Here is a 72,089-nt window from a genome sequence, read left to right on the forward strand (position 1 = left end):
CTGAATTTTGTCTTTGAAGAAGGATGCAAAGTCATTGCAGGACTTGGTAGATAAAAGTTCAGATGCTACTGGTACTGGAGGGTTTGTTAACCTATCAACAGTGGCAAACAAAGCACGTGAATTATTATTGTTTCTAGAGATAATATCAGAGAGCCACAAAATCAAAAGAAACAAAATTCCATAACATATTTGCGTACAATGGAATGAGTCATTGAACAAAATGGCGACTCCACCTCCTTTCTTATTCACTCTATTTTCGCTCATAAAACTGAAGTTAGGGGGAGCTGACTCGATGAGAACAGCATCGCTGTTATTATGGTCTAACCAGGTTTCAGTTAAAAACATAAAATCTAGATTGTGCTTAATAATAAAATCATTGATTAAAAATGATTTTCCTGCAAAAGACCTGACGTTTAGTAAGGCTAGTGTTAGTGGGTTTTCATTTTTTGGGACAGGCTGTAGCTGACATATTCTTGGACAGTGATGTAATTTGGTTATGGTTTTGTTTAATAATGAGCGTTATCCTGTTACGGCATTACCCTGTTACGGTAAGCGTACCTGACTTATTTCCGTTTCCTGTGCCTGTGTGTTGGTTGCGTGTTGGTAGCTTTGCTGCTCACTAAATACCAGTTCAGTTTGTTAGATTTGCTATTACAGCAGCTAACTGTCCGCTAAACACTTATTCTTATAGCAGTTCTGCCTAAGCACTCACATATCTTCTCGATTTTTTTAGCGACTTTTGTTAAATAACAGCTGTTTTAACGCTTGGTAGCTAACGCTACCGTACTTTAGCTTAGCTGCTAGCGACTTTAGCCTAGCAGTTAGTTCTGTCGGCCCCCTCTCCGACTTTCGCTCGATGTGTGAGATGTTTAGTTACTCCTCTGCATTCTTTAACGGCAATAGCGTGTGTAACAAGTGTAGTTTATTTTTGGACGTGGAGGCGAGGCTTAGTGAGTGAGAAGTCCGGATCCGCACCATGACAGATCAGTCGTTAGTTACTGTAGCTAACCCCCCCTCGGTAGTCGGCGCGGGCCGGCCTGAGCCTGAGTTAGCCTCTGGTAGCCGTCCCTCGCGAACTCTGGAGCAGCCAGGACATAGTCCCTGGATGACTGTGCGAGGACGAGGAAGAGACAGTTGTAAGCTTTCCAAGGCGTCGGACCGCCACCAGCCTGTTAGCGTTTCTAACAGATTTTCCCCACTCAGCAACACACCCACTGAGAAACCAACTCTGATTATCGGCAGCCATAGTTAAGTGCATCCCGGGGGCTAGAGCCGGCGACATTGAGTCTTACCACAAAACCACAAGAGCGATAGTGCAAAAGAATAGGAGAATTAAATGTGGACTCTTAAACATCAGATCTCTCTCTTCTAAAGGGGTACTAGTAAATGAATTAATATCAGATTCTAATATTGATCTATTCTGTCTTACTGAAACCTGGCTGGGTGATGGAGAATATGTTAGTCTAAATGAATCCAGTCATATTAATACTCACATTCCTCGAGGCACAGGCCGAGGAGGTGGAGTTGCAGCCATCTTCGATTCTAGTCTACTAATCAGCTCTAAACCTAAACTAAATTATGACTCATTTGAAAGTCTTGTTCTCAGTCTTTCACACCCAAGTTGGAAATCAATGCAACCAATTCTATTTGTTATAGTGTACCGAGCACCTGGTCCATACTCTGAATTTTTATCCGAATTTGCAGAGTTTCTGTCAAACTTAGTGCTAAAAACAGACAAAGTTATTATTGTAGGGGATTTTAATATTCATGTGGACGATGAGAATAATAGCCTTAGCACTGCGTTTATCTCTCTATTAGATTCTATTGGCTTCTCTCAAAGTGTTCATAAACCGACTCACATTTTTAATCACACCCTCGATCTTGTTCTGGTATATGGTGTTGAAATTGAACATTTAATAGTGTTCCCACAGAATGCCTTTTTATCTGACCACTGTTTGATAACTTTTGAGTTTATACTGCTGAACTACACGCCATTAGGCCAAACCTTCTATGCAAGATGTCTATCTGATAGTGCTGTAGCTAAATTTAAGGATGCGATTCCGTTGGCATTTAATTCATTACCAAATCACAAAGTAACGGAGGACTCCTATGCTATTAGTCCCTCCCAAATCGATAATTTTGTTGATAGTGCAGCAGACTCGCTACGAATGACTCTCGACTCTGTTGCCCCTCTAAAAAAGAAGATAATAAAACAAAGACGGTTAGCTCCATGGTATAACACTGAAACTCGCAAATTAAAGCAAATATCGCGGAAACTTGAGAAGATCTGGTGTTATGGTGTAAGGAAGGAGGACCCAAATGCAGCGTAGTAGGAGGCTCTAAGCAGGGTTTATTGCACACCACAGTCCAATCAAACACAGGGAATAAAACAAAATCCAAAAATCCAAAATGCAAAGGCTGAAAAACTCACGGGATGACGGCGAACTGACCCAACGATCTGACAAGAGACAAAGAAAACACATTGGTTAAATACAGGAGGTAATGAGGCAATGGGGAACAGCTGAGACATCAGGTGAGTCATATTAGGGCGGGGCTGGACAATCAGACAAACAAAGTGAAGCTAGACAAGACAAGACAGGTTGGACTACTGTAATGCCCTTCTCGTTGGGACCCCTGGCAGGAGCCTGCAAAAGCTCCAGCATATTCAAAATTGCGCTGCCCGGGTCCTGACGAGGAGGCGCAAATATGATCACATCACCCCGGTCCTGAAATCCCTCCACTGGCTGCCCATTAAACAAAGAATTCAATACAAAATCTGTCTACTTACCCACCAGTGCATTCATGGAACTGCCCCTACCTACCTCAGTGAACTCCTCACCCCACACACCACCTCACAAAACCTCCGCTCCTCCATCTCCACCTATCGCCTGCTCCAACCTAGGACTAAACTGTCTACAATGGGAGACAGGGCTTTCCAGGCAGTCGCCCCTCGGCTCTGGAACGCCCTCCCAGAGTCCCTGAGGGCTCCACAAACTGTGGAGACTGTTAAGAAGGGCCTGAAGACACTATTATTTCAAAAGGCCTATAAACAGTCATTGTTTTAATTTTAGTTTTATGGTGTTTTATTATTGCTTGTCAATTGTTATCGTACTCTGGAAACTGTTTTTAACTCCCTATTAACTGTAGCCCTTTGAGATTTCCTTTTGAAATGTAAAGGGCATTATAAATAAAATGTATTATTATTATTATTATAAGACACAACAAGACAGGAAGCTGACTACCAAAATAAAGCAGGACAAACAGACACAGGGGAACAAGACAGGGACAGGACCACAGAGAAAACCAAGAACACACACAAGGAGGCTAGAAGGGAAAAATGATAAAATTATAACTATTAGAAGCAAAATTCACCAAGACCTGCCTTTAACTGGCACTGACTTATCTCTAAACTCAGGAACCTTAGAAACAGCTGTAAAACCAGATACATGTTTAGACTGCTTTGCTTCACTTGATCTTTATCAATTTAATTCAATTATTTCTTCATCTAAGCCATCAACCTGCCTCTTAAACCCCATCCCGACTAGGCTACTTAAAGAAGTTTTACCATTAGTCAACACTTCGCTACTGGATATAACCAATTTGTCTTTATTAACAGGCTATGTACCACAGCACTTTAAAGTTGCTGTAATTAAACCTCTTCTGAAAAAGCCAAACCTTGATCCAGATTACTATACTATATATATTTACTATAGACCTATATCTAACCTTCCATTTCTCTCTAAGATTCTTGAGAAAGCAGTCGCCAAACAGCTGTGCGACTTTCTGCATAGCAACAGCTTATTTGAGAATTTTCAGTCAGGATTTAGAGTTCATCATAGCACAGAGACAACACTTGTGAAAATTACAAATGACCTCCTAATTGCATTAGACAAAGGACTTATCTCTGTACTTGTGTTATTAGATCTTAGCGCTGCATTTGATACCATTGACCATTATATCTTATTACAGAGATTGGAACATTTAATTGGCATTAAAGGGACTGCTCTAAGCTGGTTTAAGTCTTATTTATCAGATCGATCTCAGTTTGTTCATGTTAACGATGAATCCTCTGTGCACGCCAAGGTTAGTCATGGAGTCCCACAAGGATCTGTGCTCGGTCCAATCCTGTTCACTTTATATATGCTTCCTTTAGGTAGTATTATTAGGAAACACTCCATAAACTTTCATTGTTATGCAGATGATACTCAGTTATATCTATCAATCAAGCCGGATGAAACTAATCAGTTAGCTAAACTTGAAACGTGCCTTCAGGATATTAAAACCTGGATGACCTGTAATTTTCTAATGTTAAACTCAGATAAAACTGAAGTTATTGCTCTCGGACCCAAGCACCTCCGTGACGCATTATCCAAAGATATAGTTACTCTGGATGGCATCACCCTGGCCTCCAGCACCACTGTGAAGAATCTTGGAGTCATCTTTGATCAGGACATGTCCTTTAATTCCCACTTAAAGCAAATTTCAAGGATTGCCTTTTTTCACCTACGTAATATTGCAAAAATCATGAATATACTGTCTAAAAATGATGCAGAAAAACTAGTCCATGCATTTGTTACTTCTAGGTTGGATTACTGCAATTCTTTGTTATCAGGCTGCTCAGAAAAGTCCATAAGGACTCTTCAGCTGATCCAGAATGCTACGGCACGTGTTCTGACGGGAACCAGGAAAAGAGATCACGTTTCTCCTGTTTTAGCTTCTCTGCATTGGCTTCCTGTAAAATTTAGAATAGAATTTAAAATCTGTCTTCTCACCTACAAAGCTCTTCATGGTCAGGCTCCATCTTATCTTAAAGAGCTCATAGTACCTTACAACCATGCGAGAGCACTACGCTCCCAGAATGCAGGGTTACTGGTGGTTCCTAGAGTCTCTAAAAGTAGAACGGGAGCCAGAGCGTTCAGCTATCAGGCTCCTCTCCTGTGGAACCAGGTTTCAGTTTGGGTCCGGGAGGCAGACACCGTCTCCACATTTAAGAGTAGGCTTAAGACTTTCCTTTTTGATAAAGCTTATAGTTAGGGCATAGAATTGAATATTGTTAGAGAGTAGTAGTTAGTCACATAGTTTTCAGATTTATCTATCATATAATCAAGAATATAATAAAACTAAAGGGAGACTTGGCATACAGCCCAATCCGGTTGGGGAGAGTTCTAGCCCGACCGGGCTGGAGCTCTCTTTACCTCGTTTCTCTTGGTTTTGCTATAATAATAGTTTTAGACAGCTGGGGACTTATTTTGATACACTAGTTAGGGCATAGAATCGAATATTGTTAGGGAGTAGTAGTTAGTCACATAGTTTTCAGATTTATCTATCATATAATCAAGAATATAATAAAGCTAAAGGGAGACTTGGCATACAGCCCGATCCGGTTGGGGAGAGTTCTAGCCCGACCAGGCTGGAGCTCTCTTCTATCCATGTCCCAGAAATGCTTGTTACTAACCTAGATCTGGGGAGTCATTCCCCGGAGTCCTTATGTTCTTTTTTCCCCAGCATGTTCCCTTGGATCAGAGAGGCTCCAAAATCAGGGTAGCAGCTGTCGCCTTGGTCCCGCTCCATGTTCTGTGATGCCATGTTCAACTGCTACACTGCAGTGCCCTGCTACGTCCTGCTGTGCCTTGTAATGCCGCACAGTGTCCTGCTATGCCATGAACTACTACAAAGAACTGCTACAAACTACTAATTTTTTTCTATTTTAGTTATTGCCACTCTTCATTCTAACCTGCAGCCAAGGCCCGGCACATATCAGTTAGTGCTTGCTAGATTTTGCACACAAGCCTCCTTATCAGTCTGGGGGGAAGGAGTTTTCTGACATCCTGGTAGTGGTGCTTGGCGTTTTACTTTTGCCCGGGGTTGAGCCATGGGGGTAGGAAGGGGTGTATAATTGATGGGGGAAGGGAAAAGGAGTGTGGAGACCTCAGTTGTGACAGCGATGAATCCTCATAGGGTTCAGGGTTGGTAAAGGGGTTTGAGGGGTGCTGGACGGGTGAAGAGGGGAGTGGAGGTTTTGTGTCTCTGCTCTGTGGTCTCCCATGGTCAGATCTTTGCACAGGTGGGGGCTGTGTTGGATCACTGCCGCACTTAGTTGTGTCTTCCTTTTGTTTTGATTCGTCTTGTCTCGTGTCCTTGGCAGAGGGAGCAGATGTGTAGCGCAGAAAGTAAAGCAGATTAGAGGTGGACAGCTTTACTCCTGGGTTGTTAAGGGAAAGTCTATCTGCTTTAAAAAGATGTCTGCGCTCCCAGAAAATGTTAAAATTGTCAATGAACTGCAGAGAATGGACGGTACATTCAGTTGAAAGCCATTTGTTTAGTGCCAACAGTCGGCTGAATCTCTCATCTCCTCTTCTGACTGGCGGTATAGGGCCACTGATAAACACATCTGCGTTTAGAGGGCTGACTGTGTCCAGCTGTTCCATAAAGTCCAGTTTCTGCTTGCTTTACAACATCATGTGACCCGATATGCAGTATAATATTCTTCACAGTTGGGTGTGCTGCCACGATATCTGGGATTTTTTGGGTCAAGTCAGACACCGTGTCTTTGGGAAAACAGAGTATTTTGGTGTTTTTACTGTTTTTTAAATCTTTTACAGCAGAGTCACCCACAATCAGGGTTTGAGGCCCAGTTGTTAGCTTTTTACTTTTTGAATTGCACTCAGTCCTTACCCTGCTGTGTGGCGATGAGACGCAGTCCCGGTCGTCAGATGTCTGTCCAGCGTCCTGCAGCAGAGGAGCAAATCTGTTATCCAGTTGCACACCAGGTTGTTGGGGGGGCATTTTGTTGCTTATTTTCCCTTTTGCAGCTGTCCACGGCTGTGTCCTACTAGGTACAAGGGTTGAAGAGGCGCTCTGCCCGGATGATAATGCAGGCCAGCCGGTCATATCACAAATCTCAGGGCGCTGAAACCTTGCCCGTTAGTCGTCCTCCCATTTCCCAGGAAAATTATTTAGTCTTAGGTTTCGCACCAGACGAATTCCAGGGAGGACTGCCACTTGTTGATGTATTACCAGTTCCACCCTCCTGTTTCTTTGTAGTCTTGTTGGTGCTAATTAGCCGTGTGTTAGCATGCTTTTGTCCACTGTGTAATGGGAAAATTACATAGACAATAGATTTTTTGGAGTAGTTATTCACTTATAACAGTCTTTGTTATAAGTAAAAACCTTCACATAAGCCTCTGAACATGAGCCTCCTACTTCACATATGTCTCTGATAACATGTGCTTCCTACGACACCTAGTGTTTATGGCCCTCAGTCTCCAGGGACAGCAAAAAGTGTGACTCTTGTTTATCACCGGAGCAAACAAATGGCAACCAGATGCAGGCGCCTGGGAGATAGGCAAAGGTCAGGTTGCCCAAACTCTAGGTCAGAAACGGAACTAATCTATGGAAAAGATAAATCTCTGAACTTCTAAGGTAGAACGACAGCTACAGCCATCTGTTGACGCAATAACCATAAGGACAGAGACAGCAACTGGCTCCGTCAAGTCTGAAGAATAAGATGAAGTGTTTTGTTTAGAATCAAAGGTTTTTTTTTGCTCCAAACATGATAGGGCTTTCCTGTTGGGGCAGAAGAGGATATAAGGGTTTGTCTAGGGATACGCGGGCACCAGAATTTGTGGTGTCACTTTGTTACTCTGTTTCATTGTGAACTGCTATTCTTGTCATTTTGTTTGATTGTTCTCTCGAGAAAATAATTAAACTCTTTCACCGAATATCTAAACTTTTAATCCAGTCTTCAGCCTGTCTTATTTTTGTTTCAACAAGGTCTCTTCTTCATCACAAATTCCTCCCTCGCTGAACAGAAACTTCCACAACAAACTTGGCGTTGTCGGCAGGATTTCAAGGAGGGATCAGATCGGGACTCCGCTGGTGACTGATGACAGGCCATCCAGGGATCTGAGGATCACCTGCCTCTAAACCTCGCCAAAACATCTTGGAGAGAAAGAGGGTCAGTAAACGCGGAGGGCTCGCTGATTCCACTCTGAAATCCAAACGAAAAGGAAGCAATTTCAAACAGCGGGGGTAAGTTAGAATTTCACTTATAAACAATTTGAATTGGATATTGAGACACTGTGTGAGACAAACACTGGCCAAGGTTTTACTGAGGATATTCGGTGAAAGTCTATCTTTTGTTTTGGGAAACTTTGGGTTGTACAAAACAGGAGAAAAAGGTTTTTTTGTTTAACATCCAGATTGTTAACAGAATAAAACCACAAATTTGACATCATTTCATCAAACCCAGAAAATGTTAAAATTGTCAATGAACTGCAGAGAATGGACGGTACATTCAGTTGAAAGCCATTTGTTTAGTGCCAACAGTCGGCTGAATCTCTCATCTCCTCTTCTGACTGGCGGTATAGGGCCACTGATAAACACATCTGCGTTTAGAGGGCTGACTGTGTCCAGCTGTTCCATAAAGTCCAGTTTCTGCTTGCTTTACAACATCATGTGAGAGGAGAGGACGGGGTGACGGATAGATTTAAAAATCATACAGATAAACAGTCATGGTAGCTGATTATTTGGATTTTCATCGAGCAGAAATCTATCACAGATAAACAGTCATTGTAGCTTAAATTAAGTTACAGCTGTTTTCAGGTTTTCCCGCAAAGTTTTCCGAGAGACTAAACTGGGCCGTATAGTGACGATTATACGTAAAAGAAGTACTTTGATTGCTTGTTCATTTCATTTTTAGAAATGGGCAATAAGAGCACAAAATCACACGTTCCTTCAGGCCCGCTGCTTGATGAGATGACGAAAAAAATATGGTCCGCAAACCTTTTGTTTGGTTTATTGGACCACTAAGCATGGCTTCCCTGAAAATGGTTCTTTGAGTACAGGGAAACTTAGAACGCTAAAACAGGATTTAGAAGAAGAAGAAAAATTACTCAGAGGGGGTAAAACAATTAGCACCCAGGATTTAATTCAAATAGAGAAAAACAAAGAATGTTTTAGTCAGTGGATGGAAGAAGCCACTTGTAGGGAAAGAAAACAGATGAAAAAACTAGTAACTAAGGAGGGAACAGATAATGCTGTTGAAACACAGAAAGGAGAAATGAACACTGTCACTAATGCATTTTCCCTCTATCCAAGTCTTAAAGATGGCGATCAGCTGCTCAAACCACCACCCTACCCTCCTCCAACATCCAGGCCGAAGGGAGAAACACCGTCTGTGTCTCCCCCAGAAGCAAGCACCAGGAGCGGACCAGATCCCACACAGCCCCCACCTCGCTGCAATCTCGCTCTCTACAAGCAGCCACGGCCTCTCCCCCACCTACATCTGACATTAACAGCAGCATCGGGTACCGTCATCCAATGCCACAACTCAGCTGAACAAGCTGAAAAGAAGAGAAACAGAAGAAAAATAACTTTGACAGTGTCAACGTTGGCTGAAGAGGGGGGGGGGGCCAGAAGCAAAGGCAAAGCGAAAGGAAAAGGCAGAGGACGAGGTGGAGGGCAGAGGCCAGCAGCGGACCAAGACACATGTTTCAACTGTGGAGGAAGAGGTCACTGGGCAGACAAATGCCCATCCCGAAATACAGAAGGGAGACGACAACCGAGGGGTCCACCAGCTGGGGATCGCACCTACAGCCAGCAACGGGTGGATGAAAGGGAGGAGGGGAACGGGAGTGGTGGAGAGCCTGAGCCAGTCTGCACCGGATAAGGGAAGTAAAAATGCAAAACACACTTACCGATCTGCTTGCAATGAAGTAAATGCTTTCACACGCTACAGCCCATAAACATCACACTCTTCCTCACACGATAGGGAGAATTCTAGATGCAATATTGTCACCTTGAACAAAAAACATTTAGAAGGTATTCCTACTTATGTAATGTTTTTATCTAAGGTGTATAAATTGGCTACTACAATTTTAAAGGTGCAGGGAAGGGATGTAGAGTTGTTGGTTTATTTAGGTGCAACAAATTATGTGCTTCAAAAATCTTTATTTTTGAATCCAAAGCTTTCTGGTGGAAGTGTTCTGTGCAGGAGTGCAAGTGGAGCAGTTGTCCCAGAAAGATTTTCAACCCCATGATGTGTGTACATAGGGATCTAAATGATTCAGAGCAGGAGAGAGGGGCAAAATGGTTTTTGCTCTCTCCTGTGTCCTGTGAACATGTTAGGTACAGATCTAATGTTTGGCATAGGAGTTATCTCAAACTCCTACAGGTCTCAAGGTTGTGAGATTAGAAGTCACAGCCAGCCTGACTCATTGTTTTCACACACACACACATCTCAGCTGATTTTTTCAGTGGTGGATCTCTCTCTGGGTCATGCTGCAAGCTAGCTGCATGAGGCCAGAGATGGGATTTAACCCCTTGCTGACTTCATGTCAGAACTAAACCTACATTGCACTTATTTTGTCTTATCAGAAAAAGATGACATGTTTGTTGAAGATTTTTTTTTTCAAAGAAGATACAGATGAGCTTGAGTGTGCTTACATATACTGGCATGAATATAGATGTGCAGTAGAAGTAACCTTGATAAGAAAAGAATGTTTTTCAGAATCCAGCACTCATAAGCTCATATCTCTCTTTTGTCTAAACCTTCCACAGATCAGTGGAGAAACTTGGGACAATGTGTCCTAGACTGTGACCAGCTGACTGACTGGACTGAAACCGTGGAAGGGAACGTGTACTCCTCCCCCTCCACGGGAGTTTATCCAAACTCCTGTCACACGATGTGACCGCTGCGCGCAGTGTGTTCTAGCAGAAAGAAGCTGACACACACACACACATTTTTGAATAATGTTGGGACCGTCTCTCCCTCAGATACAGAGGTGGGTAGAGTAGCCAAAAATTGTACTCAAGTAAAAGTACTGTTACTTCAGAATAATATAACTCAAGTAAAAGTAAAAGTAGTCATCCAAATAATTACTTGAGTAAGAGTAAAAAAGTACTTGATGAAAAAACTACTCAAGTAGTGAGTAACTGTTGAGTAACGTCTGATTTATTTCTTAACACAAGCATCAATCAGACAGAAAAAAATACAAAATAATCATCTTTAGGCAAATTATAGTTCATCCAATCAATAAAATAAATTTTAATTAATTTATTAATTACAAAATAGCTTACTTGAGAGACTTGTCACATCAAATTAGGATGGATACTGCATGTGTAAAACATACTTTATGTAACCTAAAAGACAAACATCCACCTCTCCACAGCAGAAACTAAAACCACAGCTACGTCTCCTCAGGTTAGATGATGAGTTGTTGAAAGCTGACATGTCCGTTTGTTTTGGTAGACCCTGAACACACCGCATAACGTAGCTGCTGTTTCGCACTATTCCTAAAAGGTAACCGTGCTTTCACTATGAGGCCGGGGGGGGGGGTTCCTCCTGGTCTGCGTTGCCTTGGCGACGTTTGATTCTGACGTCTATGCTTTGCTACGACTGTAAAGCTAACCTGTCCCGGTGCTGAAACGAGTATGGTCACGTGACTGCACAACGACGTGTGATTGGTTAAGCACAGTCACGTGGTAGAGCCTTTAGCGGAAGACTCTCTCTCTCTGTCAAAATAAAACATTACAATGAGACGTACGCGGGGGTAAAAACAATGACGCATAACGAGTAACGAGCTCATTGTAGCCTAATGTAGCGGAGTAAGAGTACAGTTTCTTCTTCACTAATCTACTCAAGTAAAAGTAAAAGTATAGTGATTTAAAACTACTCCTAGAAGTACAATTTTTTCAAAAACTTACTCAAGTAAATGTAACGGAGTAAATGTAACTCGTTACTACCCACCTCTGCTCAGATATCTCACCGTTGCTGTCCCAAGTGCCGACTAACCTGTGGGCAGCACATAAATATGACGTGGGTGTCATAAAAAATTGTCAGCCTGATGTCATCACACCGCGCTCAGACTTCAGGCCCAAAAAAACCTCAGTACCCACTGAAACAAGAAGTGATTAATGGAATCAGGCCGGTCTTTAACTCTCTATTAAAAGCAGGAGTTATTGTTCCATGTCCTGATTCACCTGTACGCACGCCTATTTCCCTGTCAAGAAAATTCGTGATAAGGGAAAACCGGTCGAATGGCGTTTTGTTCAGGACCTCAAAGCAGTAAATGCAGCGGTCCACGCACGTGCTCCCAACGTGCCAAACCGTACACTAAATTCAAGGAATTCCAGGGGGGGGGGGGGGGGGGCACAGTATTTTTCTGTTGTTGATTTGTCTAACGCTTTTTCAGTGTTCCAGTGGACAAAAACAGCCAGTTCTGGTTTGCATTCCTGTTTGATGGTAAGTCCTACACATTTACATGTTTAGGACAAGGAATTGTCGAGAGCCCTACCACTTACAATGAGGCACTGAGAGAGAGCCTTGAAAGCTTAACCCTTTCCCCAGGCTCTGCTCTCCTCCAATATGTTGATGACTGCCTAATTTTATGTCCAACAAAAGCTCAGTGTGAACAGGACACTATTGCACTGTTGTGCCACCTGGCAGCAGAAGGGCACAAAGCTAGTTTAGCTAAACTGCAATTTGTGAAAAAAGAAGTGCATTTTTTGGGTCATGACATTTCAGCGTCAGGGAAAACATTGTCCTCATCTCGGATTGAGAAATAGTTTTTCTCCCAAAACCTGGAACAAAGAAACTAATTATGTCATTTCTAGAACTATGTTCCTATTGTCTTGTTTTCATCCCAAATTATGCTTAGTTAGTTCAGCCTTTAGCTGACATAATACATGGTAACAACTTGTCTGCACACGACCATGTCACGCGGACGACCAAGGGGGACTAGGCGTTTGTAAGTCTTTAAAAAGCTTTTCAAAACCATCCCACTTTAGGTTTGCCAAACCCTAAACTTCCATTCACTCAGACAAGTGGATGGACGTTTGGGCTGCATGACGTTTGTTCTCTTGCAGCCTCACGGTGACAGCCTCTGGCCTGTGGCCTAGTTTTGCTCCATTAACATTGTTAGTGCCACATGTAGTTTCTCTGATCCTATTGGAGCAACAACCTTCACATTTATCTGCAGCACGATATCGATGGTATTGCACATGTCTGCTTGATATGCCTAATGTCACTGTTAAACATTTTACAGTGCTTAACCCTGTTTCTCTTATGCCTATGCCAGGAAAGTGAAAGCCGCATGACTGTTTGGCTGAGTTGCAACACACCTGTGCTCCGCGCCCAGATCTGACTGACACACCAGTGCCAAACTCAGATCTGGTTTTGTATGTGGATGGGTCAGCCTCACGCTGCCCTGACACCGGACAGGGACAGGTAGGGTTTGCTGTAGTATCAGATTCAGAAACCTTAATTGCTAAACCTCTTCCCAAACACTTCTCTACGCAGGCTGCTGAACTCATTGCTCTCAAGCATGTAAACTGTCTGAAGGTTCGTCTGTAACAACCTACACAGACTCCAGGTACGCTTTTTGAGTTGTACATGATTTTGGGGCATTGTGGAAACACCGAAACTTCTTGAAGTCTTATGGTAAGCCCATTTTGCATCACCAATTGATCAGTGATCTTATTTCCATCTTAGCTAGGCTAATACAAATGTTCTGCACACACACAGTGCAGCTGACTGATTTTTCACTTACAGAATCAGTAGCTGCAGAATACAGTGGAAAAGGGCAGAGTGCACCTTTAATGAGGGTGCCTGGCAGGGGCCGGATTCAAAACCTTAGCTTCCACACCATTTTTTCACACATTATGCAAAGTTGACACATGGGCGGGACCATGTGTCAAAGGGGCGAGTGCTATTATTGTTAACAACAACATGGTACACAAAGGCCTTCACAACAGTTGCAGAAAAGGAAAATTTTGTAAAGCGGGCATTTGAACATATCATGATGGAATTTGTTGATTTCACACCGTCACAGGTGAAAAAGTTTTGTTTGGTGATGGTTGATCAAAATGGGTGGAGGTGTTTCCCGCTTCAAAACAAACTGCTTCAGTGTTAGCAAAAGCTCTAATACAGAAATTATTCCCAGATAAGGAATATCAAGTCGGTTGTCAAGTGATAACGGCACGTTAAGAACAAAACTATGTACATGTGAATGAGGGTAAGAACGCGCAGTAACCTCAGTCCTTTTGAAATTCTCTTCGGCAGACCACCCAGTGTGGGGGTTAGAAGCTTCTAGAGCACCCCTTCCCTCATCAGCTCTGTGTGAGCATGAGATGTCAGAGTAGTGTGTACAACTGTCTTCTGCTCTCTCTGCCATAAGAATCTAGGTTTCTGCTGCCCTGCCCCACCCAGCTGAAGGACCGCTCCACACGCTGCAGCCAGGAGATTTCGTGGTCATAACAAAACTACAGGAGGAAAAACTGGCAATCCAAACGCTGGCAAGGTCCCTTCCAGGTTCTTCTGGTCACTCACAGCAGTGAAGGTTGCTGAGAGGGCTCCGTGGATCCACGCATCACACTGCAAGAGGGTCCCAAGACCAGAGGACAAGCCAGTCCCGCCAGACGCCCGGAAATCCGTGACTTGACAGATGGCATTCTGTGTCACCAACGCCACAACACAACACATACCAGAAACGAGGCAGTGGTAAAGACTGACTCCTACGGTGTGTCACGTGCTAGTGGACGAACCTCTGACACCAGAAGAAATCCACGGCACCAGAAGCAAGACCGCCAGATCTAAAGCCCGGTACTGCATCGCCCAGCCACCCACACTCACACACTCCTGAAGGGCGCAGCACTCGCTGTGACGATGGAAGAACACAGGAAGAGACAGACGTGGTGTTTGACACAAATGTATTCTTGTTCTCTGTTTTCTGTCTGTGTTTGTGGGGGTGGCATTTTTGTTGTTAGACAAGATATGATAGAGATAAATCTGACATCATTTCTAACACCACTTCTTCTCCCATTAATGTTACTACTGATGCACAATACACACGCACACTCAGTTTCCACTCGTCAAATAAAGGGGTAAAATGAGTAGAGCGCTCTTCACCTTTCTCTAGACAGTATTGGAAACCGGGGTACGAGAAATATAAAAAAAGCAATAACCTTAAGACAACAGACTTCATGGTAGTAGCTAATGCATCAACTACCTTTCTGTTGCAACCATGCGATTACTTTCAGTCCGAAAATGACAAAATCAACTCAAATGATTAACATTGTGCAAAATAAATGGGTTCTTTCTTCTTAACAAAGACAATGCATTCCTATTCCAACGTATGACTGGGTTCAATCAGCAAATTTACACGCGATGTAAGGATCAATGATTAACGTTTTGTGTGTTCATTGTTTCCCCACTCACAGGAACAAGCTTCACCCATTAAACCACTTGTCCTAAACCTAATTAACTATTTGTGCACTGACTGCACTCTACTTTAAGAGCTTAATGTAATTTGATGAGTTACAGTAGTAAATTTGTTTCAGGAATTCTTCCGTGCTAGGGTTTTAGTTAATAACAATAATTATTGATTATTGATATTGATAAGATACATGAAAGTTTGAAAATCTGACCGCCGTCATGTTTGCGGGGTTCAGCGATTTCCTAAAGCCTTGCGAGCTATGCGTAACATGTTACTTCAGAGCCAGATGGGTCTAGATTTACTGTTAGCAGCTCAGGGGGAGGCTCTGTCATGTATTAGGTGATCAATGCTTCACATTCATCCCAGACATTGACTAATGTAAACCTGTTTAAATGACAGAAACAAGGTTGAGACATCACAAAAAGATCAGAAGAGGCTGAAAAGCACGATTCCTGCTTGGAGATGTGTCTTTAACAGCTTCTGTTAAGAAACTAATGTAAACCTGTTGAAATGACAGAAACCAATTTATCGATTATCACAAATATTGGTAATTATCTTTTACAGCTTTTGCTTTATTGTTTCAGGCTTGTTTCTGCAACCACTCATTGAGTATCGGATACATTAAAAACTATTGAGTTTTTGTTTTCCTTTGATCTCTGGATCAATCGCTGCAGTCACTACACCACCACACTCCATGTAAATAATCAGTAATTTTATTATCGTAAAATTCGTGTTTCTAAAACCCTCTGAGCTCTGAGCAGCCCATGCATGCACTGGCTGTCTTAAGCCTGCGTGTGCGACTATCGGCAACATTTGCTCAATGTTTTCTTTCTTTCATTCCAATTTCATGTCTGTCAGTCCCAGTGAAAACTGGGTAACAGGTAACCAAAACCGTGGGATGTCGGGTCACCCTACTTGTACCCTATGCAGAGGTGGGTAGAGTAGCCAAAAATTGTACTCAAGTAAAAGTATTGTTACTTCAGAATAATATGACTCAAGTAAAAGTAAAAGTAGTCATCCAAATAATTACTTGAGTAGGAGTAAAAAAGTACTTGATGAAAAAACTACTCAAGTAGTGAGTAACTGTTGAGTAACGTCTGATTTATTTCTCAACACAAGCATCAATCAGACAGACAGAAATACAAAATAATCATATTTAGGTAAAATATTCATCCAATCAATAAAATAATATATATATATATAATATAATAATAATAACTTAAAATGAATCTATTAATTACAAAATAGCTTAAGTGAGAGACTTGTCACATCCAATTTGGATGGATACTGCATGAGTAAACCATACTGTATGTAACCTAAAAGACAAAGATCCACCTCTCCACAGCAGAAACTAAAACTACCACTACGTCTCCTCCGGTTAGATGTTGAGTTGTTGAATGCTCACATGTCCGTTTGTTTTGGTCGACACTAAACGCCGCATAATGTAGCTGCTGTTTCGCACTTTTCCTAAAAGGTAAAGATGCTTTCACTATGAGGCCGGGGGGGGGGGGTTCCTCCTGGTCTGCGTTGCCTGGCGACGGTTTATTCTTTGCTTTGCTACGACTGTAAGTTAACACGTCCCGCCTGTTGAAATATACAGTCTTTGATCCTGCCGCTAAAATCGAGTATGGTCACGTGACTGCTAAACGCCGTTTGATTGGTGAAACACAGTCACGAGGTAGAGTCTTCAGCGGAAGACTCTCTCTCTCTGTCAAAATAAAACATTAAAATGAGACGTACGCTGGGGTAAAAACAATGAAGCGTAGTAACGAGTAACAAGCTCATTGTAGCCTGATGTAGCGGAGTAAGAGTACAGTTTCTTCTTCACTAATCTACTCAAGTAAAAGTAAACGTATAGTGATTTAAAACTACTCCTAGAAGTAAAATTTTTTCTAAAACTTACTCAAGTAAATGTAACGGAGTAAATGTAACTCGTTACTACCCACCTATGTGTTTACCTTTTCAACCTGAAAATAAAGATATATATACTATGTAATATATACAGAAACATAAGCAATTATAAATGTCTGAAACATTGTGGGCTGTAATTATGTAAATAATAAATACAGAAGTACACATACTAAGTCGGATGCCTCATCAACAACACTAGAGGTGGTTTGGTTTTTTGTTGGTTTTTCAACCCCGTCTCCTTTCTGGCTTCAAATTTCTCAAGTTTTTTTGCCAGTCTTTGTTTTCTTGGCTGTAGGCCTACTGACTGGCATTATTTGCTGGTCTTGTAGCCACACCAATAGCTGCTTTGCAGCTGACGCAGGTTGTTGCTGTTGACCCTCGTGGAATCTTAAAACTAGAATACAAAATAATCAGCATGTAATGATTTTTATTTTCATCTAGGTATTTTTGTCTTACTGTAGGTTATATCTTATATCATGATTAAGCTGCAGTGATATGTGTTTATGGAAACAAAGTTTTCATTCTACCTCTGTTAGCACAATGCACATTGCAACCAATTGCAGCTAACGTTAAATGTGGTAGCTAATATAATGCTGGATAAACCCTCATGTCATAGGACACATCCATGTAAATTCATGGTGAAAAATAATTAACGAATGATGGCTTAGCCAGCGCTAACTAACTTTTTTATTCTGTTCCGTTAGCATACGTTGATATCAGTAAGTCTGTTCATTACCTACCTCTGAGGATGCAGGCAGTGGCGGAGACAGCGGACACCCGGGACACTCACTCACTTGTCAATCTGCTGACCTCTGTGCCTCTGTGATAGGGCAACCCACATGTCAATCTGTGACCTCTCGCAGCTACATTGCCCACACATATAAACGTGATGCTAATTTGTGACACTGTTACATTTAAATAGTGACGCGATCCACTGTATACTGTCTACCGCGGGCTTCATTCCATTTCAAAGGTGAACTGTCTACTTCATGGGTACTGACACACACAAAGGGCTACAAGTTTGACACACTCTTCTGAAATAAAATATTTGCTCAGTTTGCCTTTAGTTATGTATGATTATTAATGATTAATGATACTCATCTATGTGAAGACAATGATCACGTTAATTATTTCTCACAATAATTAATCAACAATGACTTAACAAGGTGAGAAACAGATGACATCAATGATAATTTTTCATTTTTACAACAGGCCTGAGGGCAACTCATGTGGTCCTTGGGGGCTACCTGTGTTGGTGACCCCTGAGTCTAATGTAACCTGAACCCAAAGACCACTGTCTCTGTTTTCAGGTATATTATAATCTGTGATCGTAAAATAAGTTTATTTCATTGTAGGCTATATTTCCAGCAGGGTGCCTGGTTACAACTGAGGTAATACCATCCAATAAAACACTGCACAGCTAACTATAACAATTATGCATTGTGTAACCTATTTGCTGTGGCAGATATAAATTATTTGAATAATAGCATAAAGATAAAAACCATTAAAAATAACACACACACACAAACGCACACACACGAACGCACACACACACACACGCACACACTTGAAGCAGTCAAAGTGCTCTCTGAACCCAAGCCTGTTAGGTCACATGTCCAAAATGTGAAAAAATTAAATCTTTGCAGAGCTAAACCAACTTCACTGGAAAGGTCTTAACCTGGAGGGGAACATATCTCAATTTGACGGTTCTATATTATTCCTGCTTTTGTTAAGGTTCAAAGGTCAATATCTATTGACCTTTGAACCTTTACTTCAGTGCCTATTTGAAGCCTTATAACTATGAGATGAAAAGGGTTACAGACATGAGAGAAATGCGGTGGGTTATAATTTGAGCATCAGCACCCGTTGTAGTTCCTTCGTTTTAAGGTTGTTCTAGGGTTTTGACAACATATATCTGCCTTATGTGTCAAATATCACACTGTCTAATAAATAATTATACTGCATGTAGGCCTATATGATCTATGCTAAGAAAAGACAACAATGCTTGTTTAATGACGACCAACATATTTGACGTCAATCTACTGTAGGCCGAGTTTCGTTATATTACAAAACACAAATATCTTTAAGACAAGAGATATTTAATTTTCCACTTAATGGCTGCTGTTTTTGTTTTCCCGACAGAAACCTCAAAAGTCACATGATTGAGATACAAAAAAAACTTTTTTAACATCGGGCTTGACAGCTGTTATGCCTGCCTTATGCGCCTGCAGTCCTAGTTCCTTTTGTCACAACTTCACCGGTGTGTGTTGACAGGCCCGGCCCTAAACAATTTGGTGCCCTAGGCAAGATTTTAGGTGGCGCCCCCTTGCATCACTGTACAGTACTTGCATGTCTGCTAGTGTACATATACTCACAAGAAACTAAAAAGCTTTGTCCTGGACATTTTTTATTTACATAAAACAATATTCACATTAAAAAAACTTAAAAATAATTAAAGAAACAAAACAAATGAACTCAATATCTGAAATACAATATAAATAGCTTATATAAAGTATTAAATTAAAATACTACCAAAAAAGTTTAAACAAGTGACATTAACGTAAATACAATATAAATAACCTATAGAAAGTACTACATTTAAATACTCCCCAAAAAAATTGTAAACAAGTGACATTAACGTAAATACAATATAAATAACCTATAGAAAGTATTACATTTAAATACTCCCAAAAAAGTGTAAACAAGTGACATTAAATTAAATACAATATAAATATGGCACTGTGCAAAGTAAGAAATCAAAGAAATGAGTAGGCACAAAAAATACAAGCATTTAAAAAAAAACATGAAAATATGATCTTATGAATAGCTCTTCTGGTCATTTTAGTCTGCCTTAACTTGAATTACTTCAAAAACTGTATGCCACCACTTTTCTCACATCCTTACTCTCACATGACTACAGCTTTACTCTCCTGGATTTTCTTGAAGCAAAGACATCTACAACATCATCATTTGACAACTGATTTGAGACCACATGATTAATGCTTATGATGGAAAGTCCACTGAGACGTTCTTGCATCATAGTAGATCTCAGGTAAGTTTTGATCAGTTTAAGCTTGGAAAAGCTTCTTTCAGCAGCAGCAACCGTAACAGGAAGAGTGGCAGAGATTCTTAAAGCAACCCACATGTTGGGGTAAATTTCTGCTAGCTTCTTCTCATGCAGGAAGGCTAAAAGTTCCAAGTTTGTCATATTTGTTGATGGCAATGGTGGGAAATTTGGCATTTCCCTTGTAAGTTCTGTGCCATCAATGTCCTGCTGGCTGTCCTGGGTCAGAGCAGTACTTAGGGTCTGACACTTTTGTAGCAGCTCATTTTCTTCTAAGTTGGGGAAATCGAGGAGCACACCAAACATGTTATTCACGTCTCCAAGATTCTGAAATCTTTTATCAAGTGAAGAAATGGCAGTATCCATGACTACATAAAAAAATGTGGTTTCCATTTTTTGTAGTGCATCTTAAAAGGGCTCATCTGGAGACTCATAGCCAAAGTGAGTTTTTGTGGTTCTCAATCGCTTTTTTTTTAGTTCAGCCTCCACATTCATGTCTTCACACATCTCCTTTGCTATTGTCTGTGCATCAGAAAATCCAGTGTTTCTGTAACTGGTGAGGGAATCTCTTGTTTTCCTCAGCAAGTCGACAGCTACGTCAAGCTGCATGGAGGGTGACTGCATCAGTTTACTGACATACTGGATTTTGCAGAGAACGTCATACCATATGGCTGTACAAATGCAAAAGCGAAATGATCCAATCTCCTCAGCTAAAGACTGGGCTTCAACTCTCACCACAGGGTCTGTAGTTTTTCCCCTCACCTCCAGAAGAGCCTCTCGGATTTGCCCAGCCTGATACCTTACTGCCTCAACGCTTTTTATCCTGCTTTCCCATCTGGTCTCAGTCCATGATTTTAGAGTGATTTTCACATATTTTAAGAGGACATCCCACCTTTGGGAGGAGGCTGATAAGAGCTTAAATAATTTTGTCAAATGCCCAAAGTAGCTAAGGGCATCTGGTGAGCTTTTTGCAGCATCAGCTACTACCAGATTTAAAGTGTGGGCACCACATGGGACATACAACGCTCTTGAGTTCAGCTGAAGTAACTTTGCCTGAACACCTTTATTTTTTCCCTTCATATTGGCGCCGTTGTCATAGGACTGGCCTCTGCAGTCCTCAAATGGGATGTTAAGTTCCTCTAGCCTTTTTAGGATTAGAGATGACAAATGTTCTCCAGTTGACTGCTCTGCTACCAGAAAGCCTAAGAAATGCTCTTTTACCTGAGGAATGTCTTCTTGTGACACTATCCTGACTATGACAGAGAGCTGTTCCTTATGACTCAGATCAGGTGTGCAGTCTAAAATGATAGAGAAATATTTGGAAATTTTTATCTCTGTCACAATCTGTTGTATTATTTTAGAACTGATGGAGTCAATCAGTTCATTTTGAATTGTTTTGCCAAGATAATGTACATGACGGCCAGCTCCACTTTCCACCCTACTGACATGCTGCTTCATCACTGGATCAAATCTGGCCACACTGTAACAAATTTCTGTAATTTCTACAGCTAAATTTTACAGTAACTTCTTGTTTTGTCATTTTACAATGTTTTGCTGTATATTGCAATGCATTATGGGTCAAAACACTATTACAGTAGTTGACAGCTTTTTTCCATGATAAATTACAGGCATATTTGCGCTTGACTGTAAATGATGCAGTCCAGGTACAGTTATTTACTGTTGAATGCGTTGCACAGGCAGTTGCTTTGTAAAGCAACTGCCTCACACAAGACCATTTGATGGCGGATTGCAGAGAAGCAGCCACATTGCCACTCCACTCAGCCACAATACCTAAGTATACTATTATGAATAGCCTAAATTATTAGATTGTGGTTTAACTTGTTAATGCTGGTTGAAATAACCTAAATTGACCGTGTTTCAGTCTAGTGCAGGCCCTCAGTAAAGTTAACTCATAGCTAGCGTTAGCTAACATTAGCTGGAGACTTTTCAGAAGGAAGCAAACCCAGGCGAAGCAGTTTAATGCTAAAGTTAAGGAAAGTATAGTGGGTGTAATGTTAGCGTTAACGGTTTACTCTTTTATATTTATTTCATTTTGAACTAAGCGTAGTAGTTAACTTCAAAGTCTGTGTTGTAACGTCAATGTTACCGTCACGCAGGCATGCAGCAGCACTGTGGCTACAGGACGGTCGGGCGCCACGGAGTCAGGTCTTTGGTAAGTAACGTTAGCCTAACAACGTCACAATGTTTTATTTAGCTATATGTGACTGTCTGACTGTACATTTCTTTACCGTTCTAGCTAACACTAGCTAACTGAAGTCAACTTTAGTGAAAAAAGCCAGCTAGCTAGCTTAACCGTATGCATTAGCCGCTTCGCCTCAGATCAGGCTGCAGGTGGCCCATTAACGTTGATACAAAGTCCCGATAGTTTGAAAAAGTGCCTCATTGAAGCGAAAGCCCATTGTTCGATTTAACAGGTAATGTATAAATTATAATAACGTTTGACTTGGCACGACCCCTGAAAAAGACCTTTTAATTTCGGTTGATATTTAACTTTAACAACTCTTCTATGAACCAAGTTAGAGTCCGACATTAGGCTGGATCCGTTTAAAACATTCGTCATTAATGTTAATGATAGCTGGGTGAAAAAAGGCTTGAGAAATTCGAATGAAAACGGGATGTGAGGCACCCAGGAGTCTTCCCTTAACAGACATGGCCACTTTTTGATAATCCCAGATGCAGTTTATGTCATGCAGTGCACATGTGTTATTTTCACCTGTAATAAAAGGGTGTATTTAAATATTTCAGCAGAATGGGGCCTTGGTGGTGCATAAATTTAGTCTAACTAGAAAACTGATGAATTGCAAACGTTTTTGGCAACAATGAAATAATTCATTTTCTATAGTGTATCTCAAGTCTTGGTGGCTCAATTCTTGAGCTGTCAATAATGGTTAAATTTAACATCAAATCTGTGTAACAAATTATGTCAACCCAAACATAGCTGTAACAACTTATTATTTAAAGCAGAAAAACGGCCATGGAAATATATGATGGCCATTAGGGTGTATAAGGGCTTATACACTCTCAATAGGTGTTTATTTAACAGTTATATTCCAACATAACGTGTGTTTTTCAACTTTTGTATTGTTTAGCCTAGCTACAGGGAGGAAACATCCTGAACAGAGCGCCATCGCTGCACAGTGATCAACAACATACATGGCTGAAGAAGCTTTTCAGGTAAAAACATTAATGCGATTATGCCTGAATGTGTAATATTGTTCTGTGGCATTTCTCAATGTGACAGTTTGGGTGTTGGTAGTGAAGAACTAGTCTTCAGGGTTGTTTATATAATTAATAGCACATAAGTGGTTAGTTAATTAAAGCTGTTTGGTGTTTCTTTGTTTTTTATGTTTAGGTGAATTGCTGACAGCAACCGTTTGGATGCTGAGCATCGAGGGTCAGGTGGATGGGCCTCCACATCCCAACTTCGTGGCTGGGATGGCAGCTTTGTTTTCGAGCTACTACATCTTTAATATGGTGTACCAGGAGCAAGCATCTTGCACACTGGAATTCATTCAAAGGTAACTATGTGCTTGAAGTAGAATGTGGTTGCTCATTGTTTTGTAGAGTTAGTTATTATGAGTAACAGAGATTTTATTTTGCTTTAACTGTACTTACAGTAAATCCCTTTAAAATGATTTTTGAGTTTATAAAAAGGGTAAGTTAGCAGTTATTTCCCTAAATGCTTAAAATCATTGCAGAACCGATTCTATTTATAGTAATGGCGTTCATTCTGAGAGCTGTTAAACTGTTTTATTGTTTTTCAAACATTGACAATAAAGATCTATTTGATTGTATATTTGAAAAGTAGTTCTGAATTGAGGTAAACTGAGCATTTAGGTGAATAAACTACAAACTTGTTCTTTTTTATTGCAGTCACAAGAAATCTGAAAGTTCATTTTACAGTTATGCATGATTGTCTATGCCCACCCTACCCCAACCTTCCCACTATGGCTCAAAGCAAACTTACAAAAACGGATCTGTATACATCTATATACATACACACCCGCATGCATGTACACATATACACACCCACATACAGATTAGCACAGCCGGATGTATTTTGTATCTTGTAGAGCAGTTAAGGCATTTTTTCATCAAGTTTATTAGCATGTGATTTTGTGATTTCAGATGCTTCATCGGACTGAACCCTTCAAGTGGAACCAAGTCAACAACGGCGTTGATCCAAAAAAGTGGGAACATACAGGAGAAAAGAGGAACTGCATTAACCCTTGCGTCTCCTCCCTACTCGACAGGAGATAGGGGGAGAGGGAGACGTCAAAAAATGACAAAAAGTAACACAGATGGTTCCTCGAAATGCTCTCCAAGATTCAGTTCACTAGTTAAACATGGAGCACACCAAACAGACTTGAGTCACCGACCTCGCCGGACTGTCCGAAGGTCGATTATCGGGTTGGTTATATCATCGTCATGATGAGCTCTTAAGAAAAATAGAAGTTACCTTCTTAAAACATACAGTATTGTTACACTGTGTTGCGTTTTAATAATAAAATGTCATGTCATTTTTGCATCTCGGACTCTGGTTTGTTTTTACAGTTGAAGAGAATCTAATGCGATGGTTTTTGAATTAAAAGCAAGCCTGGTCTTATTTAAAACACTTAACAGGCATCAGCAAAGCTGCACATGTAAAAAACTGAATTAACTGTATATTCTTTTTACAACAACGCATTGTATTGTCAAATATTTACATCTTTTTGCTGGATACTCGAGTTGCCAGCAAAAAGCTGTAAATATTTCACAATACAGTATGTTGTTGTAAAAAAAGATTTACAACAACATATTGTATTGTGAAGTAATTACAGCTATTACCTGGCAACTCGAGTTGCCAGGTAATAGCTGTAATTTGAAAAGAATACAAGATAATGTTGTAAACTAAATTACAATAAAATATTGTTTTCCTTTAAAAAAACAAAACATTGCTGTAATGTATGTACAACAATAACCTGTAAAAGAAATACTGTATTATACTGTAATTATTTTTACAGTAGTTAACCGTAACTAATAGTAATTTTAAAAGATTTTGCTGGCAACTTTTTTGCCAGGTGTTTACTGTAAAATCCACAGTCAAATTCGTTACAGTGCAGGAGCTCCACCTCTTTCAGAAAATTTCCATTGTCTGGTTTATTTAATGTGTCTGTGGAACCCATAAAAGCCATGTTTCTTTCAGCTAAGGACTGAATTATTGCCACCAATCGGTGTAGAACATCACGCCACCTTTTTCTCTCAGCCTCAACAAGTGCCATCTCTTGTTTATCTATCGTAATCCCCTTTGCAAACCGGACCTCCAAGTCCTTCCATGTTGCCATGTGAGCATTATGCTCCTGGCTATCCTCATGGACCTTGAGCAAGTGACTTGCATTTTTCCAGTCCTTTAGTCCTTCCCTGTTAAGTTTGTACTCTCTTTTAGAAAAAAGTTTGCAACAGAAGCAGTGCAAGCTATCGTCTTTTTTAGAGTACATAAGCCAGCTTCTTCTGACTTTTTCTCCATTGATTAAGAGTCTGTTAAAATAGTCATGCTGACACCTTCGTCCGTCTTTTGTTTTAGGGAATGTAAAGCTATTTTCTACATGAAATGGACCTCTGTGAACCAACTCTGTTCGTACCTTATCAGTTAAAGGATGTGGCCAGTCAGCCGGGTCTACTGGAGCAACAGGAGGGGCACTTGATGCTGCTTCTTCAGTGCTGGGTTGTGCTGCTGAGGTGGAGGCAACAGGAGGGGCACTTGATGCTGCTTCTTCAGTGCTGGGTTGTGCTGCCGAGGTGGAGGCAACAGGAGGGGCACTTGATGCTGCTTCTTCAGTGCTGGGTTGTGCTGCTGAGGTGGAGGCAACAGGAGGGGCACTTGATGCTGCTTCTTCAGTGCTGGGTTGTGCTGCTGAGGTGGAGGCGACAGGAGGGGCACTTGATACTGCTTCTTCAGTGCTGGGTTGTGCTGCTGAGGTGAGATGATTTGCAGGGGTTTGACTGAGAAACCTCAGCAGTGCATCTGAAGACAGAAGAGGAATATGTGACCCCAGTCTAATAATAAACACATTATTTCAAGAATACAGTAAAATTAAATTAAATAATATAAACAAAAAAGAGATGCATGCATGATGTACACTATTGTTTATAATATACAATATAAATTTTGGATTAGAAAAATTATTACTGTAATTTATTGTTATTACAGTGAAATGCTAATTAGAATAATGCAATGGATCGGTAAACTGCAGAATAATATACTATAACATGTGGGAATGCTAACTTTGCAGTAACATTAATGATGTACACTTTAACACTAACATAGTTTAACATGATGAACACACTTAAGATAATATGAGCTATAACACAGCTAATAGCTAGGCTTATAAGTATGAAAAATTAACAGTATTTTGAACGACTATTACCACCTGGGAAAAGGTAAAATAACCATGTCAATGCAATTAACATTATAATATCTGCTTAATAAATCTAATATATACACATTTGCCTGAGGATGGCAAGAGGGGGGGCATTTAAATCACTATTTTCCAACAACTGGGCCTTTCCATAACATTAACTGATGTTAAAACTAACAGATAGCGCTCGCTATTTATTGATTAGCCAACTATGTCATGCTAACGGCTAATGCTATTATCGATCATTGTTCTGCAACAGCAAAATAATATCATTATCATCATCACCTTTACTGTAACATTACCTCTGTCTTTGTCACGTTTTTCCTCCTCTTCTTTTCTTTTTTTCCTCCCCTGGGCACCAGACAGTTTAGGACGCTTTGACATTATGAGATTTAGATGCAGGTAAAAGAAGTTGGGCTTATTTTTTTTTAATTAAGGTGACGTTATAGGTACAGCACAGGCCGGGCGCCCCCTGGTGGTTTGCGCCCTTAGCATTTGCCTATACTGCCTAAGCCACAGGCCGGCCCTGTGTTTTGATTCGAACATGATGAGCACATGCCATACCAATGTCTTCAGTGTGTCATACTTTTGGGGACAAGCCACCCAAAAGGTGCTCAAGCTTTCAGCACCACGGAGAGCAGCCTTCATGTCACCAGCGGTTTGGATGTCAATCAGTTCGCTGTGATTGGACGCCTAGTCCAGCGACAATTACCTTCCCCACGTTAGCAGTTGAAAGCCTCATAAATATGAAGCCTAAAATGTCGTTTTCACACTAGTAGCTTGCTATTTCACAGGTAATATGAGTCTGTAAATATTGACAGCTAAAAATAACATACATTTCAAAGGCAAATTGATGTATGAAATACTATATTACTTAGGATACAATATTCATTTTAATTTTCCAAGAGCATCTGGCCCTGATAGTGTCTGCCGAGAAAAATTCTGTCCCTTGGACAAGTGTAGTTGATGACACCAGCCTTAGAATATAGGCCTAATGCTCAGTACAGACTTACCTGAAAGGAACAACACACACAATGGGATAAAACAGGAAACTGACTTCAATGAAAACTATTAATGAAAACAAAAGAGACATTTACTATAGTTGAAACAACAGTTCACTTTACTGGGCGAAATAATAAAGTAGGCTTTCTAGAGCAAAGAGACTATGCCCTGTTCAAAATAAAGACTATATGTCTTCAGATAGAAAAGGTGAGGAGAGAGAGAGAGATAATTCATATACTAACATGTGGAAACATAAGCTGGAATAGCACACTGTTGTTGATGGGGCAGAGGGTGGGGACTAATGGGCTAACATAAGGTGTTTTACATTTTCAGAGGAATTTGCACTACATGCTCTAAACACAAAGAAATCTTACAACAGCAGTAACAGCCTCAGGTTTCACATACAAGTTATTATAGCACTGATGTTTGGGTACAACGCAGACACTGATAAGACATATTCTTAGAGTCATACACATCATCTCCCTAATAACTACTCTCAGTTCCTCATCACTTGAGGAAGTATTCTCTAAGTCTTCCTCTTCAGGACAGTGTTTGCAGTCCAAGAATACTTTTGCATGTTGTGCTTGCTGTGGCCAGTTGTGCTTCAACTTCACACAATCTTTTCTTCAGCACACAGAGTAGTCCCTCACGTCCTTTCTCCATTAATCCGGCTGTACTGCCTGAGAATATAACATCAAAATAAAAACAAATGAGCCAAGTGGTTAACAGAGAAGCACATTGAAGAAAAAGACTAACTATTACATTTCCCATTGGTGTCTTCAGTGAGCTGAAGGGTAAAGTCTTCAATCAGTCCAGCAATACTCCTCATGTACTCCATGTGCTGCTTGACTTTGTGAATCACAATAACTTATTTTTCTTTCAGTCTAGCCAGCAGCATTATCTTGTAAAAAACCTTTTTTTCCCGCTCCACATCACCATGACCTGCAAAACATTACTTTAAAAAAATAACAGCAAAATGTTTACAAAAGGATACCAAATGATGGTAGAAGAAGAAAATGTTCCAACCTTCTACAAAAATATTGGGACAGAAGATATTTTGCATGCTATACTACTACGATAGAGATATAAACCCTGACAGGATGAGCTAGAATCACAGATTCCATATGTACATCAAGATGTGTGCATCAAACAACTTGTTTACAGTGCATTTCAAAGGAAGTACTTACATTCCCATGTAGTAGTTGTCCACAGCCAGGAGTTCATTGGGAAGAGGCAGTTTTTCAACTTCCCCCACAGTAGCATTGTGGTCATTCATGGCAACTTCCAAGGCTTTCTTCTCAACAACAATATTTCTCAGTTGATGCCTTCGCTTATTCCTACCTACAATGAGAAACACAAAATGAGTGTGCATTCACTCAATGACTACACAAAAGCACCATACAGAATAAGACTTCACAATATGCATGTTAAGTATGTGTTGTGATTATTGTAACAGATGCTGTATGATCATTTTTGCATCACAAGTTTCATTATCATTTCAAAAATTGTGAAAAAACTTTTGAAAAAATAGTATGCTGCCCTGGCTTGTAGCAAAGCTACTTCATCTTCAAATTATGTTTTTTTATTTTATTTTTTCATAAATGGCTTTGCTATTTTTATTATGTATAAATCAGTAGTAAAGTCATTTTTTCACAAATCTGCATTACTAGTGGCCTTTTCTGCTCTCACCAGACTTACAATATAGCTGAAATTTTTGCTGTTTGATGCCCAAATACAACCTCTCGATGGTCCTCTGCAGGTCATTTTGGATTGTTGCTCCTTTGTACGACAACAAACAAATTAATTAATGCCCATCTCAGTTTACAATCAGCCTCTTTTCAGATCCCCTGTACAAGAGCAGAGCCAAATGATTCTTTAAAATATGCCATAAAGTAATTTTTTCAAAGTGTCTGAGGACCATTGCTGAACATCAGACACCCACTGCTTGACTTTTTCTTGCTGTAGAGTTAACTCAGCAGTTTCTCCAGGTCTTTTGTTGCCTCTGTAATCCTTTGTACAGTCTGTCAAAAAGAAATATTTGTGTTTAACAAATGCTGAGACACAATTTAAAAACAAAAAACATTGTACATACAGTATTTGCCTAGTCAGTACCTTGATGTATCTTTTGGCCAGAGATGGCAAAAGTACTCACTTCCCATACTCAAGTAGAAGTACAGATAATTGTGTTAAAAATAATTTGGTAAAAGTAGAAGTACGGATTTAATGTCTTTACTCAAGTAAAAGTAACAAAGTAGAGGCTTAAAAATGTACTTAAAGTATAAAAGTAAAAGTAGCCTTGTGAATGACAAAGCTCCCTGGACCAGACAGATATTACTAGAGGTCACGCTGAGAAACTACAGTGGACGTGGAAAAAAGGCTCTTTATATACCATTGGCTACATGTTAAATGGATGTCTACCAATATGCCTAAAACATATAGCTTATTGTGACTCCAGGTTGATAAGATTCTGACCGAGTAGCAAGATTTGAATTCAGTTGTGATTTTGTGAGAAGTCTGTGTATATTCCCATCCAATTGGATTAAATTTTGTATGGATGACGCAAAAATAATAACTAACTATTTATTAACTAACTATCAGTGAAATTATTTGAAACTAAGTGAGGACTAGATTAGGACTGTATTTAAAGCTGTTTCTGGTTTCCAACTTTGGCCCAGGAGTGTCTGTTAAAACACGAACAGAGACATTTTCTCTCTGTTGATGCTTAATTACAATCAAGCATCGGTATAAACATGGGGGGGGGGATGTTCTGCTATGGCTGTGTGTGTGGTATAAAAGAAATAAATATCATTGTTAAGGCTACCATACACAATGCATAGGAATCACATGTGCTAGTAAATAATAACAACAAACCCACTATTAATTACTAGGGATGAGCGAGTACAGCATTATCTGTATCTGTATCTGTTTACCACATGAATTATCTGTATCCGGATCCGTACTCGGAGTGGGCGGGGCCTACACCGGAAGTGGTCAGATTTAACCCGTAATGTGTCAGGTTCTCTTGAAATGTGCGGGGCTTTAACTGGTATGTTATTTAAGCATGCAATTGATATGAGTTGATCAGAAATTGTTATATTTATTGCTGATTAGAAAACTATTTACATGACAGAATCAGCATTCAGATCAATGGTGTTGTCATGGTAACAAACTATATAGGCCTACAGTATATAACAAGTTTTGCAACAATAAATACAGCAATGTGGTTGCAATTATTAAGTAAAATGTAATGAACAAGAGTTTTCATACTCAATAATATAACTTTGTGCCTTTGGATGATTGAATAAATGGTTGCTGATAATGGGTAATGTAGATATTGCATTAAAGATCAGCTGGTATTCTGTCTATAGTGGAGTGGTATGGAAATTTCTAAGTGACCCCAAACTTTGGACCGGTAGTGTGTATATATATATAGAGAGAGAGAGAGAGAGAGAGAAACAAAGAGAGAGAGGGGGGCGGGGGGTTGGAATGTGTTTGTGTGTGTATCTTAATTTGTAATATTATTCATTTATACCGCAACTGCCTTTTATTTTTTTTATAAAACACAGCAAGAAAGTTTTAGCCATTCAAAAAAACTGGTTAGAACCAGCAGGCAGTTGAAAAAAAAAAAAAAAAAAAAAACTCCGACGGCAGAGATGCAACCCGAGTCGCATTCTACCAAGCACTATGTCTGAACAAACTCCACGGTTACCAGAAGTCTCCTGGTTACTAGGTACTAGTTCAAACTTAAGTATAAAACAAACCTGAAGCTTGAAGAAACCCTAAATGTTAACAGAAAAAGCCCCGCGGACCAGAAGGGGAGTGAGCTATTCACTTCTCCGTGTCCCGTGCAGTGTTGCCAGATCTTGCGAGACAAATACGCAACCAGGCCTGTGAAAACAAGCCCAAAATAAGCGACTTTTTCTACGTAGCCCCCCTAAGATCCTGGAAGAGAAAAATAAATACAACTGTGTTACAATCCATGTGGACAGATTGGTAAACTGTACACACGGTAGGCTAGAGTTTATTTATTTTCTCCCCCTGAGCTTCAGGACAATGACCACAGGAGTAAGTTAAACCACCTTTTAACATTAGTTAACATTAGAAAACTGATGGGATTTGAAATCACTTTTTTTCACGGTGATTTTGAGTTGTTCCCCACGACGGGTTGAATCCATTCTTTTCCTCCTTTCTCTTTCTCCCAGTCTTTGTTATACTTCTTCCCGTATTTCTCCCACATTATCCCGGGCATTTATTCCTCCAAAAACTCTCCTACAGTCCACTCACCATTAGTCGCTACTCGCGCATTTTCCTAACCAGAAAACAACAGACTGCCCTGCTCTGCCTCTGATTGGCTGGTACTCGTTTCCATCTGGGTCAGAGCCAATTAGAAGCCGGAAGTGGGTGGGACATAACGCTGCTCTCTATAGTGTTTATGTGGAAAAGGGCGGGATCGAGCGAGCCGGCAGGGACAAGCTGGGAACAAGCCCAAATAAGCAACCACACTTTAGTGACAAGCCCAAAAAAACCGCAACCCGCGACTACCAATATTTGTAAGCGACTTTACAAAAAAACAAGCCCAAAGTCGCTTAGAATAAGCGGACATGGCAACACTGGTCCCGTGTGCGAGTGAGAGGCACACAGCAACAGAAGGAGTCTGTCTGTGTAGGGAGGGGTGCTGGGATTAGCCAATCACAGAATAGTGTAGGGGAGGGGCGCTGGGACTAGCCTATCATAGAATAGTGTAAGGGAGAGGCATTGTGACTGGCACTGTGACTAGCCTATCACAGAACGGATACACAGTCAATGGAGAATTTCATTGAATCCGAGCACAGATATTGACTCGCATTACTCGGATAATACTTGTACTCGGCAAAAGTGCTTTATCCGTACCGGATACTCGTTTCAGCCGTGTACTCGGCTCATCCCTATTAATTACATTATCTTAATGAGCAAGGACGTTCAACAATCGCCATTACATCGAATCAACAGCCAGGTGTAACCTAGCTAATAAGTGTAACCTAGGTAACAGTTGTAACCGAGCTGACAGGTGTAACCTAGGTAACAGGGGAAGAACACAAACAAGCTAACTTTTAAATTTGCATGAACTACAGACCAATACAACAACAGGCTTAAATGAACTGACAACATAAGTTATATGACTTTTTTTTTGGACAGTTCTCAAAGATGCACAGACACAATCTCAACTGATCATCCTCCGGAGAGCTAGTCTCTTTTTCTTTTCTCTCACTTTTTTCTCTGTGTGGCGTGCACGCCTGCTCGCGGAGTGAGGCTGCACTATTCTCAGCTATTCACATATCCTATATTAGTGTTAAAATGTAAGGAGTAAAAGTAAAAAGTTGCCAAAAAAATAAATAGTAAAGTAAGTAAAAACATCTGAAAAATATACTTGAGTATTGTACTTCGTTACTTCCCATCTCTGCTTTTGGCCAGTGTCCGGTCAAGGTTTTCTGTCTTTCGCTTGTTCCAGCAACTTGCCTGGATAGTAAGCTTGTCTGTGCAAACTTGACACACAACGTATGTGCAGTAATTAAGGTTCACAGTGAGGACGAAAGATCAGATACTACATTGATCATTCTCTAATATTGTCACATAAACCTGGAAAGAACCATACACTTAATTAATTTGTCAGAAGTTAAATTATCATAAAGTAGGGGCAGAGGACAGACAATCATAACATGTGGTACAAATGGTAAGAAATACATCTAACTGTCATTTTTACCTCACACATCCATGAATGCGCTTTTGCATGCATGATGGAGAGAAATGGGCGCATGTTCAGCAACTCCTTCCACTCTGGACAGTGGTCCCCTGCTCTCTGCAGATATGGCCAATATTTGCAGACCACATCAGAGCAAAAAAACTGGACTGTCTGTGAAGCTAGCTGTTTCTGGAGATATAATGGATATGCAAATATTTCTCCACGGAACATATTCAGTCTCTTCAGCAAAACCCTATGACGCCAGACAGCAACTTCAACACTTTCCTCGTCTAGTTTGCTAGTTGTTGGCGGACTCTTGTGCTGCCGTCGACTGACCCTCACTACATCTCCTTTTCCTCAAACAGATGAGGGCAAAAACAGACATTTACACAGTTGCATTTTATAAAATAAGCTGTAAATCATGGTATAATGGCATTTGAGGCAGTAATGCCACTCTATCACTAAATAAACCAAATCATGTTTAAACTTAGAAAAAAACAGACATTCATAAAGAATGTAGCTTACATGTCCAGTTGTTACATGGATGTAATCAACAAATAAGGACACCTCAGGATCACTTGTCAAAAAGACTCCTACGGTCTATGTCAAGGTCCTAACAATGAATCAGTTATTTAAAAAGTGATCCAAACCAGATATTTTAAAGAGTTTTATTCGACCCTCGAGCATGCTGTCAAAAGCTTGTCTTGACATCCCTGGTGCAGTGATTTTTAGAAAAGAAATGTTAGCATTTATTCCAATAAAAAATAACTGTCTTTCCCCTTCAGAAAAGCTTGTTTGCCTGGTGGAGCAGTTGCAGCAGGGAAGAACAATTGGTAACATGCAATCTAAAAAACAGACTTAGTTTACATATTGGAGTTAATGAAACGAAAAGCATAACAGTGAAGGTGTTGTTTCTATCAAAGAAAACTTCATCCAGCATGTCTGTTGGATGAAGGGTTTGTGTAAAATGTAAAACAGCCTATGCAACCTGAGACTTAAAAACAACCTTTTTCATAATAGTGGAATTTCCCTTCTTTAATGCTGCTGAACAAAAGTTGATGGTGGCAGGTGTCTTTAGAACCCCTCCACCATGGATGCTCTGTTATGAAGCACCAGGGCCTCATGTGTGAAAAGGTCACAGGCTGTGCAGTAGAGGGATCGCAGTAAACAGTAACTACACATCACTACAGCAGCCTTGTGTCCACAATGATGGCAAACCCCCTCCTTGGGCTTCTCAGATGACAACATATTGTTCACCATGAATGTCTTCATTACTGTCCAATTCTCCAGTCCCATGTGGAGTCTGGGGTCATAGCTAACTAGCTATGCTAGGCGATAGTTTCACATTATTCTAGCGATATCTGAAAAATCAATCAAAAGCAATGAGCAAGCAATTATGTACATTCACTGAGTGAATTTTATGAAAATAAAATATATAGTCTTGCTAGAAATGTAATCAAAATGCAGTGTCCATAGCAACCAAAACGTGTTAATATGTTCAGAACAGTGCTGCAAGGATCCTGATGAGAATACGAAAGTACGACCACATCACACCCATTCTCCACTCACTTCACTGGCTTCCCATTTCTGCTAGGATTGAATATAAGGTCTCAATTCTCACCCACCAGTGCATCTATGGAAATGCCCCCCCCTACCTGAAAAAACTACTCATCCCTCACACTACAACACGATCCCTCCGCTCAAAAAACTCCAACCGCCTCCTACTCCCCAGAACTAAGCTCAGCACCATGGGTGATTGTGCATTCTGCTCCGCCACTCCTCGGACGTGGGATGTCCTCCCTGACCATCTAAGGGCACTACAGACTTTTGAGACTTTTAAAAAAGGACTAAAAACATTTCTTTTTAGCAGAACTTATGAGCTTTAACCTTGCACAAAAATGTTGTTGCACTATTTCAGATTTTTTACACTGATGTTTTTTACCTTGCTTTTATGATCTTACCTGTAGCACTTTGAGAATTGTTTAAAAATTGTTTGTGTAAAGTGCATTACGTGACTTGGACGCAAACAAAAGGAAAAGAATAGGCATAAAAAAATGTAACAATCGTATAATTCAAGGGCAATATTGTAACCCCTCTAGGTTATTGCTTTTTGGACCAACGTAGTCAGGGTACGTTTTTATGTGAGACTGGATTGCTATTACGGCTTTGTGCCTGAAGTTTATGTAAACAGACAGATGTGATTTCATGGCTTCTAATACTGTGTTTAATGAAGAGGTATGTTGATGTCAAAAAGTGTTGTAAAATGTAGTCATACAATTTCATTTCAAAAAAGCAACAATCAAAAGTGCCATTTTTGTCATTCTGTCATCTTTTTATCTTGTGTGTTGATGTGATGTTCTGTAGTGCATTCAGCTGTTCATTTGAAGGTTAATGGTTCTCAGAAGGAAAGGAAAATACTAAACAAACACATATTACATTACATACATGCATAACACAAAAAAGACATCAATGCTCATTGTGCAAAGACAGTCAATTTACATTTGAGTCAAATACTTGATATAACCTACAATGAGTGCAGCTGCAGAATGAGGTTCGAGATGAAATAGCCTACTGATTAAAAAAATATACAGTATATATTTGAAGTTTTGTTGTTTGCAGTTCAATGTATCAGCAAATTAAAAGAACTAATCCAGTACAATATAAACTAATCATATTGTTGTATAATGGCCTGTAAAAATCAAAATGGTAAAATGTACCCAGATCTGCTGCAGCATGTCATATCAAATACTAACATGGATTTAACACCTGTAAAACATCCAATGGAATGAGCATGACAACATCTTAAAAAGCCACCCGCCTTAACAAAAACAACTGTACTGTCTTGGCAGTAAAAGCCTTCAGGTTGCAGAGATCTAAATTCTCCCAATCTACAATCTCGTAAATGAATACATACGGAGTTATTTTTCTCAAGATTTAAAATTCACATATATGACAGACAATGGTGCAATGATGAAAATAATTTTATTGAAAATTGTCTCATATATGACATTTTGATTGAAGAAAGATATTTGCAGTCAATGAGGTCCTTCTGCAAACCTTTTACGGCCTCTGTGTGACAGGACAGGATGAGAACCGTTGTGTTGATTTGGTTTGGTAAACGCTGACAAAAGGTAGAGACGATGATGAGGAAGTCAATGGAAAGTACGTTGTGAGGCATCCAGCTGAATCCTTTATTCAACACCTTTCATGAACTCAAGGAACTCTGTCAGAGTGAACACATTAATATATACATATTCATATTAATATAATGCATCTTGGTTTTTGACTTGAATACACACTTTATGAGAGTAACGATTCTCAGAGACACTTTGTATTGACAACATCTGCCTGAGTTTGTTGATAAATGGTGTGTAAACAGCTTTCATGTTGGGCAGAAGACTTGTTGTACAATGGATATGTTTTTTTTAATTGTTTCTTTGGGGCATTTTAGGCCTTTATTTTGACTGGACCGCTGAGGAGATGAAATGGGAGAGAGAGAGGGGGAAAGACAGCAAAGGACCACAGGTTTCTCTTACTACTAATAAATAAATATTGGAGTAGAGTAAGAGGAAGCTGAATTCCCTAACAGCATGATCTTTACTTTATGTATTTATAAATATATATATATATATATATATATATATATATATATATATATATATACATATATATATACACACTATCGTTCTAAAGTTTGGGGTCACGTTGAAATGTCCTTATTTTTGAAGGAAAAGCACTGTACTTTTCAAAGAAGATAACTTTAAACTAGTCTTAACTTTAAAGAAACACACTCTATACGTTGCTAATGTGGTAAATGACTATTCTAGCTGCAAATGTCTGGTTTTTGGTGCAATATCTACATAGGTGTATAGAGGCCCATTTCCAGCAACTATCACTCCAGTGTTCTAATGGTACAATGTGTTTGCTCATTGGCTCAGAAGGCTAATTGATGATTAGAAAACCCTTGTGCAATCATGTTCACACATCTGAAAACAGATAAGGTCGTTACAGAAGCTACAAAACTGACCTTCCTTTGAGCAGATTGAGTTTCTGGAGCATCACATTTGTGGGGTCAATTAAACGCTCAAAATGGCCAGAAAAAGAGAACTTTCATCTGAAACTCAACAGTCTATTCTTGTCCTTAGAAATAAAGGCTATTCCATGCGAGACATTGCTAAGAAATTGAAGATTTCCTACAACGGTGTGTACTACTCCCTTCAGAGGACAGCACAAACAGGCTCTAACCAGAGTAGAAAAAGAAGTGGGAGGCCGCGTTGCACAACTGAGCAAGAAGATAAGTACATTAGAGTCTCTAGTTTGAGAAACAGATGCCTTACAGGTCCCTAACTGGCATCTTCATTAAATAGTACCCGCAAAACACCAGTGTCAACATCTACAGTGAAGAGGCGGCTGCGGGATTCTGGGCTTCAGGGCAGAGTGGCAAAGAAAAAGCCATATCTGAGACTGGCCAATAAAAGAAAAAGATTAAGATGGGCAAAAGAACACAGAAATTGGACAGAGGAAGACTGGAAAAAAAGTGTTGTGGATGGATGAATCCAAGTTTGAGGTGTTTGGATCACAAAGAAGAACGTTTGTGAGACGCAGAACAAATGAAAAGATGCTGGAAGAATGCCTGACGCCATCTGTTAAGCATGGTGGAGGTAATATGATGGTCTGGGGTTGCTTTGGTGCTGGTAAGGTGGGAGATTTGTACAGGGTAAAAGGGATTCTGAATAAGGAAGGCTATCACTCCATTTTGCAACGCCATGCCATACCCAGTGGACAGCACTTGATTGGAGCCAATTTCATCCTACAACAGGACAATGACCCTAAACACACCTCCAAATGGTGCAAGAACTATTTAGAGCAGAAGCAGGCTGCTGGTATTCTATCGGTAATGGAGTGGCCAGCGCAGTCACCAGATCTGAACCCCATTGAGCTGTTGTGGGAGCAGCTTGACCATTAGGTACGCAAGAAGTGCCCATCCAACCAATCCAACTTGTGGGAGCTGCTTCTGGAAGCGTGGGGTTCAATTTCTCCAGATTACCTCAACAAATTAACAGCTAGAATGCCAAAGGTCTGCAATGCTGTAATTGCTGCAAATGGAGGATTCTTTGACGAAAGCAAAGTTTGATGTAAAAAAAATCGTATTTCAAATACAAATCATTATTTCTAACCTTGTCAATGTCTTGACTCTATTTTCTATTCATTTCACAACGTATGGTGGTGAATAAGTGTGACTTTTCAGGAAAACACAAAATTGTTTGGGTGACCCCAAACTTTTGAACGGTAGTGTGTGTGTATGGATATACTGTCTTTTGTAGTTCTTTCTTTTCTTTTGGTTCTTTTCTTTATTTTAAAGTGCTCACATTGTGATTATTTTCAGGTTCATAATTGTATTTAGAGGTTATATTAGAATAGGTTTACATAATTTAATTTTCAAAAAACACCACATTTTTGTTCTCCTGCACATTGCTGCAGATTGTCCTCTCTGTTTAAGCTACAGAGTAAGGCATCGCACTTCTGTTCCATCTTTGTTAGTATTTGCACATGCGCACTACCTAGGCAAGGACTAATAGCGAGTCAGAAGCAGAGTATGACGGCGTGCCCTGAAAGTACCAAGGTAAAGACTACTAGCCAGTTAGAAACAGAGTATGAGGATGTGCCCTGGCAGCACCTAGGTAAGCTAGTCAGAAGCATTACAGCAGCTAGCATTGTAACGTGTGTTACAAAGAGACACATGTTCGTCCAGGAATTAAAGGCTGGACTACAATAGAGCTGTTCGGAGCAGGTTGTGAAAAGTATTTTCTGTTGGAGATGGTAAGTCCCTTTGGGGGGGGGGACCTTGGGCTTTTTCCCTTTGTAAACCTTTAACATGCAGAAACAAGCTATACAACACAACAAAGAAAAGGGGAAACGCCAAAAAGCATAATAGGGGCACTTTAAAGCTAATTTTTTTACTGACTTCATCTTTTGCCCCATTTCATCCCATAGATGAGTAGATTAGTTAAAAATAATGTGTTATAAATGGTTTTGTAACATATACCTTACATATTCATGTGCATGCTATATTTATATTCATTTTTTATGTTTGTTTACCTTGTTCAGCTTTGTTGAACTTAGCTGGATAGATAGATAAAAGGATTTTAATAATCCCAAACTGGGAAATTATGTAAATTTCTTGTTTTTAGTTTTATCTGTATTTCTGTGGGTGTACTTTGAGAGCAACAAAAAGTCAGAGTCAAATTCCCTGTATGTGTTCATTAAAGGGGATTCATTCTGATTCTATGGTAGGGGGAACAGTAAATGTATTTGCATTGAACCAAAATGGTACGGAATTAATTAATTTACACGGAGAATACACGCTATAAAAATTAATGAAAGTGACGTCCAAATTACCTAATGTAATGCCGAACTACTGTTAGATATGCAGGTTCTTTAGGGAGATCTGTAGCCCCGCCTTAGCTCTGGAGCTCTGATTGGCTATGTAGCCAAGCTCCGCCTATGTATGCAGTAATTTGTCAGGTTGAATGACCAGTGAGTGGGTCAGAGATAGCAGCACTAAGGACAAGTATGGTGAGTGGTGGCAACCCACAAGAGTTAGACCTCTTTAAGATCGCAGGTTTAGGAAAACTTTGATTTCCCAGTCCGTTACAGTAGTACAGGTGAGTAGAGTAACCTGGCTTTAAGTATTTGCTGTATGTATTAAACATGCCATCCCATCCACATATGAGGCATAGCCCCTTCCATATACAACCAAACAAGGATGTTGATGGAGCAGGAGTTGTCAGCTGCACCCTCTGTTTCAGTAACGAATGATGGTTGAACCTACTTACTTACATACTTATGAGCAGCACACAAGCACTCACCTAGCTGAGAAGCTACAGGAGTTCGTTGCAGAATGAAAAGTAGAACTTTTTTTGTTTGGTTATTCTATGTAATTTGCACTTTTATAAATAAGATTTTTTTTTCAGTATGTATATGTATTAGTTTTATAGCTGATTGTCTTATTTTGTTTACAAGTCCCAGATGAACTCTGGAGATGATGTGGGGTACATATTGTTTACTGTTTACATCTTACTTTCCATACTTCAGGCTGTTGCAGCTAGCTCAAGGGAGAGACATGCAAAAAAAATTGTATTTGCAAAATCAGCATTTTTGTTTTGCTTTTCACTCCATTGTACCAAACTCTTACCGAACCGTGATGTCTAAACCAAGGTATGAACCAAATCGTGACTTCTGTATACCGTTCCACCCCTAATATGCAGACATTGCAGACGTGAGTTTATACAGGGGCTTTCTGTATTAAGGGTTACTTTTGCAGTACTGTTTGTTCACATGTTTGTTTACATTTTTGTTTCACATTTACATTTTTTATTACTATCTCTTTTAGTTAGCATTGTGTTTCCCCTCTTCCAACTTGAGTACATGTGTTGAAACAGTTTCCAATGCAATGTTTTGTAGCAAAATTTTGCAAGTTTAAAGTTCAGTCTGAAAGTTCTAAAATGTAGTATAATAGAGTAGTATAATCTGGATATAAATATTCAAAACTGCTAGGCATTGGTCATGCGTTCACACAAACACTGAAAAAGATTTCACGTTTGTCTGTCAAGGACTTCTAGTGGCAGCGCAGTGTTGTTGTGGAAGTTGACAAACATGACAAACAAGAATGACAAACAATGTATTCTCTTGTTCAGTTTTGAGGACTTGTGTTTCCTGGCAACAATCTGTTGCAGTGCTGACTGGCTGGCTCACGTACCGTCATAATCAATTTTCCCATCATTGTTTTTATCTCCATCCTTCATCAGCTCCTCAATGTCATCTTCTGTGATGGCCTCTCCAGTGGACTCCAACATGCTTTTCAGCTCTTCTAAGTCTATGTAGCCATCTCCGTTCCTCAACAAAAGATAAAGGAATCTGTGTTATACTCATCTGGAATATGTTGGACCCTTTAGCAATGGCTGTTCTGAGTGTACTGTGTTTTCTAACACAGTGTGAGTGAAGTTGTGGGTATTTATCAAAGTCACCAAGACAGTTTTGTTTGACTTTAGTAATACTTCAAACATCTATCAATATACTAGCACTGATTCCTCTTACATTAACTTGAATTTTGAAGTAGCTTCATGCAGTGTGTGAAAATACAAAGAGGAACCTACTTGTCAAACATGCGGAACAGTTCAGCCAACTCCTCCTCTGATTTTCCTTTGCTCTCTTCTTTCATGCAACGGACCATCATAACCAAGAACTCATCAAAATCAACTGTGCCACTCCCTGTTAACATGGAGAACAACATTATAAAGACTCCTTTTGTCTATCTTATATTTGCAGTTATTAGACTTCAAGATACACTGTTCATTAAATATTTAAATCATTTGATTCCACTCCACAAAAATACTTGCTGCTGATATCTACAGTGATTTGACAGTCGTAATGATGCTAACATACCGTCCTCATCCACCTCATCAATCATCTCCTGTAACTCTTCAGGGGTTGGATTCTGTCCCAGCATCCTCATCACCTTTCCCAACTCTTTGGTACTGATGCAGCCGTCCTCTGCATCTTGGATGAAGATGTCAAATGCGGCCTTGAACTCTAGAAGGGAAACACTAACTGTTACTGTCTGACGAGGAAATGTGGCCAACAAACGGAGACATCCATGTCCAAAAAGTAACTCAAAGAAGAATTGCCAACATAAAAAACATGTAAAAATGTTATCTAACATAACCAGGCCAACCAAATATTTTTGGCTCTAAATGTCAGTAATTAATCAGAAATGCGTTACTATGCAAAGGTTATTCTGGATGTTTAGTGTTAATATTCTAATTTGGCTCTTATTCCTAGGAATGCAGGCATTTTACTAAAAGAACAGCCCCATTACAATCCAAGTAAATAGTCATTATTCATTTGTTAGTGTGGATCACAACATCTTGCTTGAAAGACTTAAGCACTGGGTTGGTATCTCAGAGAGCGCCCTGGATTAGTTCACATCCTATCTTTCAGATTACCTTTTTCCGTGTCACTTGGTCCCTTTTCTTCAGAAACTGCTGCCTTTCATATTGGGCCCCTCAGGGTTCTGTGTTAGGTCCGATTTTATTTGCATTGTAAATGCTTTCCTGGGACATAATTAGCCAATTTGGAGATATCTGTTATCACTTCTATGTAGATGACATCCAGCTGTATGGCTCTTTTAACCCGGAAGAGACTGACAAAGTGTTGGAATTGCTTAGATGTTTGACTTCCATCAATGAATGACTGGTAAACAACTTTCTACAGCTTAATGAAGATAAGACCGAAGTCCCTACTGTTGCTCTGGTCACTACAGCTTCCAAGGTTTTTCAGCTTTTGGGGTCCCTTTTTCAGCGGTACAGTCCAAACTGAGAAATCTCTGTGTTATATTTGATCATAACATGTATTTTGATGAACATATTAAATCACTGACCGCACATATTTCTATCAGTTAAGAAACATTGCAAACATCCCTCCTGTTTTATACTCATTACAATGGCTTCCGATGAAGTTCAGGATCCAATTTAAAGTTCTTGTTCTGACTTACAATGCTTTGCATGGTCAGGCACCTGTTTATATCTCGGACCTGCTCCATCCGTCCACTACTAACAGGTCCCTCAGGTCTTCTAACCAGGGATCACTGGTCCCACGCACTCGCTTAAAAACATAAGGTTTTTAAGCGAGTGCCTTTGAAGTGGTGGCCAAACCTGTAGAACGCCCTTCCTATTGAATTGAATTGAATTGAAAGCCTTTATTGTCATTGTACCAGTACAATGAAATTTGGAGAGCAACTCTCTAAAAGTGCACACATTAATAACACATACATAAATATACATATACAATACATTAGTGCAAGTCTGACTGTAGGTTGAGTATGGTGACAGCTTTGGGAAAAAAGCTATCCCTGAGTCTATTTGTTCTGGCCCGTATTGACCTGAAGCGCCTGCCTGAGGGCAACAGGTTAAAGAGATGGGAGCCGGGGTGGGTGGTGTCCCTCAGGATGTTTCTGGCCCTACTGAGACAACGGGACTTGTAGATGGCAGTCAAAGAGGGCAGAGGGCAGCCAATTATTTTTTGTGCAGTGTTTGTCACCCTCTGCAGTCGCTTCCTGTCGGCCTCCGTGCAGCTGGAGTGCCACACTGTCACAGCATAGGTCAACAGGCTCTCGATGGTGGAGCGGTAGAAGGTCACCAGCAGCTGAGTTCTTAGTTGTTCCTTCCTGAGGACCCTCAGGAAGTGTAGCCGCTGCTGGGCCTTCTTGACCAAAGCTGTGGTATTGGCCGACCAGGAGAGGTCTGCAGAGATGTGAATGCCGAGGAATTTGAAGGACTCCACTCGCTCTACACATCCACCGTTGACATACAGGGGGGCAGGGGCGGCTTTGTTCCGCCTGAAGTCCAGGATGAGTTCCTTGGTCTTATTGATGTTTAGTGCCAGGTTGTTTGATGCACACCACTCACTAAGTTTCAGGACCTCATCTCTATAGGCCGCCTCGTTTCCCCCTGTAATCAGCCCCACCACCGTTGTATCATCAGCGAACTTGATGATGATGTTCTCTGGGTGGGCGGGACTGCAGTCGGATGTGTATAGGGAGTAGAGTAATGGGCTCAGCACGCAGCTATTGTCTGACGTTGTGCTCTGTTGATGGTTTTAAAAAGCAGCCGAAGACACACTTTTTTTTTTAGGCCTCTATTTTCACAGGACAGATGAAGACACTAAAGTCGACAGAGAGGGGTAATGACACACAGCAAAGGGCCACAGGTTGGAGCCGAACCAGCGGCCACCGCACCAAGGAACAAACCTCTACACATGTGCACCCGCTCCACCAACCAAGCCATCCTGGCCACAGCTGAAGACACACTTGTTTAACTTCTCTTTTGACTCATGTTTGTAACCTTGGTTTTAGGTTTTAATCTTTTAAATGATTTTCATTGGTCTTTCAATAATTTTTTTCCTTGCTTATTTTCTGTTGGATCTTACTGTAGTTTAGCAAATGTTTATCATTTGAAGGACTTTGTGACTTTGTCTTTAAAAGGTGCCACATCAAATAAACTAATTATAGTTTCCTTTTCCATTGAATAACTACAATTGCCATAGAAGATATTGTTGTGGTTCAATATTTAGTTTTGTGCTATCTGTATATTATATTATCTATATGTTTGTCGTATGTTGTCTACTAACAAAAATGAAAATAGTTTCATAAATTTTAAAAAAGAATGTTTGTTGTTGTTGTTTGTTTTGTGCGGCGCATTCACACGGTATAAGCAAGTCGCTTACACTATATGTTACTCACATTTCCTGACCTTATCCCCCACATTTGATGTCATGGCTCTATCAAAACCTTCCTTTATAATGGCCACCGCAGCCAATTTGAAATCACAGAGCTGTTGATTCATACAGGATTACTATTATCATAAAAGCTCTGTGTTTGGTGAAATATAGTAGGTCATTTGCAGTGGAATGTTTATTTGAGAAATTAAAGGCATGGCAGATTCGCACTGGATTTAAGATCACAGACAACCTTCGCAATGATTACTACTTACTACAGGTCTCCAGTATTACAAGTCCTCTGTGGCTTGGGTTAAAGACATAGTTTAAAACATAGTACTGTTAGTAGTAGTAGTTGTATTTGTAAGAAAGTGTTGTGAGAATTATATAAACAGTAGTAGTAAAACGTAATAGCAGTAGATTTCTCACCATTTTTTTGTTCCTCTGTCAAGTTCTCAACCTTAAGGGAAACAAAGTGAAGATGATCATTATATATTACTGTGTTTATTTTTTAATGTATTTTTTTATTTGACAGTGACAGTAATACATATTTCTGTAAAAATATGCCACATTTAGCCAAAAGGATAGGTTTTTTATCTGCAGTCCCTGGGCAGATGTTACAATAGGCTCCCTAAAAAGGGATAAGCATTCTAGCATTAAAAATACAAATATACATTACGTTTCCCTGTATCAATGTGCTTAGTGCAGGCGGACTGTAATGTCACACTGCTTTCCTCACTTACTATTCTTGTTGTGTGGCAAAGTACAAAGGGGGGGATTTCTGACCATTGCTGTTGTCTGGCTGGCTCATTTGTTTTAATAGCCATCAGCTGTCCCTTCTCTTCTTCCCTCAGCACTTTTTTGTTCTATTGTCAGACACAGACTTGAAGTAACCACAGCAGCCTGTCACTCTGCTCAATCTGAGTGTGTTACTACTGAGCCCCCTGGGGCCAGCTGAGGAAAAAAAACTAAACCGTGCGCACAGAGTTATAATCCATGCTCTCAGTTAGCAACGTAAGCAAAGTAGGAAAGTTATTCACAGATTCAAAGTTCTGGGATCAATAACTCTATAGCAAAATTATATTAAATCATAAATGACGCAAACACTACCTTATTTTTAAAAAAGTGTTTGTAGCTCATTGTTAACCTCACCACGTCAGGAAAGATCAAAGTAATTTGTGATTTAACACAATTTTGCTATAGAGTTGTTGATCCCAGAACTCTGAATCTGTGAATACCTTTCCTACTTCTCTCCGGTTTAATGAATTCGTGCACACGGTTTATTTATTTCTTTCTCAGCTGATCCCAGGGGTGGCTCCGTACATTACAGCTTTCAGTATCGTACAGGTTGGGTGTGCAGTAAAACTCTTAAAACCATCAAGAAAGTGGTCATCACAGGACTAAACTCAGTTAGTTATCATGCACACACGACTACAGACAGAATCCAATCAAATCCAATCCACTTCATTTATATAGCACAATTTATATATAATATTATATATATATATATATATATATATATATATATATATATATATATATTATATACACGCACATAGAATCCAGGAGCAGGAGAACCTCAAAAATACTGGTGTCTATTCATTTACATTTGTTCATTGTATGGATATTTTTAAGCTCTATTAATAATGCATCAGTTTATTTTCTGGAAAGCTGTTTCAAAGTTGTGTCCATACTGATGGAATGAAACACTATATTCACATATTTTCTTCTAAATGTATTCTAATCTAAATATAACTATTCTAAGAATGATTATAAATTCCTTAGTTTGTAAAAGCACTAAATAAATACCAAGGACATGACCTCAGTGTCCTCAGGAGAAGCTACGGCCCCTATCGTGTCATGCAACATTGTGTTCCTGTTCTTTTTTTGTTGTTGAAGCACACAAGGATAGTATCTGTTCCAGGTTTTCAGATTATTACACACTATACAAGTTGTTACATCAGAGTGAAATAAAGAGAAATAAAACAGCCTATCATGCATGTCTTTGGTGTACTCACAGCTGCTTTATACACGTCATCCATGGCTGCTGGTCCTTCCCTGCCTCTGACACACCGATGCACTCACTGCTGCACTCAGACACAGCACAAGTACTGCCAGCAATGACTGCCTCAGTCTTTATTGTTGGAGGAGTGTGGCACTAAAAACCTTTTGACCCATCCTGCAAAATCCAAGGGTTATGGAGGGAGGAGTGACTGAGAGAGATTTCTAAAAATAGGAAATAACAGAAGCCACCCAACAATGGAGACACACTGACAGCAGCAGCTAAGTGGGAATGGTCTTGCTGGGTTTACAAGGTGTGTTCAGCTCAGCTCCTTTTAATGTTTATATCCTGGAGGACAATGTTGTACTACATGGTTCACATTAAGAATGTGTATGTAAAGGTGGAAAAGTGGGCTTAAAAGAAAAGTTCAAATCCTAGCTCCTTTCTTCCCTCCACATAGATGACCAATCACAGCATGAAGTGGGAGTAAAGCATGCTGGCAAGTTTACAGCACTCTTTGACGCAGAGACTACTAAAAGCAAGACAGCATGTTTATTTAAAACTAGCTGGTATGATGGCCACAGCTCTCCTAGATATAGCTGCATTTGGCTCTTCCCCCCCGTCTCCTGTGATGACATGCTAATTCAGTTTATTATACCACATAAATAATGAGACAGGACAGTACAGTAATAATGATGAAAGGCTATTTTGCCTGCTCTGCTCACCCAGACTTTTTTGCTCTCTCTTCCCTATTGGGCTGTGGGTAAACGGATATTTATTTATCGATTAATCGGGCGATTATTTTATCAATTAGTCGTCTAATCTAACGTCTAATTGGACGATTAATATAGGCTAAAGATAATTTTTCTGTTGCTTGATTAATAAAAATCGTAATGTATAAAAATGTTAAAATACATACCAAAATTTTTTGGTATGTACAGAAAATGTACAAAAATGCATGCTCACCCTAGTTTAACACAATATAACGGTCCAAACATAAAACCTGATGCACAATCAAACTGACTCTCTTAACTGCTAATCTGTAAGCTTTCATGCTAATGCACTGTGTGCAACATAATACTGTCCAATTTCCTCCGCTTCTCTCCTCCCTCAACCAACACATCTTAGCTCTCTGTGCAGTTTGTTTGTGATAGGTTAGTTAACGTTCACGTTAGCTAACGTTAGCTACTATAGATAACTGTGTTCTACAACCATAAGCTACCTACCATTCAAGCCAACATTAGATGATCACAGCTGTCTAGGCGCCAGTAGCTAGCTAATGTTAACGTTACCTACTAACCTAGCACTAACAAACTGCACGAAGAGCTAAGATAGTTAGCTAGCACCACCGAATTGCACGGAGCTCAAGCTACACAACACACTACACAAACATAAAATTAATTTAGCCAAAGTTAGAATTTAGTTGTTATTGTCTCCTTCACGAGTGACAATTGGGTGCCTCTGTTTCAGATGCTCCCACATTGCTGTTGGGCTGGTGTGGTATGCCAACTCCATTTGGCAAAGAGCGCCAATAATGACACCTTTACGTTTGGTACTAATTTTGAAGAATTCCTATAGTTTCGTTGATTTAGGGCAAGTTGTTTTTGTAGTATTTTTTCTTTTATTGGGGCTTTTTGCATGGCTTTGTTGGGAATTCTGTGAGGAGGTTGCTTTTTTCGTCCTCCATTCTGCAACGTTTATGTCTCCCACGTGTGTGTGGCAAAGCGTTGACACAAAAATATGACATCAATGTAATTTTTACGTCAACGTAATTTTAACATTGACGCTACAGGCCCTCTTCCCTATTTCTGTGAGAGAAACATTGCAAGACAGTTTACAGCTACAGTTGCAAATGAAACCTGACTACAGGAGCTGTTAAATCCAAACTTGCGAAATACATCTGGTAGTTGGCTCTGAACAAGGTTGGATCACATTCACCACAAACACACCGTACCAAAGCATACCAGAGTTCATTTGTAACTGGACCAGTTGTTTTGGTCAGCACCCCAATGCGATTCCCCAAACAAACAAAGCTTAAGGGTTCAATCCAACTAAACCAAACAAGGAGGCTGAACTGGCTTGTTACTGTCTTAGCTTAGCAGAGGCAGTATATCTGACATCTTAACTGCTGTGTGAAGGGGATGTCCCCTTTAAATCACACTTTTAAGTTCAGTAGTTGAAACTGACACAAGATGAAAGGACACTGAACTGATTTGCGGACTTCTTTAAGGTTATCCTAAATCATAGTGCTGTATCTACATGCTGTATCTATCTTATATCTATGACAACAATTTGTTTGTGGTGAAATACTCAAAAAAAGGTCAATGCTATATACGTTTTCTAACAAACCAAAGAAATGTTATTATTAAGGAGCCATTAAATGTTGTTATTAAAGAATAGTCACTCAGATACAGTACATACTGAGCAGGATATTTTACAGTGTTGCACTGTAATGGCAACAATTATCTCAAACTTATTTAGTCACACGGCAAAGTAAAGGATCTTTTTGGAAAGGCATCACAGAGAATGCTTGTCAGGTCACTTGTATCCATGTCACCATAAACACATGAGCTCTCCATATTTGAACATTTGGAAGGGCTGACACTCTGACATTGAAGAAAAATGAATGTTTAGTTTTCATAATTACATTTATTCTTCCTTAATTACTTTACCCTCAGTATTTAACAGAGTCAGATGTCTACATGAAACAATAGAAAAACAGATAGGGCTATTTTGAACGTGTGTCCTTGACTAGAAATAGTTGTCCTCTATCAATAGAGAGGGTGAGAGAGGGACTATGGTAATAAATCTATGTTGTAAGGTTTACACTATGTAAGACAGACAGATTGCACCTGCCAATGTGCAGCAGCTGTAAAGTAAGCTCAATGGTCAGAGATCAAGCCTTTGATTTTAGACCTGGTCTCTCTGGATGGACAGTAATAATTTTGCTAATCTTTTGTCAAACTGTTTTAATGAAAACGACAACAAACTGTAGCTTTACAGGTTATCACATTGCTTCAAGTCAAGCATCAATACATGCTGTCATAACTTAAGTGCGACCATACAGAGTCATATATACACTGTAATTAGACAAATGCCTGAGAGAAAGTTTCCTTTTGAATGTGGAAAAAGTTATGATGGACCTCAAGTCATCGAGTAGACATAGGGACAAAGGACTTTATATTGTACAGATTGTACTATTTATTATTTATTATAAAAAAAAGGTCAAAAAACAAAAAGTCAGCAGGCTGTGTTAGAAGCATTTGAACCCTGACGGAGTAACGACTGTAACCACCCAAGATGGCGCTGCTGTCACGCATGGAGCAGAGGAGCAACAGGCTACTGTCATGTCAACAGATATTGGTAAAATATTTCTAACACTCGAAAAAATTACAGCTGATCTGAAAGAAGAATTTGATGTTCCATTGTTTCAATTGAGACAACACTCTCCAGCATGGTCCCCAGAATCAATGCAGTTGAGAACCACTTGGAGGGTATTGAGGCTGCTAAGAAGGAAAGCTTGGAGCTGGGAGCTGGGAGCTGCTAGCAAAAGAGAGGTGGATTTTGAAAATAGATTCCTGACGCAATTATGTCCATTTTGTGGGCATTCCCGAGGGAATTTTCTTTACTCAAAGTTGCGCTGAGGGCAGAAACGTTTGTGATTGGCTCAACCTGACAACCAATTGCAAGAGAGAAGAGCACTGCAAAGGTGGGGCCATCATTTTGAATATTGACAATGTCAGTTGTGCTTGCAGAAAATTATCACCTGTGCACAGCCAAGAGGAACTGTAATCATTTCAAAGTAAGTTTGTTAAAACAAAAACGTGTGTAATTTTCTCGAAAAGGGAGCATTGTATGTGCAGCTATGTGTGATTTTTAGTCTTCCCTGGGGCACCATTTATCCTTGCCGTGGACAGTTCCAAATAGACCACATCCAGGTAGGAAAGGGTCCACGTGCAGATAGACAGGTCATGTGGCGTTTTCCAACGGGTCACAATCATCCTCTTTGCAGCTCTAAGTCCGGCAAACATAGCCCGTTTCTGAGTTCCAGAGAGCTGAAAGGCTGACAGGTCATTCAGAATCAAGACCTTAACAGTAACAGGCACAGTAACATTAAACGATCGGGAGATTTGGATGCGATACTGTCCCAGAACTGACCAACCGGGAGCGCATTCCCAGAACATTTGTAGATATGTGCCTTGTGCTTTAATTGGGCAGGACGTGCATGAAGGGCTGTTAATTATTTTCATCTGATGCATTTTCACGGGGGTGAGATATATGCTATAAATGGAATTGTAGTGAATCTGCTGATGGTCTGGATTGCAAGATGATTCTGGAACGTTAGACCATACATTGTGCCAGTCAAGCTCAATATCCAGGCCTGTGCGTGTCCAGATCCTCTCAATAGGGAGGGCAGAGCGGCCAGATACCACCAAGAATTGATAAAGCCTGGACACCACACCACAGTTTTTAGGCTGCACTGTAAATAATTTCCGAATAGGATGAATTGGCAAAGGTCTCTGCCAAGGGACACCGTATGCCTTGAGTGCCGACCTTAACTGCAGGTAAAAGACAAATGAGGAACATGGTAGATCATATGCGTTCTGCAAGTCAGAGAATGGTAACAAGCCAACTTTGCAATAAATGTCTTATAGACAACAAACTCCCCTTTGTTCCCATTGTTGGGCTGTTATCGGCCTCCCACCAATCAGGAGCGCTGTATTATTGAATATAGGGGAAAAAGTGTGCCAGTTACAAGCTACACAACAGCATGTTTCAGCTAATGTCCGAATCTATCTCTTGATAAGATGTGAGATAATGGGGCCAAAGTGTAGTGTGCACTGTTTGTTAGAAACACTGGCAAAAGGAAAATCATGGAGTGACCAAGGCTCTGCCATGGCATCTTCTATGGGACGCCAGCAAACCTCTGTCAGAGAGAGAAACACAGAAGGGAGTTTTTGGATATAAAATAAAATATGTAAATCTGCTTTTAACATATGGTTCAGAATAAGAGCATATGTCATAAATCTGATGTCTTTATTCTAAATAACATCTGGACAATAAGCTAGTGAAATTTTTGTAACGTTATTATTTTTTGTAAATTTTTGGGTTCTCATTAAAGTTGTCCACTTGTTTTTTGGTGGTGTCCTGATGACACTGAGAGGAGTGGCAGCCTGACGGGTCCACAACACTGAGTCTCCTTAATCAAAGTCAGTTGCTTGGGTGAACTCCATACAAACTGACTGGCCATCATAAATAATGGGACACCGATTCTGTAAGAAGGATGACTTAGAAGAAGATGCTAAGTATGTGCAGATGAAAAGGAAAGATAATGTGAAGTATTTGAGTAAGTGGAAAAAACATTATTATTATGATTTTGGACTGTGGTAAAAATGAGAGAAAGGAAAAAAAGGCAGGTTATATTGAAACAAAAAAAGGCAATCAGGCCAAGAAAAAAAAAGAAAAGAAAAAATACCTCTGGTATTGACTTTTTGTATATGTACATACTGGCGATATAATTGTTTTTTGTTAATAAAAAGAAAAAAAAAAGAAAAGAAAAAAGCTGTCCATTGTGACGCTTGGCCGTCAAGTGTTCCGACGCATGCGTGGTACCAATAGTAAAGGGAAACAGCCAGGTTTTCAGCTACGTATTTATGCGCATGCGTGAACATCGTGCGCATGCGCAGAACGGATCGGGCAGGCAGGACGGATCGTGTACCGACAGTAGGTTGACCGTGTATTTAAAGCAGAGGTGATTAGAGTAGATGAGCTGCAGCTGGAGCCCTGACTCCCGCACACCAGGCAACACTCCTGCAATTAAGGACAGACAGAGGGGAGGAGGAGAGCAGAGACAAATCGCTACCATAAGCAACAAACCCTCTGTAAGGGCTAGGAAGACAACAAAGACATCGGCAGAACGGGGTGACTTAGCTTTCAGCTCCAAAAGACAATATGTAGTTGTAATAATATAATAACTAGTTATTATATTATTAAGTTACAAAGTTATGAACCACAAGTGCTGTTTGGCGTCATATGTGACGCACTTGACCTCAGAAGGAATAAAATGGCCTAAAATGTTCTAAGTTAATCATAGCACCCCCTAAGTGCCGTTTGGCACTTCTGAAACACAGTTTTGGCTGTTTATAGTATTATATCTTTTAATGTGACAAAAACACTAAACAATAATTTAGAAAATTGCTTGAATTTGACCTTGGAAAAAATGTACGAACCCTGTACATGCAAACCTAAAAACTTGTTTTCCAGTAAAAAAGTAAACGTTTTGAATATTATAACTCATATAAAGGACAAATTATTTACATTTCTTACATACAGTGTATCAATCTTGCATTTAACAGTACGGATTAATGGCACAATGACCCCAAAAAACTATACAAAAGGGATAGGAAGACAACAAAGACATCAGCCTGTTAGTTTTTAGCTCCAAAAGACAGTATATTTCTACTAGTTATATTTTTGAGTTACAAAGTTATGAACCAGAAGTGCTGTTTGGCGTCATATTTGACGCTCTTGACCTCAGAAGGGAGAAAATGGGCCAAAAAGGTCTACGTTGATTATAACGCCCCCGAATGGCCTATCTTTACCAAATTTGGTACAGAGCTTCCGGGCGGCATGCCGAACAATCATCACAGGTTTGGTGTTGATAGCATTTACTGTGGCAAAGATATTGTAATTGCAAATTTCCCATATAAATATATTGAGTTTTTAGACAAGTCAATAAACGTTGATTTTTAGCGCCCCCTGATAGCCAATCTTTGCCATAAGAAGCATGACAAACAATCGTCAAAGGTTTCGTGTTTATAGCATTTACTGTGGCAGACATATTGCAATTTATACCAGGTTTCGTACAGATCTGTTGCACGGCCTAGGACAAGTTTGAAGTACGTTTTGTGCTTAGCATGATATTGCCAAAAAAAAAACTTTAAGCAGAAATAGGCGTGGTAAAGATTTTTAATGTGTAATATATATTGTGGGAGTTATAGGCAAAAACACGTTCGCTTAAGGTAACCTGAGGCACAATTATGGCTGTTTATAGTATAATGTATTTCTTGTGTCTTCATGTTATAAAAGCACTATATATAATGGTTTTATATATATAATAATTTTGACTATGTATTGGTATGTAATTTATGGTGGTGCAAGGTGCTGGAAAAAACTTTAAAATGGACCTTGAAAGTGCTTGAAAATTGCTTGAATTTGACCTTGGAAAAGATATGTATACTGTGTTAAAAGGTTTTATTGCCTGTGGAGGAATGATTTCCGTGCAACATTGAAGCTGTCAGTGGCTCTAAGAGAAGGTGCTCCTCTGTTGGACCAGTGATTGTTGGATTAATTTTTCAGTAAAGAAGTATTGAAACACCATCTAACCGTACGTTGAGACAGTTGGCCAAGTGTTGCGGCGCAAAGGCCCCTTTATGGTCACTGCTTTATCAATTGAATAAAATAACTGAGGACATGCAAAAAGGAAATCTATTCTGGAAAAAGATTTATGTGTACCTAAGAAAAAAGAATAATCCTTGCAGGTGGGATTGGGTGACCCCCGCTAGACTTAAACACATTGGGTGACCGTCCCTAACAAAGAATAAAAAGACATGACCCTCCCCTATTTTCCTCCAGTGGCCCATTCCATAAATACCAAAGAGTCCCTAAAATATTTTTATACAAGAATCCATTTGACATGCAGGGGACCTTAATGTAAAAAAATATTGTGCTTTGTTCTACAAACCCCAATTCCAATGAAGTTGGGATGTTGTGTAAAACATAAATAAAAACAGAATATAATGATTTGCAAATCCTTTACAACATTTCTTTAATTGAATACACTACAAAGACAAGATATTTCATGTTTAAACTGATACATTTTGTTTCTAAATATTCACTCATTTTGAATTTGATGCCTGCAACACGTTTCAACACAGGGACAGGGGCATATTTACACTGTGTCACATCACCTTTCCTTTTAACAACACTCAATAATCGTTTCGGAACTGATGACACTAATTGTTGAAGCTTTGTAAGGGAAATGTTTTCCCATTCTTGCTTGATGTACGTTTTTCAACAGTCCAGGGTCTCCGTTGTCGTTGTCGGGCTTCATAATGCGTCACACATTTTCAGTGGCAACAGGTCTGGACTGCAGGCAGGCCAGTCTAGTACCTGCAGTCTTTTACCATGAAGCCACACTGTTGTAACATGTGCAGAATGTGGCTTAGCATTGTTTTGCTGAAATAAGAAGGGACATCCCTAAAAAAGACGTTGCTTGGATGGCAGCATACGATGCTCCAAAACCTGTATGTACCTTTTAGCATTAATGGTGCCTTCACAGATGTGCAAGTTACCCATGACACTAATAATCCCCCTTACTATCACAGATGCAGGCTTTTGAACTTTGTGCTGACAACAATCTTGATGTTCCTTTTTGTCTTTGGCCCGGAAGACAAGACATCCACGATTTTTTCAAAACAATATGAAATGTAGACTTGTCAGACCAAAGCACACTTTTCCACTTGGTGTCAGTCCGTCTCAGATCAGCTTAGGCCCAGAGAAAAAATTGTTGTTGAAAAAATAAACAATAAAGTTCATCAGTCAACATTAAATATCTTGTCTTTGCAGTGCATTCAATTGAATATAGGTTGAAAAGGATTTGCAAATCATTGTACTCTGTTTTTATTTACGTTTGTTGAGGCAAATGGTTGCACAGATACACTAAAAATAAAATTTAGCAGGACCTGAAAGCAGTCATAACTCTGCGTCATTATTTTTTATTAACAGCAACAGTTGTTTTGTTAAGATGTATTTATAATACACAAGTATGGCAAGATACAATGAACAATTGTACATGATATTATATTATTGTTATACTGTTACTGTTATATAATACCTCATAGGACACTGGAATCTGTGCAATTTCATTTCATACAGTGCAATATTTAATACATTAACCTTTGCATTACTGTGCAATATTTATTTATTTAATATTAGTACTTAATCATTTCATTTCATCACTGTGCAATATTATTTATTGAGTGTTAACACTTATCTATGTTTACACAACGTGTATTCAAGCTGATTTATATATGTATACAGTTTTATTTGCTCTCCGGACTCAGGACTGTGCGCCCCTCTTTTTTTTCTCTTTTTTTCTCTGCACTACCCACACTTTATATCTTTGACTTTACATTTTTGATATTTTATACTGTTATATTCTTATATTTTTTGTGTCAACGCCGTAAAGGGATTGCTTTAATCTTGTTGCACAAGTACCGTGTACTTGTGTATAATGACAATAAAGGCATTCTATTCTATTCTATGATCCTGATTTCAACTATAAACTGGGACTGCATGGTTACTTTGCTGTCTCTGTGTGTCTCAGCTGCTAATCCTTAGCCTATATCTCCACCTACTGCTCAAATTTCAAAACTACAGTCACATAAAGAGAATGTGTAAAAAGAATATCACATTTACAATATGACATTTACATAATATCACTTTTACATAAGATCCCATTTATGGCAGCAGAACTGCCCAGAATGTATATTTGTCTCTGTCTGTCCCCCATAAACAGAGCAGCTGCAGTGTGAGTATGTAATTGAGTAATAATGTGAGTAATCATTTAATAAGTTATTTAAATGGGAAGTTATATTTAGTTTTACATATAATTACCTGAAATGTCAAGACAATATGGTGCTTTTAAATGAATGAAATCCAGATGCAATACCACTTCAGTATTATACAGGCCCGAGCATTGACAATGGCCAGGCCCAATTGAAAAGAATGAAATGCAAAAATGGGTAAAAATCTATTCTACTTGAGGAAAATCCTTCAGATCATCATCAGCCCTGATGTCCTACTGGACAATGAAGAGTGTTGTCTCTGGTGTGTACCATCAGGAGAGTTGGTGTATGTGTGGTGTACTTCTGGGGTTTGAAACAAGAATGTTTTTCCTTGAGTGGTTCATCCTTCTGCTACAAGTGCCCTTGTGTGGTGAACACACCAAGGAGAATGCAGAAATATTTTTTCTCTTTTAAAAGATTATTTATATCAAAATTATATTATATTTATCTTTGCCCTTTTCAAACTGGCTCACTTACCTGGCAAGCTATTGGCAGGTTTAACACGATGACGATGGAGAAGCGACAAAGCAGCTTCTTGTTTACATTCAACATAGCGGCCACTGAAGTGCAACAAACCCGTTGATGCCGCTGTTGCTTCTACGTCACCCGGATTGTTTGTCTGATTGGTTGAAGGACTATCCAATTGCATACACAGCCATTTCAACTATACCAGTTGGTTACGCCTCTTGTGCAGAGAAAATACAGAGCACACTCCCCCGACCAATGCTCAATCTCAAAACTATTGAGTTTTGCTTAGTCTGGTGATAGCCAGACTACTTTAGTCTACTGCTGATCTATTGCAGTTAAAATATTGTAGAATTTTGTGGAAAAGTCTGCTCTCAAAGTATCAATAGTGTCAAAGTTTTCTGTGTTATCTCCCTTCATTTATTTACTGCACTTATGCACAGCTATTGCTGGAGTTATGCTAACATCTGCACAATCTTTAGCTTCTCAAGATTGCGTTGTTTTGAGCGAAGTCTTATTGATATTCCTGCTGCAGCTGACATTCCAGTGCCTTTACAAGAGCAAAACACAAAGTTCTAATGCAAAAAATGGTGGGTTACAACAGGATTTAAGGCAAGCCGCCATAACAGGAAATCAACATGCACTACCTTTACTGTAGAATTGTTAGGTTTGGATTTTTTGATTCAGGGGTAGCTTGCCTAATGCACCAAATGTGCTCGGCCCGGTTCACACCGCAGAGTTGGTGGTATCGATCCTACAGGTGGATGTATTACCCCGGTCAGACTCTGGACAGGACACACAGACTGACAGTCACTGAGAAAGGACTATTTAGATTAGATTAGATTAGATTCAACTTTATTGTCATCACACATGTACAGGTACAATGCAACGAAATACAGTTTAGAGAGTTTAGAGAGCCTCTGAGCCGCAGCTGGTGAAAGCGCCGCCACATGCACTCTGAAAAGGATATATGCAGACAGCAGGATAATACAAGACATAATATAATGCACGAGACTACATACATGAAGGAATAATTGGTGTATGGTGTCTGTGGATGTGAGTGCGTAGGAGACACAAACTGTGTGGGTTGTTGAAAAACAGCTCAGTTCAGTCCGGCCTTGACTATGAGTGTGTGTGCGTATGTATGTGAAATGTGAGACAGACTGACTGCACTGTGCAAAACAGCCCAGTTCAGCCCGGCCTTGACCATGGACGTGAGGTGGAAACACAAGAAAGAAAGAAACGAGGCAGTCAGACGGATCGGGGGCTGGTTCGGGGGGGTGGTGTATGGTGTGTGTGTGAGAATGAGTTGTGTGTGTAAATGTAGCGCATCAGACTGTCTGTGTTGGTAAAAGTTCAGTCCATCTGCGTGACCTTGGAGAGATAAGCCAGTGCAAGGGAAAGGATAGAATGTCAGCTGCAAGTTGTTTTCCCGCTTCGGGCAGAGAAGGGGGGGGGGGGGCGGGGGGGAAACAGTTGATCAATTTCAATCCAAATTTAGGGTGACTCGGTGGAATTTGTACGAATCAATGTCCATCAATCAGTTGTCACCGACCTCAGCGTCATACGAGCATCCATATCACGTAGTGATTTTTGCAGTCCATCTACCTTCTCTGCCAGTCCGGTGGTTACACGAAGCAACTCCACCGACTGGGCCCTGATGTTATCAATCCCCTTCTGCGCTTCCACGGTCCGGTCTGAGATGTTACGAGACAGTTCACCGGACTGGTTAGCCCTTAGATGTAAAACCTTCATCCCCTCAACCACTCCGTGTAGGCACTCTTTAAGTTCCCCAGACAGCTTGTGGGTGAATTTGCTGGCGGCTGTCTTACCAATTTTCCAATAGGTCAGCGAGACCCCAAGGCCGATGATCAGGAGCCCCACCAACAGAATTCCAATTATCCAAATATCTTCGACATCCTCCACAGTCAGGACATCCAGGCAGACCACCTGCCAATCCCGTGAATAGGAATCGCGAGTGTAGCCTGCAGGGAACGTCCCACTGGGGCAATGCGGCTCTCCCGGAGAAGCATGTTTAGGTGAAAAAATCTTGTCAATAGCGCTGAGTGACCAGTTAATCAATTCCATGTTGAATATTTCCAGGAAAACAGCAGGCAGGGGACAAAGAGAAAATAAAAAGTATCACAAGACAATCCAGACAGACTGGGAAGAAGCCAAGCTGAGATAAGAGGGGAGAGGAGGAAAAACACGACTGCTCTCGCCAGAAGCAGGAAGAATGTCTAATATTTATAAGAAAATATATGATATGAAATGTATTTTTAATACCCTTTATTTAATTTATTTTAAATCAAAAAATAAACACCCTTTGCAAGAAACACACACCTAACTTCGTAACCTTGAAATGTTCAGTCACCAGTAAATGTGTGTTATGGATGTTCAAAGACTTGCACTTGCGTGTAAAGTGGAAAAAAGAGGCCGACAACACAGTGTGTGTGTGTGTGTGTGTGTGTGTGTGTGTCTGTGAGTGTGCGTGCATGCACGTTGTGAAATTACCCATAAAGCTACAATTATGATAGTACAAAATATGTAGGTAATATGTATGATATCTATGTGTATGTTATATTTGTATAACATATGAATATATATTATACAGCATAATAGTATATATTCCATATTCCATAATAATCATAGCAGATGACATGATGCATGGTGGCAATTGAGGTAACACTAAGCATAGTAGAACTATGGCTAGAAATAATACCAGTAGCAGTGCAGGGCGTCGAGCTCCAGGTGCCACCACAATCCAAGAAAATCTGTGAGGCGAGAAAGCACAAGGACTCCAGGGAAGAAGCTTCCCTGGAGTAAGAAGTCATGTTTAATCTCAAAGCCCATTATAAAGATAATCTTTACTACTGTTTCAATTCAGTAGGGGCGGAAAGCTGGGTAGCCCCAGAAGATGTGGAAGTGTTCCACATCACCTCCAACATCATCCCCAATTTGGGAAACCCTTCTGATTTAGTTTTACTTTCAGATGTAATCATATTATTCCATGTCAATTCCCTCCAATGACCTGAACTCAAAGTGCTCAGTTGTGTAATTCAAATGTTAAGCCAATCCTCTACTGAAAATATTTTAGCTTGTTTCTTCCATTTTGTTTCAATATAGAGTGTAAGACTCCCGTTTTATAGCTGGACGCATGAATAGATTCTAGCATCATCATATGTTCATATGGATGAATCAAATGCAGATGAATGTAAACAATACAAATATAACAGAAAAAAAAGAATTTAGTTGCATTCAGAAATGATTTCACTGTTCAGTGATGCTCAAGTTCAAATTCAAATTCAATAAAACAAACCACAAGTTCCTTGTTAGAGCATTGTTGGAGAAATCAGATACAAATCTCAAGAATCACACATTTTACGAGTCCACCTGGTTGTTGCTTTTGAAAGCCTCTTAAATGCATATTCAATGAAGTGAGAGGGGTACCTTGCAAACACTGGCAAATAATTATACATAAACTGTGACTCCATCCTGAAGATATGCAGGTTTCTGGGAGCAAATGCTTGTACACTTTTTACACACATACTTACAGCTGTAATCAGTAGTCAAACGTTTATGTTTACCTTGTTCAGCTTCGCTTTCCTTGTCTTTAGCCACATATCTTTTTCTGTGAATGTACTTGGATGGCAACCAAAAGTGTGAATGTGTTCACACTAGTCTATATCCTTGACATCCCACTTTCAGGATTGTTCTGTGCCGCTGAAAAATCCACTGGATTTCCCTTTTTTAGGTTGGATATCCGTTGCCTTGGGCTTCCTTTGTGTTGGCATTTTAAACTCTGGTTGCTTTATGAGGACTATGGATTAACTGCTCCTCAGATCTCTGCAGGATAAATCCAGACAGCTAGCTAGACTATCTGTCCAATCTGGGTTTTCTGTTGAACTAAAACTACTTCATACTGTAAGGGGCACTTATTATAATGTGGAGTGAAGTGCTGCCTTTCTAAGGAACGTCTCAAAAGAGGAGAGAAAAATAGAAAAAATACCAGAATAATTTACTTATAACATATAGCCGGCATTTATTACACATCAATTATCCAACACAACAGTATTATCTTGTTTTTTTTCTGTATTGTCCTGTTAGTTGTGAAAATCAGTCTTTGTTTCAAACTTCTTCCATAAAATTTGAGAAAAGAACAGAAAATAAAAATGACCTCAGAGCTCTGATAAAATAACCCCAAAATAATAAATCCAAGTCCATCTACCCGGGTAGTATGTTTTTTTTTTAATGTAGTGTGGTGAGATCTCGCGCTTATCTGTGCGAAGCAATGAAGAAAGGGTGAGTAGAAGCAGTCCGTGCTCCAGGCAAGACGACCATTCACGCCCTCTGCTCCTCTGCCTCACGTGTCCAATGGTGAAGTCGTCCAATGGAACTCACTCGCTAACCATGCGTTAAAAAAAAAACCAACCTGCAGAGCAGGCCAATATTCTATTACTCTCTCAATTACTCAATCTTACCAGATCTGGGAATACAATTCTTATTCATGAACCGTAGTAGCTGAAATTCTTATTTTAAATCTTTGCATTCACTACGTATGACAATCAAGCACTAGCTTACCACATAGTAACTTAGCTTATCTCTAAACATGGAATAGCATTTCAAATCTCTAAACTCATGTTCAACACCGATTGTTTTTTTTCCTTATGCAACACACATAATACATTAAACAGAACTAATAGCAGAATAAAAAAAAAAAAAAGAGTGTTTAACTCAGTTAACACATCTATCACGCTATGTTTGCTAGTAACACAAATGTCGAACACGTGTAAAACACTCACCGGAGAAAAGGAATACAAGTAAACTCCTTGTATTAATTTCGACCCTTTTGCTCTGCTATTCCTTCCTAGAAGCAGGTTTGGTGGGAGAAAAACCTTTTAACTTGCTCTCAGTGTTATCTTCTTTGTAACTTTTTCTTACTTAGTGTGAAAAATCTAAATATAGCTTCAGCTCTCTATCGTTCTGCTACATTCACGGTGTTATCTTCTTCTCTAACAATCAGTGAAGCAATTTCCCCTCTATGCAGCGCCACCACTGCCACCTACTGGACAAATATAGTGTGCAGCGAAACATAACTGCATGAAGGCTGTTTTCGAGTGGGTTACATCCTCCCCTTCTAAATCTGCATGCATCCTTGCATGTTGCATACTACAATATTTCAGATGCTAAGGGGGTTAAGTGACATATGTAAGGTACAGTGTCAAGGGAAAGGGTTTGGGAGAAAGCTTGGTCTAACCCAGTTAAAATGGAGTGCATAACTGTGACCAATGGGTTCCCTAGAGTTGGGTAGGTCAGCTTTTTGGGAGCTGTTTTATCCCTAGAGGATCTTCTCAACGTTGTCTCATCTTTGGGGACAACCTCAGTTGTTTCTGACTCTGAGAGTTCAACATTTCCGCTTTCCTCTGTCATCTCCAATCCATTTTCTGGTTCATCTCTGGAACTATGCTCACTCAGGTCCATTGCAGGAACAGGAGGAATTCCTTTGGCTTGTACAATCTCAGATGCAGGTGAGTGTAGAACTTGACTTGCATTACTACTTCCACCACCTCCAACGTCCTCAGGTTCAAATGCTGGAGCTGCAGGGTTCAGTGTGGACACATTAAAACTCCCATCAGCTTCCTGACTTACAGAAACAGGCTCATTTTTCATCTGGGTGTCCTCGTCAGTAGATCCTACAGCACACTCCCTTTGCTCGAGAATCCCTCTTTCCTGTCCAGCAATAGTCAAAGTTGAAGGTTGGTCATAAAGGGAGTAATACTCAACCTCATCCTCCTCTTCAGACATTTCATCTTCTTCAGCTCCATCAACAGGAAGAGGTGCGTGATCACGTTTCTGTCTGGACTTGGGCTCACTGGGATGTACTTCTTTGACAGTGGAAGGGAGAAAGCCACATGGCAAAAGCAGGTCTCTATGTAAAACCCTTTCAGGTCCACTTGTGTGTTCCGGGACAACGAAATATACAGAGGAGTCTTGGATCTGTTTAACAACAGTGTATATGGTTTCACTCCATCGATCAGCGATTTTATGCTTCCCTCTGATGCCGACATTCCGCACAAGGACTCTGTCTCCAGCTTTTAGTGTGGATTCTCTTACTTTGCAGTCAAACCTTTGTTTGTTCTGTAAAGCATTCTTCAAACTGTGTTCAGTGGCCAGTCGATAGCTTTCAGATAGGCTCTCTGTCAGCTTCTTGACGTATTCAGAGTGGGATAGTTTACTGCTTCCCTCAGGGCTCAGCCCAAAAGCTATGTCAACTGGGAGTCTTGGCTGGCGACCAAACATCAGCTGATAAGGAGAATAGCCAGTTGTATCATTTTTAGTGCAATTATATGCATGGACAAGGGGCTGCACAAAATCCCTCCACTTGTCTTTGTCTCCCTCTTCAAGTGTCCCCAGCATCTCAAGAAGTGTTCTGTTAAACCGCTCCACGGGGTTTCCACGTGGGTGGTAAGGTGTTGTCCTTGTCTTTTTAACGCCAAGTAGCATACATAGATCCTTGATCAGGGCTGATTCAAAGTCCCGACCCTGGTCGCTGTGCAACCGCTCTGGAAATCCATAATGAATGAAAAAGTTGTTCCATAGAGCTTTCGCCACTGTTCTTGACTTTTGATCAGCTGTTGGAACCGCTACGGCATACTTAGTAAAATGGTCTGTAATGACCAAGATGTTTTTCGTCCCTTTTTCATCAGGCTCCAGTGAAAGATAGTCCATACAGACCAACTGCAAAGGACGGCTTGTTTTTATTTTCACCAGGGGAGCGCTTCTCTCAGCCCGTGCCTTCCTTCGTACGCATCTCTCACAGGTCTTGATTTTTTCAGTCACGTCCATGGCCATACGAGGCCAATAGAACCGGGCACGAACCAAGTCCAAAGTTCTTTCAGTACCCAGGTGTCCAACAGCATCATGAAGGTTTTCTAGAGCTGTCTTTCTGTATTTTGTTGGAAGGACAAGTTGATGGAAAGGCTCACCTTGACTTATGCGCTTTCGGTATAAGACCTCATTGGAGAAGACCAGCTGTTCCATTATTCTCAGCATCAACTGGACCTCTCTGTCCTCCTGACGCCTCATCCTGTATGAAAGTCGCTTTCTTGCTTTGACAAGCGCTATCACTCTACTGATGGCTGGATCTTGTCTTTGCTCTCGTGCCCAATCTTGAAGTGACATTTGCGGCAACGTGCATGACCCAAATACATCAGTTTGACAGAATCCTACAGGGATGGCAGAGGCCTCCATTGCCAAACATTCAACTGGTACCAATGTTTGGACGTCCCGCTCTGTACTTGCTGCTGAGATGTGCTGATGCCTCTGACACACTGCCTTCACAGCATCAGATGGAAACTTGGCTCCTCTGTCGTCCTGTAGAAACTGGGCAAGGAAGCGTTGAATGCGATTATCCTCATCCTGAGAAGTGAAGTCAGGTTGGTATTTATCATGAGGATGTGGACGCCTTGAGAGACCATCTGCGTCTTGATTCTTCTTCCCAGCTCTGTACTGGATGTTAAAATCAAAGCTGGAAAGGGCAGCCAGCCAACGGTGGCCTGCAGCATCAAGCTTGGCAGATGTCAGTACATATGTCAGTGGGTTGTTGTCTGTCACAACAGTGAATTGCATGCCGTAAAGATAATCAGAAAACTTCTCTGTGACAGCCCACTTTAAAGAGAGATATTCAAGTTTGTGTGCAGGGTACCTTTGTTCGCAGCGGCTGAGTCCCCTGCTCGCATAGGCTATTACTCTCAATTTGCCTTCCTGCTCTTGATATAATGCCGCACCAAGGCCTTGAGTGCTTGCATCTGTATGTACAATGTAAGGCTTCTTTGGGTCGGCAAACCCAAGAATTGGAGCTGTTGTGAGTCTTTGAATGAGCGTCTTGAATGCATCTTCGCAGGCTGATGTCCATTTCTCATTAAACGGTCTTCTGAAATCTACACTTGAGAGACGTGTCGAGCTGCTATGTGGGTTGGCTGACTTCCTTTTTGGTGGCAGATATCCAGCTGTTAAGTTGTTAAGAGGCTTTGCAATTTTGGAATAGTCCTTTATGAACCCCCTATAATATCCGGCAAATCCAAGGAAAGACTTAAGCTCTTTGATGTTATTAGGCCTAGGCCACGTCGTCAGAGCAGCTATCTTGGCTGGGTCGGTTTCTACCCCATTAGCAGACACAACATGTCCGAGGTATTTAACAGATGTTCTGAAGAATTGACATTTCTCAGGTGAAAGCTTAAGCCAAATTCCTTCAACCTCTGGAGAACTTTGAGTAATCGATCTTCATGTTCCTCAAGTGTAGCCGAGAAAACAATAATATCATCAAGAAAGACCAAGACCTCTCTCAAATTCATTCCATCCATGCACTTCTCCATTACTCTCTGAAAAGTACTGGGGGCATTTGTAACTCCCTGTGGCATTCTGTTAAACTCCCAGAACCCCATAGGTGTCACAAAAGCGGTTTTGCACTTGTCCTCTTCCACCATTTCTACTTGATAGTAGCCAGACTTAAGATCCATAATAGAAAACCACTGGGACCCGTTCAAGGCTGAGAAGGCTTCTTCTATGTTGGGTAGAGCATATGCATCTTTGATGGTTTGTCTGTTCAGTTTTCGGTAATCGATGCATAGCCTTATGTCACCATTCTTTTTCTTTACCACAACAATTGGAGAAGCGAAGGGGCTTTCTGATTCACGTTTTATGTTTGCATCTTGAAGCTCCTTTAGATGACATCTGACGGCCTCATAGTCGGATGGATGGATCGGTCTGGGCCTCTGTTTAAAAGGTGATGGGTCTGACAAGCGTATCCTGTGTTTGATTTCAGTGGTATGACCAAAATCAAGATCATTGAATGCAAAAACGTCTGACATTGAATTTAACTTCCCGGTGATTCTGTCCTTCCACTCTTCAGACAAGGGAGAGTCTGCAAAATCAAAGGTAAGTTCACCAGAATCAGACACTTGGATGGAGTTGCAAGCTTCGGAGGATGGTCCACTCGATGTGACTTTGTCATCATGAGCTGGTAAGGATGATACAGCTTTAGGAAAAGATAGCTCTGCAATGCTACGACCTGCTGACACTTTGATGTCATGTGCAGTCTCATTTTTCACCAAAACAGGCATCTTGAATGATGAAAAAGGGGGGCTTGTCATGATGTAGCTACAGAACAAGAGTCCAGCAGGTAAGTTGGATTGAGGGGGCTCTACTATCAGGGGCATATTGGTTGCTACAGGGACATGCCTTGCGTATCCAGTTAAAGCCACTCTTTCTCCTGCAGGAATGATGACACTCTTTTGCTCTGCAGCTTCACAGTCCCAACTTTGCCATTTTGTTGATTTATTTTGAATCTGTGATACAAATGTTTCACAAGTGAGGAACATTGACCACCGTTGGTCCCATGTGTTACACGATCATCCTGAATGAGTGCACACTCCTCGTACAAAGGGTCCAGTGTGTTAGTGCCTATCAACAAGGGGACATCCATGTTTGTTCTGTGGTCAGGCACAACAAGCGCAAGGGTGTGAATCTTTACAGGTTTTCCCATGATGTTCTCTGGGAAGTTTATGTTGGCTTGGATGTAACCTAGATAGGGTACTTCCTGACCACCAGCACCTTCTATGTCTAAAAGATCTTGAATGGGGAAAATGGGCTGATGTGAAAGGTGACTCTCATGGAAAGATTTTGAAATTGTGGTAACCTGGGAACCTGAATCTAGAAGGCTATTACACTGAACTCCTTCGACTACAACAGTTGATGTACATTTTGGCCCTATCAACCCTCTTGGGAGGGCACCATCCAATGACTGAGCTGGGGAATGTGTTTTGCAGATGACCGTTTGTGTATCTTTACTTTGTGTGGGACGTGTCATTTTACTTCCGGTGCAGTTAGTCCCTCCACTGCGACCCTGTCCAGTTTAAATGGCCATATTTAGTTTCCCATTCATTTTGTCTTTTTTTTATTTTTTATTTAACCTTATTTATCCAGGTAAACTGTTTGAGAACCAATTCTCATTTACAAACATGACCTGGCCAAGAGGCTACAGAATAGATATGAACATACTGTACAACTTTACATAGTCAAACACATGACAATAGAACAAGCAACTGAATAAAAAGGAAATAAACATACTGTAAACTTTACATAGTCAACGCATGACACATAGAACAAGCTTGTCTTGCTTTGAGTTCCTTATATTTTGATCCACCAACAGCTATTGGGGGATTTTCACACTGTCTTGCTAGATGGCCATCATATCCGCATTTGAAACAGAACCAAGCCTTTGGCCTGGGTTTTGGCGCTGTTTGTTGGGCTTGAATTTCGGCTACCCCAGCTGAGGGGGTTCCTTGAGCTGAATTCTGGATTTTGTTAGCATGTTTTTGCCTCCTTTGATCTTTCTTTTTGGTAAGTTGCATTTTTAGTTCAGCGACTTGTTTCCGTAATGCTTCAGTTTCTGTTATGCATGTCTGGATGATATTTGCACTCGCATCATCAGAAAAAGGCTGTTCATGCACGAGTTGCATATTCAAAGAGGACCTGGGCTTTGTGCTCCCTAAATGACGTTGCATGCGATCTTGCTTTGCAGTTCTCCTGTCTTCTTCTGTTCTAACTTGCAGCAGGAAATCAGAGAAGTCAGGTGGGTTTTCTGTTTTATGCCCTAATTGCAGTGCCAGAATAAGGGACTGATCCCAGCATCCACACCAAAACTGTCGCAACAGCTGTTTATTGGTGTCTGCTTTTGCAACGCCACCCCTCTTTGTAGCTGTTGTGATCAGCACTTGTAGTCGCTGCAGGTATTCTGAGGCTTTCTCTCCTGTGTTTTGATTAGTGCTAAGGAACCTTGTGAAGATTTCTTCCCCGTCCTCAACTAACCCATATGCTGAGTCAAGAAGTTTCACGTAATCACGTGGAGCTGCATCTGGGCCTAGCTGCCTGATTAAATCAGAGGCTGGTGGAAGCAGGCTTTCTAGGATTTTACGTCGCTGCATGTCAACAGGGGTTTTGTCCTGAATCGTAAGCTCCACATGTAGAGACCATGTCTGAAAATCAACTTCATTTGGGGGTTTAGGAAGTTTGCCTGAAAAAGGACGAAGTCTCTTAGCTCCCTGGCTTGAGGGATCGAAGTTGTCATTTTTAATAACATGCTCTACAATGACCCTCTGAACATCAGTGGGGTTGTATATGTCATTGTCTGAGGCTCCTTTGTGTATTTAAGCTGTCGTCCGTTTTCTTGTTTTTGTGGGGGAAGAATGTTGGGTTGGGTAAACTTTAGTGTGTACTTTACGGACTAATGGGGTCCTACTGTCATCAGAATCTGGCTCACTATCAGAGTTTGAACTGTCGCTTGAGTCCATGAGCTCTGCTTGCCCTGTGGGTAGGGATTTCTCAGGAGTAGGAGCTACTTTATAAGCCCTATCTATACGCCACATAATGTTAGAATTTCTAACACTAGGACGATATTGTGGGAGGTTAGGAGCTAAGCTTATGACTGTTTCCTCAGACTCAAACTCAACAAGAGCTTTAACTCCATTCTCTTGCCCTGTGTGCCTTACCCTAAGAACTTTGTTCACAGGACCAAAAGCTAAACAGAATTCAGTTATCTGTTCATCAGTATCAGTTGAGGTAATACCCTCAACGTACACAGCCATTTTCAAATTCACACCATACTCCTTTTCAGTATCCATGTCTGCACAGAATGTGACACAATTTACAAAAAGAAATGTTAACAAGAAAAAAATATTACAGTGTGTCAATAATCAGGTTCAACTGGCAATTAAGCAAATAATCGAATCTAATTTCTCCTCCTGGCTGGCTCGCCAATTTATGTAAGGGGCACTTATTATAATGTGGAGTGAAGTGCTGCCTTTCTAAGGAACTTCTCAAAAGAGGAGAGAAAAATAGAAAAAATACCAGAATAATTTACTTATAACATATAGCCGGCATTTATTACACATCAATTATCCAACACAACAGTATTATCTTGTTTTTTTTCTGTATTGTCCTGTTAGTTGTGAAAATCATTCTTTGTTTCAAACTTCTTCCATAAAATTTGAGAAAAGAACAGAAAATAAAAATGACCTCAGAGCTCTGATAAAATAACCCCAAAATAATAAATCCAAGTCCATCTACCCGGGTAGTATGTTTTTTTTTTTAATGTAGTGTGGTGAGATCTCGCGCTTATCTGTGCTCCAGGCAAGACGACCATTCACGCCCTCTGCTCCTCTGCCTCACGTGTCCAATGGTGAAGTCGTCCAATGGAACTCACTCGCTAACCATGCGTAAAAAAACAACCAACCTGCAGAGCAGGCCAATATTCTATTACTCTCTCAATTACTCAATCTTACCAGATCTGGGAATACAATTCTTATTCATGAACCGTAGTAGCTGAAATTCTTATTTAAATCTTTGCATTCACTACGTATGACAATCAAGCACTAGCTTACCACATAGTAACTTAGCTTATCTCTAAACATGGAATAGCATTTCAAATCTCTAAACTCATGTTCAACACCGATTGTTTTTTTCCTTATGCAATACACATAATACATTAAACAGAACTAATAGCAGAATAAAAAAAATAAGAGTGTTTAACTCAGTTAACACATCTATCACGCTATGTTTGCTAGTAACACAAATGTCGAACACGTGTAAAACACTCACCGGAGAAAAGGAATACAAGTAAACTCCTTGTATTAATTTCGACCCTTTTGCTCTGCTATTCCTTCCTAGAAGCAGGTTTGGTGGGAGAAAAACCTTTTAACTTGCTCTCAGTGTTATCTTCTTTGTAACTTTTTCTTACTTAGTGTGAAAAATCTAAATATAGCTTCAGCTCGCTATCGTTCTGCTACATTCACGGTGTTATCTTCTTCTCTAACAATCAGTGTTGCCAGATCTTGCGAGACAAATACGCAACCAGGCCTGTGAAAACAAGCCCAAAATAAGCGACTTTTTCTACGTAGCCCCCCTAAGATCCTGGAAGAGAAAAAAAATACAACTGTGTTACAATCCATGTGGACAGATGGTAAACTGTACACACGGTAGGCTAGAGTTTATTTATTTTCTCCCCTGAGCTTCAGGACAATGACCACAGGAGTAAGTTAAACCACCTTTTAACATTAGTTAACATTAGAAAACTGATGGGATTTGAAATCACTTTTTTTCACGGTGATTTTGAGTTGTTCCCCACGACGGGTTGAATCCATTCTTTTCCTCCTTTCTCTTTCTCCCAGTCTTTGTTATACTTCTTCCCGTATTTCTCCCACATTATCCCGGGCATTTATTCCTCCAAAAACTCTCCTACAGTCCACTCACCATTAGTCGCTACTCGCGCATTTTCCTAACCAGAAAACAACAGACTGCCCTGCTCTGCCTCTGATTGGCTGGTACTCGTTTCCATCTGGGTCAGAGCCAATTAGAAGCCGGAAGTGGGTGGGACATAACGCTGCTCTCTATAGTGTTTATGTGGAAAAGGGCGGGATCGAGCGAGCCGGCAGGGACAAGCTGGGAACAAGCCCAAATAAGCAACCACACTTTAGTGACAAGCCCAAAAAAACCGCAACCCGCGACTACCAATATTTGTAAGCGACTTTACAAAAAAACAAGCCCAAAGTCGCTTAGAATAAGCGGACATGGCAACACTGCTAACAATCAGTGAAGCAATTTCCCCTCTATGCAGCGCCACCACTGCCACCTACTGGACAAATATAGTGTGCAGCGAAACATAACTGCATGAAGGCTGTTTTCGAGTGGGTTACAATACATTCCATGTTCCACTAAAACAAGTTCCTTCCTAGACTATTTTGCATCGGCATCACAGCTTTTTTCCGGTTCATAACACTGCCCAAGATGGTGCAGCTCCATCCATCCCAGCAGCGTGGCCAGGTGACGTTGCTTTAATTGTCCTAATGATATTCCATGTCCTGTCGGAAAAAAAGAATTCTGAAAGCACTGATCATCAATATGTGGTGGAAGATCAACATGAAAAAAGAAAAGATTTTCAATTAATAAATTGTGTAATTTTTGTGTTAGTCATAACACTTTGTGAATTTTTTTAAATTGAATTGAATAGTGTCATTGTGTAATAGCTCTTCTAAACATGCACTTAAATAAACAGTTTCATCTGTATTCTTTTTATGTGTTGATCCATCTGATGTGACTAGTGGTCTTAATCTGAAACACTCCCCTTTTCTTGTGGGAACCTCAAGTAAAGAAGAAGTGTTTTTCTAGTAACCTTAATAAAAAGGCTGTGGATGCTGCAAATTTGGGTATAATATGAAAATGAGCAGACAGGATTAAAAGCAATCTTTGTTGTTAAAATATATACAGGTTGGAAGGACGGTCTGAAATCTTTTGCATGGCCTTTTTCTGCACGTTTTGTTGGTAAATGTGAGATATTTGAATGACACATGTCTCGTCTTCATATCAGAAACAAGGAAATGAATTTGGCGATGTACAGTAAGTGTGTCACGTTAATTTTCTCACTCCTGTTTTGTCAGTAGCTCTCAGCTACTGACAAAACAGCGTGTGACACGCTGATGCAAAGTCTGACATGTGGGACTGCGGTAAAGTTGCGGTGATTGGTCCAAAGGGCGAGTTGCACTGAATTCACGACGATTGGTTGAATTTGCGTGAATTGTTGTGATTGTGACATTGCAAATTCCGGGAGGGACCAAGGGGTGTAGTAGGGCTGCACGATTATGGCCAAAATGATAAACATGTTTATTTTGATCAATATTGAGATTACAATTAATTATCAAGATTTGTTGATTTTAACCAAAACTAATATTATTGTCACATAGGCTATTAATAACTGCTTTCACATCCATATTGTGCTACGTTCCTCTTATGTTGAAGTTGTCTGTGTACATACATACAGCTGCAACTGTGTTTTTCGCCGTGTCTACCACGTTAGCAGAGTTACCAGCGGTCATCCCGGGGGTGGGCCATTCAACCACAGCCTCAATCTTGGCAGGGTCGGTCTTGAGTTGCTACTCTTCCACCACAAAACCCAGAAACTGAAGAGAGGAAACATGGAACTCACGGCTTTCGCATACAGTCTGTTTTCGTGCAGTCTATGCAGTACCAAACGGACGTGCTGGCCATGTTCCTGAGGGTTACGTGAAAAAATAAGAATATCATCAAGATAAAGAAAAACAAACCTGTTGAGCATGTTGCACAAGAAAATATTTATAAGCGCCAGAAAAAGGCTGCCGCATTGAATAACCCAAAAGGCATCGCACCGTGGCTATAAATGCTATGAAAGGGCAGAGCTATGCACCTTGCAAAAAAAATAACAGAGTAGGCCAAAATTACCATGAAGTTGAATAAACACCTGTCTAACAGTGTAAACAACTACTGAACATTTTCTTTAAGGAGTGCTGTGTTAGTTTTAT

At 40.2% G+C, this 72,089-nt stretch overlaps 1 protein-coding gene across 1 annotated transcript; it reads right to left on the bottom strand.

The window, feature by feature from the left end:
• Positions 1-36,293: 36,293 nt before the first annotated feature.
• Positions 36,294-46,883, bottom strand: tnnc1b (troponin C type 1b (slow)). Its single transcript, XM_032509569.1, has 6 exons — positions 46,623-46,883; positions 45,034-45,064; positions 41,776-41,922; positions 41,487-41,601; positions 41,090-41,226; positions 36,294-36,553 (listed from the first exon to the last, which is right to left on the bottom strand). The coding sequence occupies exons 1-6, from the start codon at positions 46,644-46,646 to the stop codon at positions 36,522-36,524; spliced, it is 486 nt and encodes a 161-aa protein (XP_032365460.1). The 5' UTR covers positions 46,647-46,883; the 3' UTR covers positions 36,294-36,521.
• Between the last annotated feature and the right edge of the window lie 25,206 nt (positions 46,884-72,089).

The sequence above is a fragment of the Etheostoma spectabile genome, unplaced genomic scaffold (genome assembly GCF_008692095.1).
Source record: "Etheostoma spectabile isolate EspeVRDwgs_2016 unplaced genomic scaffold, UIUC_Espe_1.0 scaffold00018550, whole genome shotgun sequence".
NCBI classification, from domain to species: Eukaryota; Metazoa; Chordata; class Actinopteri; order Perciformes; family Percidae; genus Etheostoma; species Etheostoma spectabile.

Coding starts and splice junctions, on each gene's coding strand:
- tnnc1b (XM_032509569.1), bottom strand. CDS start 46,646: ATGGATGACGTGTATAAAGCAGCT. Junction 41,602..41,775: donor TGATGAGGTGGATGAGGACG/GTATGTTAGCAT, acceptor CCATGTTAACAG/GGAGTGGCACAGTTGATTTT. Junction 41,227..41,486: donor CTGTTCCGCATGTTTGACAA/GTAGGTTCCTCT, acceptor TCTTTTGTTGAG/GAACGGAGATGGCTACATAG.